The following is a 60,948-nucleotide window of genomic DNA, read 5'->3' as shown; positions in this document are numbered from 1 at the left end:
TGCACAGAGTCTGCGGGCACACAGGCAGAGCCAGGTCCCCTGCAGCTCCGAAGACTGGGCGTCCCCGGCCAGGCCAGCCAGCCAGGTGGGGGCGGGGGTGGTGTGTGTGCAGCTTGCACGAGGGGGAGGGCGGGATAGGTGAAGACATGTGCCAATCACCGAGTCAGCAAAAGGCTACCTGCTCTGGCCAGTAAGGAAGCAGGGTCAGAAACCGGGCAGGCTGCTTTCCTCTTTGGGGGAAAAAAATTCAAATGAAATCATTAGTGCACATTTTTTGTTGTGATCTTTCTCTGCAGAATCCAAGGCAACAGAGAACAGCCCCTGGCTCCCATGGGTGACGCAGAACTGGACATTCACACAAACACACACGTGTGTGGCCACCTTGTGTTTGCTTCCTGAACCAGATCAAAGATGCGTCCCTAAGTCCGCGGGAGGGTGTGGCACTGGACGAAAGGCAGGGGTGACTTGTTGTAAGGCGAGGCTACCCAGAACCACCAGCTCCGCTTTGGTTACAGCTGTCACAGAAACGCCAGGGAACGGCTTCTTGAGGAGTCCCATCCACAACAGTCAGATGTCCCCTGTCACTCTTTCCCAGGACGGATGTGCCCTGCTTCCTCCAAATAAAGTGCAGATGGTCAAAGGACGCTGGCCTATCATCTGCCAGTCTCAGCGACGGGAACTAAGGAAAACAGCAAGATGCCCCTCTGGTATACATATATCTCTCTATATTCTTTTTTTTTTAATAAAACCACAAATATAGAACTTTTAAACCGACGTCTCAGACTGCAAGCGGAGGACAAATTTGTGAGATTTGGGGTCTACGAACTCTTCTGAGAGCACGATGAATGGAATTTTCTTCACATTGATGACGAGGCTGAAGTCCAAGCATTTCAGGACGAAAACGAGCCCGTCCCGCAACCCATTCGTCACGGCCTCATCACTGACGAGCCTCCACTGCGTGGACAGCCAGCGCTCCTTGTCGTACTGCAGCGTGGGGCCCGCGCTGAGGTAACGTTCTAGAAAGGCCTGAAACGACAGGAGATGGGGCTTAGCGGGGAGACACCCTGCTCCCAGGGCAGCACTCCTGTCTGCTCTTGCACCTGTGGAGAAGGTTTCCCAATAAACCAAGACACAGTGCAGCTCATCGCACCGAACTCCCATCGGATCCTCACGGTCGAGTCACTGTCCAGGAGGGAAGACCTCCTGGACTTCCTTGCCCCACCCCCGCCACCATCACCCTCCGATTTCCAGCCAGAGGGTGCAGATGGCAGGAAGCACCCAGGCCAGGAAGGGGGTGCTGGGACCAATCTCTGCCCGGAAGCCGTGGGATCCCAGGGTACAGCCTCAGGCATGTGCCCGGCCTGCACCTGTTTGCAGTGGGCCTCCTCCTGCACCAAGAGCAGAGGGTGAGGGCCAGCTGGTGCTCCACCGCTGGCCAGCCGCGTGAGTCTGGACAGGCCAGCTGACCCCCCGCCGAAGGTCGAGAGAAGGGCACCGCACTCACAGGCCCGCTGTGACGGCGAAGCAGCTCACTAACCCCCTAACGGCACGAGGCGACCACCAATGAGTGTCAGCGGTAGTCGCTCTGTGTTGGCTCAAGTGTGCACACGGACCCCACGTTCCCTGGCCGGACTGCGCAGCGCCACTCTGCTGAGCTTCCCTGGGTTCCCTGATGCTCCCCCACTGTCCCCCGTGAAGCTCCTCCTGCTGGATGTCACCTTCAGCAAACTCCTCCTGGCCGTTTACACCCTCTCAAACCGCACCCTGAACTCTAAAAAGGATAAACATGCCTCCTCTAAATGCCTGTGTTTGCTGGCAGGACTGCCGTGCGACATTTCATGTTCTGAAAAATCACTGACTTGTCCGGGCCCCACGCTCACTGGACTCCCCTGGAAGGCAGTGCTGTTTCATAAATTTGCATTTCCACTGCACCTGGCACTAGAAGCGCGACAGCATGGGTATTATTATATCAATAGATACACTGATGTAGCTGTGAGAAAGGACGAGCCGGTGACACAGACAGCAAACGCTGAGACACATCACTCGGGTCCTCGACACAGGCCCAGGGCAGTTTCTAATTGCGCCCCCAGCACCCACCCCTCACCACTGCCGTGAGGGGCGTGTCGTCTCGGATCTGTGAGCACCTGTTCTAAGTACCGCTGCGCCTCTGGTATAACACAGACTTCTAATATAAAAATAGCTCTTACGAATCACAAGAAAAACAATTCAACAATGAGAGAAATAAAATTAAGATAATTTATAGAAGAATCAAAAGAACATTAACCTATGAAAGATATTCTATCACATCAAAAATTAAAGAACTATGAATTCAAATAATAAAAACATCTGTCCTTCTCTTAGATGGGCAATGATTAAAAAGAACGGTAACACCCAACGCTGTCAAGTGTGGGAGGGAAATAAACAGCCTCATCCCACCCAGAGGCAAAGTGTCCAATGGCTACGCCCCTTTGAAGGACAACTTGGCAGATCTATGCCACTGATCCAGCCGTTCCTGGCCTGGAAATGCATCCTTCAGAACCACTTGCACAAATGCACAAAAACATACGTAAAAGAGATAGCCACAGCAACACTGTTTAGACCAGGAGTTGGCAAGCTTTTCTCTAAACGTAAATATTTTCAGCTTTGCAAGCTGCACTCTGTCACAGCTACTGAACTCAGCCTGCTCGGACAGAAAGCAGCCGCAGAAAATATGTAAATAAAAGGGCGTGGCTGCGTTGGGATCATACTGATTAACAAAAACAGCCAACTCCTGGGTTTAGATTCATAAAAGATCTTAATCCAAAAGTGTATCAACGGACAATCAGGTAAGCAGTCACGGCATTCAGTAGAGGGAGGTGCAGCTATTGGAGGGAGTTCGATCTGTCTGATAGAGATCGGGGGTCTGACGTTGAAAGACGGCCGAGAGCGTGCTGACTAACATACATATAAATGATACCGTTTCTGCTTTCCCCCTTCCTGCTTTAAACACACGCATGCACACAAGCACACCCCCCAGTCCGGTCGGTATGCACTGTTCGCGCTAGGGGAATGGACCTTCACTCTGTACATTTCCCTATTCCTTAATGTTTGGACTTGTCTACAGAGATTATTATTTTTAATTCAGAAGAGGACACATTTTTTAAATGAAAAAGAAAGCCATTGGGACATGTGACAAAATCTTGAAAAAGGAGAACAGCCTCCCATGGCGGTACAGTCTCTCACTTGGCACACGCTGACACGCCGTACTTGCTCCCAGCCGCCGCATTCAAGCCTTTTTGCGTCTGCTGTTTGTAACTGAATATTCTTCCGTGTTCGGCAGGTGCTAGGTAGACCATAATTTGTAAGCTGCTGTTCTAGTTTTAAGTTATTTTGTTTGGAGTTATTACAGATTATTTTGCAAAAGTCACCTGCATGTATATTCATGCGTATCTGTGATTATGCTGAGTACTTTTTTTAGGAGAGTCAAAGAACGTGGAAACCTTATAGCTTTTTTACTGAATATTTCTGTATTGTTTCCCTGAGGATTGTTACTGGTTGGCAACAATGTAACCAGCAGTAGTACCTGTATGCACAGGACATTGCAGGGACACAGGTCCTTATACTAACAACAGCAGCTCCCAAATGTTACATGTGTATTCCATGCCAACCTCTTACTCAGAGTCACATTGCCATATTTAACATAATTCTCACACAACAACCCTATCAGGTAGATACTATCGTTATCCCCATTTTATAAAAGAGAAAACAAATATAGAGTAACTTATGCAAAGTCATAAACCAATTAAGCGGTAGAGGCAGGACTTGAACCCACTTCTGTCTGAAGAGAGCTCACTTGCTAAACCCTTACACTATTTTGTCTCCCTGGCCACCTCCCTCCATTAGATATGTGACTGTTTCTTGTAGTAGCCCGAAAAGTGTGCCCATACCATAATCTAAAAGACTGTTCAGTAAAACTAACTCTGCAACATCCGAAACGCCTAACCAAGTGATGGCTCTCTTCTACCACTAACGATAAAAGCCATTTATTGGGTCCTTACCACGTACAGGCACTGTTCTAAGCACCTCAGATGAAAGAACGCCTCACAACAACCCAGTGAAGTGGTTATCAGTATTATCCCCAATTTACAGATGCGGAAACTGAGGCACAGAGGCGTTAAGCTGCTGGCCCCAGGTTTCCCGGCTAGTTGGTGGAGGAGCAAGGTTAGAATGAGTCATCTTGGCTCCGGAACCCCCGAGCAACCCTAACGGCTACCTGTGCTGTCTCTACGTGAGAGTCTCTCCTGTGCTTGAATCTGGAGGCCTTCAAGGGTGCATCTACACACCAACTGGACCCAAATACTGAAATAAGTGAGAATCATGAATTCTTATTAGTTGTCATTTCAAAGAAGCCTGTGCTTTGGCCACTCCTGGCCACCCCCCCCCCAACGGGACCAGAGGCTGGGTGGCACGCCGCACCTTCGGGGTCATGCTGTTGGTGATGCAGAAGGCCAGGTGCTGCAGGATGCTCTCCATGCTGTGATAGTGCTGCTGGCGCGTGGTGCGCAGGTACTTCTGCAGGGCCCGGGCCATGGACGGGAAGATGGCCTGGGCGGCCTCCCTGGGGTCCATCACCTCCCCAGGGGCCTTCTGCTGCTCCTCGGCCTGGAGGCGCTGGATGTGGATGAAGGCTTCCTCCACCGCAACCACTAGCCTGGGGGCGGGAAACCCAGGCGTCAGGACGGGATGTGGGGACCGAATCACCACGACCTGGAAGGACTCCTGCCCACCTGTCATGCCCCCGCCTGCCACCGGCTCCCCCTAGGCCCCCATCCTTAAGCGGTCACTCCAGGAGGCTGGAGGGGAGGAAGAGAGGGAAAAAGAAACAAACACAAAAATAACACGTGGAATGAGGGCTCTGGGGGTGAGGAGAACAGAGGCCTGGGACTTGGAGACGACCTCTGTCCTCAATCTGGCTACCGATGTGCTCGGAGACTTGCCTCATCCCAACAAGGAAGGGCTAGACGAAGCGAGTGCTCAGGCCCCTCAGCCCTCTCAGCCCTGCACGGCGGCTGGTGGTGCTGAAGCCGCCTGACAGAGGACCAGAGCTGTCTCCCCGCCGACCCAGCGCCGCACCAGCACACGTGAGGGAAACCACCTCCGTCCGCTTTGGTCCGGAGGATCAGATCTTGAAAACCGGCATGGGCCTAGGGCTGCGGGACGGGGCCCCTCAAAGTGTGGGCTATGGGCCAGCCGCTCAGCCTCAGCTGGGAATTTGTAAGAAATGCCAATTCTTGGGCCCAAGTCCAGACCTCCTGGATCGGAAGTGGCCTTTGTGGGCGGGGGTCTGTTATAAGGAGACCCGTGGTGCTGCTCACACATATGGAAGTTCGAGAAACACTACAGCGAGATCCACTCCAAAGGCTCGGGCAGGTCACGTTCATAAAATGAAATTTCATTCTAGTTATTAAAGAAAGAAAAAAGGTCCACCACAGCTGGGGCTGCTGTCAGGGGACAAGATACCTTGCTCTCCGCTTCTTCACCCGCCGCTCGTGTTCCGCCTCTTCATAGTACAGCTCGTTGTGGCTCGAGTCCCTGCGGCGAGCCGCGGCGGCGATCATGGCCCGGGACTGGCCAGTGGCGTTGTTACTGGGGCCTTTGGGGGCAAGGACAGCGGAGGAAGAAGAGTTTTAATGCCGTGGGGCCATGGAACGGGGCAGAACACTAGTACCGCAGTCTGCCGGGACCGTCCACCCATCCCCCGTGAAGTACAGACATGGGTCCCAAAGGTGACTCCCCACGAGCGTGGTCGGTCCCCCTGCTTCTCATTTGATATGCTCACAAGAGGCAGGAAATCTCCCCAAAGCCCGACAGGATCCGTGCAAGCAGCAAAAGGACTCAGAAGGAGACGAAGAATGCAGGGCAACTGAAACGCTGGCCAAAAACAACACAGACTGTGGAGACGCGACTTACCACCTGCCTCAGAGAGGCTCGAAGTGGCCCTCAGGGCAGCCGAACATCGCGTTTCACCCACGAGAGCGAGCGAGCGAGAACGAGGGGGACGGGAGAACGAGGACAGAGCACAAGCCAAGTCCAGGGACACAGTGACACTGAGCACACACAGGAAAACGCGCTGCTAGAATGTCACGGCGGCCACAACTTTTAGAGAAAAGTCCCAGTGCCTGAGAACTTGCAAAATGGCCCATGTGTTAACACAGACTTAGAAGCCCCGGTCTGCCTGCCTTGACCGCGGCCCACCTTGACCTTTCAGAGAGACGAGGCAGACCTCACGCCTTCTCATGTTTCACCTACTTGGCACGGGACCTGGTGTCACTGGCGAAATCGGCCAGTCCTTCAGGATTCATGCGAGAGTGCACATCTCATTAGCCAAAAATAATAATGAAATAAAATTTGAAAATGCGGAGGATATTACATCATTGCCAAAACTGATACCATCTATAAATCACCAGACCTGCTAACAACATGGTCCTCTTGCAGGGTTTGCAAAGCTCTCGCCTTGACCCAAGCTGCCCAGCAAGAAATGACACCGCGTCCTGTTTCTTGCACTTAACCATCTGATAGCCCGAAACAGCTCTGACGTCCCAGCCTGGCCTCTGGCCTCCCGCCACCCACTCAACTCCAGCTTCTAGCCAGGGCTGAGAAACGCCCGTAAATAAGTGTCTCACCAGATGCCTGAACTACGAAGTATACAGTCTCTAGGGATCTGGGGTGGCTGAGTCTTGGGGTACATTATCTACATTTTGAAAAGCAGCCCTTTCCTAATAGCTTTCGATATAAGACGTTCCCAGCAGGAGGCAGGGAATACACACATCACTATTGTTTTCCATCATAAAATCCCCAAATGAATGAACCTCCCACAGATGTAGACCATAAATCAACATTCCTCTGAAAATGTTTGCCTGCGTGTGAGGGAGAGCGAGAGCAGAAGCGAGAGAGAGAGAGGGAGAGAGAGAGAGACACTGTCCTGAAATGAGGATGAACCACGGCAAACACAGAGAGGAGGCAGAACGAGATGGGCCGGGAATCTTCCTGCAGGGTTGAAGCTACATAGCGTCCCAGCTCCCCCTACACGCACCAGAGACACCGTTCCAAGGCACCTACCATCCACGTTGTAGACCTTCAGCCCTGCCATGTGCTTGGCTGCTCGGAATTTGGAGGCTGTTAGGAGGTTGGGGTTATAGATGGTGAAATCTTTATAGTAATTTTCCAGAACCACCAATGCTGCTCGCTGGATACTGAAAAAAGGGGGCAGGGGGTGAGATGCAAAATTAATGCAAAGCTTTTTCACTGAATAAGCAAGTCTTAAGTGAAAAAAAAAAAAAATCCTCTTTGGAAGTCCGGTAAAATGACTTCCACAGGAGGCCGCTGGGTTTCACCACCCCTGTGTCTCCAGGGTTAAAAGTGAAACTAAGTCCTCTGGTTAAGCGGCTGCGGTGCCCTCTCTCCCCGGCCATGCCATGAGCTACACCCCACCCGGCCAGTCATTGAGAAAGGAGTTAAGTTATACCTTAGATTTGTTTAGGCCACACAGAACTTTCCTCTGTCCCCCAGTTAACAAACAAAAAGGGGGACAGAGGAACCCCAAGTGGTCAAGACACTCTCAGATGGCTGCAGAGCTCCTGCGTGAGAGACCACAGTACGGATCCAGGGTCCCCAGGTGCCCGTGCAGTGTCCCCCGCCACCCGCAGCATCCCAGGGCCCCACCCGGGGCGGGAAGCACTTGGAAGAGGCTGCTGCAGACATGAGTTAACCCTGATTCCTCCTCCCCACTACCCCAGGCCAGCTGGTTCGCCCCAATGTCCTGCGATCTGTAACTGACCACCTGCTTGGCCCCGGGAGAACAGGGCAGGAGTGGAGAAGAGGTGATGCCAACGGGGACTACGAGGGTGGTGAGGGAGGGCACCCATACTCAGCAGTGGCAGCAAAAGAACACGCTGCTCCCAGCCTCAGGTGCAGGCAGGTTTTACCCACCTCCCCGCCTTCCACCCCGGCAGCCACTCAAGGGAAGAGACTTGAAGTTCACACATCTGTGACCCGCCCAACAGCGCCTGTGTCCCAAACAGAAGGGCTGGGACTCCATTCTGCATGCACACCCCCCCCCCCCAGCTTCCTCCCCCGTGACGGGTGGCCTCTGTGGGACAGTGTCCGCACTGACACCCACCGCCACCACGCTGACCTCCACTTGTTTGTGTCTTGCCCTTTATGTTTCCTTCCCAGGTCCCTTCTAAGTGGATGGGCTCAAAGGACTGTTTATGACAGCTCCGGTGCCAGGCGGCGCCCCACAGCTCTCTGAGTGGCTCAGGGATCCTCCCTTGACACAAGACAGTGCTGTCCCTAACCTTTCTGCTGGACACTGCCAACCCCACCTTCAAGTCCTCCTCTTGGGACTCTGCCCCCAGAGTTTAACACGGAGTCTAAAAACGATCTCCAAGTCAGTCAGCTAACATCCTCCTCAACAGCAGAGTCTGGCAAAGCTTTCTTCCCTGCACCCCACCAGTGACCGGCGACCTGCACTCAGCCGGTGTCTAGTATGCACCTAGATACACACACTCCGGCGAGACCAGCCTCGTACCACGGCTGTATTAGATTGCTAAGGCTAAGAGCAAGTCCACGTTTTGAAAGCCTTAGTCATTCAGTTACTTGGCTGCTCACTCATCACTTTCACATTTTAAGTGCCTCCCTCTGCCGAGTCCGGGGAATGCCAAAATAAGATGGAAGGAGCTTGTCCTTAACCGAGTCCTTGGAATGAAGTCCTGTGACAACCAGTGGGAACACACAAAGGGGACACAGAGGAAGCACAGAGGGAGCTGACTGCAGGACTCGGGTAGGTGCTGGGCAGCTCCCCGAGGTGGGGACGTGGTCCTTGAGGTTTGTGTGCCACAGAAGTCCTCTGGTGCCGACGCCCCGTGGATCTCGGGCTCAGCACGGCCCCACCTCCTCCTGGCCTGTCTCTGGTGTCTCCGAAGGGGGCCAGTGCTTCCTCCCCTCGCATTCCACCCACAGGCTAACCACTGCCGCTCCTCGATGGTGCACGTACAAACCCTCCCTCCCTGCACCTACGCAGCCTCCTGCCCCCGTGCACGGGTTCTCCAGAGTTCCTGGGCTGGGGGAGACCAGGAGCCCTCCACACAGAAATAAGTCTGCTCGAGACAGACACACTGGGGTGCAAATATCCCACCCCACACTTCTGTCCTGACGTGGAAACATCTCTAGGAGCCTGGATATCAGCAGGCAAGTATTCCCCTGATCAAAATGTAAAAATTAACTCAGAGGTTATCCTCAGGCCAGGATATCCTCAGGGTTTGTTTTGAAGATAAAACAAACCCTCTGTGGCTGCGGGTTTGGCTTTTCCGTTCAGCCAGGCCACGAGGAGGGGCCCAGGGGACCCCACGAACTCAGCCCAGGCCTGCGAGGCAGGCGAGGAGAGGCGAGGCGAGGCTGGATGGCAGCCTGGTGGCCGTTTCCCAGCTCTCCACCCCGAAACCACGGACACTGCACTCTGCTGCCCCAGGAGGCGTCTGTCCTGCAGGAGGCCCACGGCTGGGGCGCACACCGTCAGCCTGTCACCGTCCAGCACGCACAGCCCGCCTCACGCCAAAGCCCCAGGGGTCCCAGGAGCACTCAAGGGCAGGGCAGGTAACCTGGGACAGGAGCCTCTGACGTCACCTGCGTGGACCTCACAGTCCTCCACAAGCCCAAGAGCTTTCACTCAGAAAAACCCAACTGGGGGAAAGTTCAGACGGTGCTCTCTTCCTCCAGTACCGTGTCACCTCAGCAGAGGTTCCAGAAGGCCCAGAATGGCCCAGTTGCCCCGGAAGCAGCTGTGGACCTGGCCAGCCCCCAGGCTGACCAGCAAGCGTGGGAGCTGAGGGACTTCCACGGGGCAAGTCTGGAAAAGCCCCCAAGAACGGCAGCCCGCCTTCGCCCAAGAAAACGTCTGGGCCACCCTCGTCGTATCAGATATTGGGGTGTGAGAAGCTCCACAGAACTGAAGCCAACACAGAACTGAAATGCTTGACTCAAATGAAATGGTTGGGAGGTCTGGCCTGAACCCCACAATGCCTCTCTTCACCTTGTTAAAGAGCGTGAACTACGTAACAGAGGATGCAAGTCTTGCTGGTGACTCAGAGAGATCCCTACGAGCATCAGTGTCGAGCCAGGCCACGTGTGGGGCTCGGGGAGGAGGTCAGACCCCATGGGAGGTGGGGGGGTGCTGCCCCACACCCCACACAGCAGGGCGGTCTGAGTCACAAGGCTGCCGCACCTCCTTCCCGCACCCTCCCTTACTGGGGGCTATCGATGTCACCGCTCTGCTGCCCGCCGGCCGCCTCTGGCACTCAGCTCGGTTCTCACACACCCTCAGCCTGGGTGTAAGTAGGGAGCATGGGCTTCCAGGGCCCCCCCGGGAAGGGCTCTGCTCCAGCTAAGTGATACCTGCTGTAGCACAGGTATCTGATGCTATTTTAATCCAAAGCCAAAGATCTCTTTCCTTTCTGTTCTGGCTTCTGATTCATGCTCTGGATCGGTTGAGTTTGTTACATAACTGGCTTTAGGTTAAAAGTAACATTTGAATGTGTTATTTGGCTTCCCAGTAAAAGAAAGAACAATTCAGCGCCTACAGAGGGGTCATCCTGCAGGACACGTCGGCATCAGCCCAAGTCACAGCCCCACAGTGCCAGGGGGCCAGACCCCTCTCCTCAGCCAGTGTCAAGGTCAGCATCTTCCTGCTTCTATTCTTTGGCCAGAGCAGGACCGACTTCTTTTAGGAAGTGTTCTCCAACTCACCAGCGCTCAGTGACCCGTCCCCAAACTCACAGCACCAACAGCCGCCCCCTGTCGTCAGTGACGCCCTGAAGTGAGCTAGTCTCCTCCTCATCCAGTCTGTGAGTCCCCGCAGACAAGGGACGCCTCCGTTGACTTCCCCACAGGAACGTAATCCCTACGGGCTCAACGTGCTCTTTTAGGAACAGGATCCATCCTGAGTGTCTGTTTCATAAAACCATGGAGTTTCAGTGGCAAAAGGAATCTCAGAGATGAACAAAAGTAAACCCTTCAACTGGTCCCAGTCTCAGCCAGCTCACCTCTGGGGAAGGACGGGGCAGGCAAACCCCAGGTGGTGAGAAACCTGCCATCTCTCTTATCATTGTCACAGTCAGAGAGAAGGCAGACGTCTTGTCCTGTGTTATAGACAGGCAGAGTCTGATGCCCCTGCTGGGGATAGGGCCCCACCGAAATCCACGGGCGTGGAGCACTCTCCCAAGATAGAGACCTCTGAGCTCAGTGAATTCCAGGTTGCAGGCACCCTCCTGCGCTGCCATCCCGGGAACTACCCGGGGCACACACCACACAGATGGGTGGGACAATACACAAAACCCAAATGCAGGAATCCCAGACACGCATGTGAAAAGACAACATAGGAATAGTGGACCATTCCACTCTGCTCAGTCCAGGCTGGTCCGAACTTGAACTCATGGAAGAGTCCGCGCAGCAATGGGTCAGCACCAGTGTCTGCAGGAATTCGACAGCCACTCCCAAGTGGGAAACACAACCGGTGCCCAGGTGGCCTTCCTGCTGATTTTCTTTTCAGGACAAAGAGGGTGGCATGTGAAATGCTGTGGCCTGTGGTGGCAAATCAGCCACAATAGCACTTCCAGTGCCACCGACAACTGTTACATGTAGCCATGGCAACGGGGAGCGGGGCTCACCCCTGTGCTCTATTTCTTGAACACGCTTGGAGAGAAACAATTCCAAAGACGGTTCAAATGTTAGTTCATAAAAATCTCTAAACACGTTTTGACAGCTAGATCCTGAAAATAAAAACAAGAGCAAATGAACGGCCTCTCCCCACGCTCCGTGCGTGACTGCTGTGGAGAAGGTATGCACCGTGCAAATGGCCCTGGCTTTGGCCCCGGACAATGTGACTCCTGGCTCTTCCATTCATTCTTTGACCTTGAACAAAGTACAACTCATTTCTCCAAACCCCAGGCTCTTCATCTGCAAGATGGGAAAAGCAGCACAGAAAGCCCTGCTAGAACAACATAAGCGGGCTCCGAACCACTCCGTTGTGCAAAAACGCATCACACCGCGGTTACTGAGAAGACGGGGTCAGTCCGGTGTAGGCAGGTGGCTAGCCAGAAACCCTGGTGACAAAATGCAACATGCGGATACACAGGTTCTGGCTGAAGTCTGGTGTCATTTGTCTCGTGGGCTTAAACAGCCACGGAGACAATTCCAACTCCTGTGACTTTCCCAGGCTTCAAAGGCAGTGGGCGTGGAGGCCAAGAAAAATATTGGAGACTCACCCTCCACTTTCCTGCTTCCTCAGGAGAAGCTGCCTGTCTGGTTTAGGTCTGTTCTGAAGATTAAATGAGATAATGCATTTTAAAGTGCCTGGCCCAAAGCAAATGGCTCACAAATGGTGGCACCAAGAACTTACATGCTGGGGGCGGGGGGAGGGCCATCCGTCCCTTGGGTGTGGCTGTCCCACCCTCCCCATCAAGGACCCACCACAAGGGACCTGTCACAGGAGGTGAGCCAGGGTGGGCCCTCTGCACAGTTTTCTGTAGGAACGCAGACCATCAGGTTATGCCGCTCCCTGTTCCTGATGCAGCGTTCCCTGCCAATGCTCCGCCACCTGAAATCAAGCCTAGCGAAAGGGAGGCATCCGTGGCACACAAAGTAGGAAAAACACTGGCCTCCGAGTGAGGAGGCCTGGATTCCAGGTCTGATGCTGCGGCTTTGCAACTTCCCCTTTCTTGGCCTGTGATGGAGAGATAATACCAACTATTCCATGTGCTTGTTGAGAAGAGCAAAAGAAATGAAGCCTGCAAAAGCATGAGTAAACTACAAAGGATTATACGAACCTAAAATGTCACACTACTGAGTGTGAGCACTTTGCAGCAGGCTTGGGGTTGCTTGGCAGCTAAAATATGCATGCAGCCTCTGGGCCTAAAAGCACGACCCACTCTACACCAGATACAGAGAATCTTCGTGTTCAGCCAAGCAGAGACACAGAATGGAAGGAATCACAGTCCATCCAGTCCACACCCCCATCCACACACCGATTCTCTTTACAACTCCCCAGGCAGCATCCAGCCTCTGCTGGAAAAGGAAAGTCACTCTCTGACTTGGTCCTGAAATGACCTTTCAGTTCCACCCACTGACCCACCCACCGCTTCCTTCTGGACCAGGCCCCTCTTTCTGGTGAGAGCCCATCGACTACTTGAAAAACAGAAGTGTGTGTATCCTCCCTTTTAACTCTCGCTTTGCAGACGAGGCACTGAGACCTGGAAAAGCAAGCGCGCACACTGTAGACACACACGTATGTACACACACACACACATGGGCACATACACACAGCTGTCTATTTCCTATTCATCCCCTTGACCCTGGATTTGATTGTGGCTCCTGCCATCAGACAAATACAGAAACCATTAAAATCAGAAATTTTAAGGCTTCAGAGCGCATCCCGTCCAAGGCCCTTACGTTTTAAAGGCTGTAGCTTCTCCCAGTTCAGGGAGAAAGGCTGTCCCGAAAGGTTTTAGCCACTTCCTCTCAAATATCAGTTTGCTCCCTTCAGCTCTGTCAACAGAAAAGCTCTCTTCATGTGTGAAAAACGTGAAAGTGTCTCTTCCACACTTACATCCTGCATAAGTGCCAGTCCCCACCGCTCTGGTTACCGAGGTGTGGGCTGGCGGGAAAGCATCAAAGACGGTCCCAGGCACAGAGCCAACCCTGCACAGGCCTCCTTGCAGGTCCAGTCCTCGCCACCCTCAAGCCAAGGAAGGATGCTGACGTTCAGAAAAACCCTACCAGCCAGCCGCCCGCCCTCCACTCACAGGCAAGTGTGAATTAGGAGCGCCCGCCAAGTGCCAAGTGCCAAGTCCTGGGATGTGGCTGAGAGCAAGACCTCAGGGGGCTGAAGCTCCCATTGGTGGTGACCGCGATCAAGTGACCCAGGGGCTGCGATGGAACACATGATGGGGGAGGGGTGGGGGTGAAAACCCACAGAGAAGGCGAAGCTTAGTGTCTGAGATGATGAACAACGGTCACACCACGTGGACAATGGGGCGTAAAGCGTACACCGGGCAGAGGAAGTATGCAGGCAGGACAGGCAGGTGTGAACGGTCCTCTAAATCTCCACAGTGAGAGCGAGGGGCTCCGTGCTGAGTCCTAGAACAGCTTCGAGAAATCGGTGGTGGCCAGTTGAATGGGGTCTCCCCAAATCCACGTCTGCCCAGAACCTCAGAATGTGACCTTGTAGGGTCTTTGCAGATGTAACAACAGTAAGATGTGGTCATACTGTTGTCACTCAGAGAAGGCCATGTGACAAAGGAGCAGAGACTAAAGTGATGCAGCCACAAGCCAAGGAGCGCCAAGGGCGGACCGGAAGCCAGAAGCTAAAGGAAGGGTTCTTCCCTGGAACCTTCTGAGGGACCATGGCCCCGTCAATGCCTACATTTCAGACTCTTAGCCTCCAAACGGAGAGATGAAGCCACCCAGTTTTCAGTCCTTTGCCACAGTAGCCTTAGACAATGAAGGCACCTGTGTTCATTTGGGGCCAGAAGGATGGAGGCAGGTAAAGAGCAAGGAGGGCTAAGGTGAGGGAGGGTGAGGAGGGGGCAGGAGCAACGACTAGGAGTGTGGGGTAGGTAGGAGAGGTGAGCCCACCATGAAGACCCAAAGGATACCACCAATAAGGGCTGCTGAGGCCCCAAGGCCACCCCGCCTCCTGCTCTGTAAAGTGTGCCTGCCCTGGTGGCTGCATTTGAGGCCTGACCCCAGAGCGTTGGAGAAAACTCTAAAATGCAGAGCCCAAATGAGAGCTGATTCAGCCTTCCGTGCAAACTCCCAACCCAAGGGAGCCAGCAGACGCCCGTGACTTTACCTGACTGACTTCTCCCCAGAAGAGTCAACAAGGCTCCAAGCTGGGCGTGTGGGCGTGGCTGCCCCCCCTGGCCCTGCAGATAAGCTGGCTGGTCTGACAGCGAGCCAGGACGGTTTGCAGCAATATTTGCCTGAGTCCCAGCGATGCAAACATAATTAGCCCTGAACGTCGCCTCCGCCTCCGTTGAGAACCAGGCACAGGACTGTCTACATCTCCCAGGTCTCCCGCCTTTTAATTAAAATGTTTGTCTTCAGCTGCGCGTGGGGAGGTGGCCAACACAAATCCCACACAGATAACAGGTAATGATCACCTTGGAACTTGAAAGCGGGGAGGAAAAAAAACTGGAAATCTGCTTGTATTTCTTGACAGATCTAGGTTAGACTGAAGAAAGATCTGGAAGGAAGGCTGGATTTTTCTGGGACTTCATCACGACACAGCAGGAGGGACGCACACTGCTGCCTGAGACCCTGAGACCCTGAGGCGTGAGGCAGGTCGGACCCTGGGAGGGGCCGGACCGGTGGTCCTGCCCTACCGGCTTCTCTGCTATGTGGGAACTTCAAGGACCAAGTTCTGTGAATCGACATTCGCGAGCTGGAAAGTGTCCCTGGCCCAGGCTTTGCATATTGGATCTGCAGACAAGCCCTGCAGGTGCCCCCACCGAAGGGCAGCCAACGGAGACGCGAAGCCGGGACATCCACAGCCACAGCTCGCAGGAGGCAGAACCCACGGAGTTTGGTCGTCACAGAGCGGCCCCCACGGTGCCGTCGGGGGAAGCACCCAGAGCGTGTCTCCATGCCCGTCCTGTCCCGTGTCGGCTGCTGCTAACAAAGTGGGACCCTGGGAATGCCCTCTCTAATCGCACAAGTAAGCCGCACCATGGTGTGCCCAGAGAAGACCTGGGAGGAGTCGACGAGGGCTAGACGTGGCCAACAGCCACAGGCAAAGACCTGGCTCTGCTGGTCTCAGGAACTAAACAACAGGGACCTGTCACACATGCCGTCCCCCTTGGCTGTGGGCGGTTCTGCGTGGGGTGACAACACTGAGACAGCCTCTTCCTCAGATGACCGCCATGGCTGGCTGGCTGGCTGGCTGGCCAGCTGTCTAGCCTACAGCAGAGAGGTGCTGGCAGACCTTTTGAAATGGAGGGGACCTGCAAGACATGCTTCCTCTCAAGTGACAGGTCTGGCGACTGTAGCCCTACTTCTAGGCCGGGGCACAGATGGCACCATACCGCTACCTCCTTGCACAGCCCGACCTCAGTGGCACCTGCCCCCTGGGACGGAAATTCAGCCTCCTCAACACTTTACATAACTGGGCTGAATGAATCGCACCAGATAAAGGTCCACGACTACTGCCTGCTTAGTTAGGGTCCTCTAAGGAGGATATTTCGATGGGGACCAAGCACCTCCAGTCCCTCCCAGGATGCTCAACTGGCCTTCTCTTATCCGGCCTCACCTCCCTCAGCACCAGGACTGCTGGGCCTGGGAAGAACTGTAGGAGCACACAGTTAGAAATCTGGAGGCCGAGGGCGATCAGCCTGGCCAAGTGGACCTCTGCTTGCAGACACCGAGCAGAGCCAGGCAGCGGCTTTGCAGGGCAGGGAAAGCAGACCTCTGTCCCTCTGCCCGGTCATGCGTCAGTGTCTCACACGCACTGTGTCAAATCACAACCATCCATTGATGGGTGAGTGTGTGGAACGCTGGGCCCTGCCCTGCCCTGGCAGGAGTCCTTCAGGAAAAGGAACAGCACACCATTTGGGGAGCGGATCCACCGCCCAGCCCCGCCTGTGGCCCTGCAGGAAAGCCACCTACCCCAGCTGCGCACCCACGGGCTCCTTCCCCTCCATGGCCACGCTCTGTGGGGGTGACTCCTCTGGGCCGCAGGGCAAGCCTTGGGGGTGGATGCCGTGCAAGGGAGGCATCCCGGCTGTGACCGATGCTGGCAGGTACCTGCACAAGCACAGGGCTGCAGTGCCCGGCGCCTTCCGTCAATCCACTCTGAACAGGCACCACAGGGGCCGGGCAGGCGGCAGCTCTGGGCCTGCCTTCGCATCCTTCCCCAGAGCTACTCCTCGGCTCTCACTCACTGTGGGCCTTTGCTCTGTCAGGCAGTGGGGGTGAAGCCTGGCAAGTATCTTCACTAAATAGCAATTAAACAAAACGCACATTTGTAAAAAAATGAAATTGTCTATGAAGTCATGATTATAAACAACATGGCTGTTTAAAAACACCCCCAACTCCACCGCCTATGGGGCTGGGTCCTCGGGGCCCTGGATGCTGGTTTTGAACACGCGTGGGTGGGGGTCCCCGACCCAGTGATCCCCAACCTGGAGGTCATCTGACCCAGAATCACAGACGCAAGATTTCAAGGGCAGCTGGAAATATCCTGGAATTACTGAAATAACCTTAATCTCCCCAGGAGACCCTCCCTTTCTCACTTCCCACTGGAAAACCAAAGTGCATCCGAGAGAGCGAGAGAGCGAGGCCCCCACGCAGGTTGGGAGGATGCAGGCGTGAGCTGGAGAAGGGACAATTCTGTGCCACACGGCGCTCGAGCTTTGCTCATCAATCCCGTGGTGTCCTGTGGCTTTGGGGTCAAAAGTCCTCAGCGTACCTAATCTGTTCCTGTCCTAGCTCGGGCTGCCATAACAAAACACCATAGCACGAGAAGCTTAAACCTCAAAAACTTATTTTCTCACAGTCCTGGAGCCTAGAAGTCCAAGACAGAGGTTTGGCCAATCCAGTTTCTGGTGCAGGATCTTCTGGCTGCCTTCACACATGGCCGTTCCCTGGTCCAAAGAGAACGAATGTGCAAGTTCTCTGGTGTTTCTTCTCATCAGGACACTGATTTTATCAGAACCACGAATGCATCTAACCTTAATTACTGCTTTAGAGGCCCCATCTTCAAATACAGCCACACTGGGGCTTTGGGCTTCCACCTACGAATTTTGGGTGACACAATTCAGTCCCTTACATTCCAGCCCCCCTGTCCCCCAAATTCATGTGCTTCTCACATGCAGAATATATTGATTCCATCCCAGCAGCCCCAAAGGTCTTAACTCATTCCAGCATCAGCTGAGTCTGAAGTCCAAAGTCTTATCCAAATCTTGTACGGGTGAGACGCCAGGCACAATTCATACAGAGGTGAAATTCCTCTCCGACTGTGAGTGTGTGAAACCAGACAAGGCTTGTGTTTCCAAAACACCCAGATGGGTCAGGCGCAGGACAGCCACTCCCATTCCAAAAGGGAGAGACTGGAAGGGAGAAAGGGATGATGGGTCCCAAGCAAGTTCAAAACCTATCAGTGTCATTCCATCAGATATTAACTCTTGAGAATATTCCCGTTTGGTTCAAGGCTCTGCGCCTCATTCTTCCCTTTTCTTGAAGGACAGTGTGTGTTAGCAGCCTTCCTTCCCTGTTCCCTTTAGTCCCAGCTGCCCCTGTTCCCACTGGGGCAACCTCATCTGCATTCTGGCTTCCCCGGAATGGCTGCTTCAACCCCCCTGCTCACGCCCACACTAATCTCTTTATCAAATGTTATCAAACGGGTGGGCAGCCACGCCTTGGTGTTCTCTTCCGGTCAGGCTTCATCTTTTTTTTTTTTTCCCATCTGGATAGGCTCAAACAATTACCATCTGATTTCACTTTTACGTGGGATCTAAAGAGCAATATAAATGAACAAACAAACCAGAAACACATTCATAGATACAGAGGACAGACTGATGGTTGCCAGAGGGGAGGGGGTCGGGGGACTGGGTGAAAAAGATGAATTGAGAAGCACAGATCAGTACTTATGAAACAGTCACGGGAGGCAAAGTACAGCATAGGGAACACGGTAAGTAATATAACAACAGTGCACGGTGCAGGTGGGTTCTGTAGGTATCAGGGGGACACTTTGTAAAGTATGTGACTGTCTAACCACCATGCTGTACACCTGAAACTAACACACAATAATAGTGAATGTAAACTGTAATCGAAAAAAAAATTTAATTAAAAAAAGTTAATCAAAAAAAATTTGGATAGGCTCAGAATCTTCTGATTATTCCAGTTTGGATTCCTTTTTGTTTAATAGTTCCTTCTTCAACTCCTGTCTCTCCTCTTGCACTTCACTAGAAGGGATAAGAAGGACCCAAGCTGCATCTTCAATGCTTTGCTTGGAAGTCTCCTCAGCTAAATATCCAACTTCATCAGGCACAAGTCCTACCTGCCACAAACCACTAGGACAGGAGCACAAGTCAGCCAAGGTCTTTGCCACTTTATCACACGGGCATCCTGTCCTGTTGCCCATTATCCAAAAACAGGTTCCTCTGACCCGATCTCCACCTGTGAACTTTTTGGGGAGGGGCACACTCAGTCCCCAGCAGGTCCTTTTCAGCACGGCCATGCTACGGTCACGCACAAGCAAAACTCCCACTGTTCGAAAAGCAAGTTGAGAACTGTCTCTCCCACAGCACAGGTGGTTCTGTGGTAGGTAACCAGAGCCTGGATAAAAAGGTCCATGGCCAAGGCCAATTTGTAAGCTACCATGGAGCTTTAGCAAAATGAAAACCCAACAGAACCGGCCACTGTGAACAGATAGGTTTCCCAGAGGGCCAAGACGAGAGTTCTGTCTGCTTTTGTGGCTTCAGTCCCTCCTTACTGATGACGATCAGCCATCACTTTTCACTGAAGTTCACACACCTCCTTACAAAGAGCTCTTCCCCCTCCACTTACAAGATGTTACTTCTGGACTTTCTGAGGCATAGAAGTCAGTCACTAAGTCTGTTAGTGCTCTGTGCAAAGTAAGAACAAGCAGACAGGCTCTGAGGATGGCAGCCTGGCGTGGCCGTGGGAGTCTCCCACATCACGAACCCCAAGAAGCCAACCTGCCCAGGGCTCTGCACCGTGCACAGTCCTTTCTCTTTAAATCTGGGCTGGGGCTCGGACTTGCTTGGACAGGCGAATTCAGGGCGAGTAGTGCTGGGCCAGCTCCAGGGCTAAGCCTTAAAAGGTCTTGGGAGCGTCTGCTTCTGAGTCCCCGGGAACCCTGAGAAGGAGTCCAGCTACCCTCGTAAGAAACTATTCCCCAAAGCAGGCTCGGGAGGGCGAGAACTGAGGATTACACAGGAAGGGAGAGAAGCCCAGCCCCAGCTGCCTCCCACACGCCTGTGATCACACAGGGACCCCTGGCCAGGCCAGCAAAAGACCCTCCCAGCCGAGCCCACCCACAGAACTGTGAAAAATCATAACAAAATAATAAAATGTTGCTCTGCGCTGTGAAATTCTGGGGTAGTTTATACAGTATTGATAGACAGATAAAACAGGTCTTCTTTGGGACAAGGGACGTACCGAAAGTCAAAAAGGTTTGACCAAAGACTCACACCCACTCACTGCTGGGTTGTAAGTTTGCTAACCAACTGAAGAGAAGAACCAACGGGCTAAGAAATGGCTGCGGACTGCAAGCCCGACAACCCTCCTCATTCCCTCCACGCCAGCCCCACAGCTATGAGCTACATAGGATGCGATAATGTATTAAAAATTGCACCCAGCTTGCAACATGGTAAGCACTCAAAAATGCTTATGAGTTCTTTTCTGTGCTCTTTTTTTAAAAATCCTCACCCGAGGATATATTTATTGATTTTAGAGGGAGGAAGGAAGAGAGGAGGAGACAAACAAATGCACATCAATGAGAGAGAAACATGGATCAGTTCCTTCCCACACGCACCCTACCCAGGGATCGAACCTGCAACCTTTCGTGTATGGGATGACGCTCCAGCCACCTGCGCCATCCGGCCAGGGCCCTTCACGCATTCTTACAGCAGTGACATGAGCACAACAGAGCTACCCAGAGGCCCTATGGTGAAGCGGTTAAGATTATCCTGGAAGCAAACAGCCTGGGCTCAGACCCTCATCCCGACCATCCCAAGCTGTGTGGTCACAGACAGCCTACTTCACTCTTCGGTGCCCCAGATTCCTCCTCTGAGAATGGGGTGACGGTGCTGACCCTGCAGGCCCGTTAGGGCTGAATGAGTTACATGGTAAGAGCCTAGAAGGTGCCGGCACTCGGGAAGGACTGTGTAAATTGTTAAGGGTTTGGTTGTTTGTACCTCGGAGTCAGGCAGCTATACTGGCCTCTGTGCTCCAATATCCACAGTGTTTACCTTTAAAGATTTCAGAACAGAAACTATCACCCTGGCCTGGCTGGTGGCTTACTTGGCTAGAGGGTCGTCCCATACACCAAAAGGCTGTGGGTTCGATTCCTGGTCGGGGTAAGTACAGGAGGCAAACAGTATGTTTTTCTCTCCCATGTTGCCATTTCTCTTTATCTCTCTCTCTAAAATCAATAAATGTATCCTCGGGTGGGGATTAAAAAAAAAACCTGAGAAATTATCAATTAGGATAATTAAATGTTATTTTTAGTCTCTTTTCTCTTCTGGATTTCCCCCCAAACACAGTTAGATCAAAACTCACTAATCTTTGGTAAAATCCTGGAAAAGTGAGCAACTCCCTGAGAGAACGGGGCCCAGGGAAGTGACAAGCGGCATGTGTGCAGCATCACAAACCAACTGTGCTGAGACCCCGGGACGCTGTGCAGAGCACAGGGCAGGGTGTGGCCCAGGGGAAGGTGGCCCCTGCACTTTGCACAGGCCCCCTAACCGTCGGCCGGGGACCCTCCACGGTAAAGGGCGACACTGCTGCACCACCTGCGCCACCCCAGGGGCAGGAGGAACCCCCAAAAAGCCCTCTGTCTTCCCTCAGGCTCAGGGCAAAGGTTAGGAAGTCTCTTAATCTACTTATGTTATCTCACTTTGTACGACAATAACCTTTTACATTTCTGGACATTTTCAAATAAGCCGTGACTCCACTCCTGCCAACAGGCAGGGCCCTTGCAAGGCCCTTTAATGAGAGCTAACAAGAAGCAGATTTTCTTTAAGGAACTAAAGAATAGGCATTCTTTAGACAACTCTCAAAAATAGCTCAGCTGATTCAAGAAAATCACCTTTGAAAACAAAACCAAAAAGAGCCTCGGCCCAACAGGTCTTTGCTGTGGGGAGGACTTTACATAAAGGGTGCGTGGAGGGGCCTGGGATTCCCATTGGGCCTGAAAAACCCGGCTGTTCTCATCCCAGGGCTCGCTCTTTGTCTATCCTGACCCCCCTTCCCTCCTGTCTGTTTCTACACTTCACAAAAGCGCTCAGAGGTTATATTTCTGGCCCAGCGACCCTTCCAGCCACTGCTGGGTTTGGACCAGATTTAGCCCAAGCGCCTGCAGGTGATGAGCCTGCACAGCGCCCGCAGGGAGAGAGGCCGGTGTGCTCCAGCTCCTGACAATGACAATGGCCGCGGCAGGGCAGCAGGCTCTGTCTGAGGGCTCTATTTGTGAACAAAGGCGCCTCTCCTTCTCCAGCCCTCTTTCTGCCCCATAACCCGGCTATCCGTGTGAGCAAGGCAGGGGGAGGGGAAACAGGGCCCTGGAGAGGAGCTGAAAGGAAGATACTGGGGCCACCTGGACATGTTCTCCCCCAGGGCTGCCGGACACGGGAGCCTTCACGCCTCCCTGGGGTTAACAGCTTCAACGTCAGCAAGTCAAGACCCAAAAGCTGCTGGTCACGGTGCGAACAACCATGAGAGAGGTCTGCAGCCCACCTGCGGGTCACTGCACAGCCAGCCCAGCCTCTCTCACCCCGGCCCGCCCAGGTCCGCCCCGGCCAGCAGAGCTATGGGCAGCACAGTGGGTGAGGTGCCAGCACTGCTACCGACTTCTTGAGCATCCCACAGGCCCAGTGCCCTGGGCTCTTCTGCTTGTCCCTGCCCCCTGTCTCCCCACCCCATCCAGTCTTGGGGGAGTGATGGGGAGCCTTGGAGGGGAGGTCACCCCACCACCCCAACCACCTAAGGTGAGAAGCCTGCCGTCCCCTCGTCACCTCCGCAGGTGGGGTTCACACCAGCTAGGGCTGAGGCCAAAACATAAAACCACAGTGGGCCTCCCTACTGGTGTCTCGGCCACTTAGATTTACAAAGTCCCACAGGTCGCTCATTTCTACTGGGACCAGAGCAGGACTTTCTCCACCCCTCACTCGTCCTCAAAGCCTGTCCTGTTCCAAGACAGACTGCCTCCCGCCAGACTTTACTGCAGCCACAGCCTGGAGTCCCCCGTCCTGCATTCCCACCTCCCGTCCAGTTGCCTGAATGGGCAACTGTCCCCTGCACGGCGGCGCACTGGTCTCTCTCGGGGCACAGAGCTCAAAGGCAGACACCCCCATCTCTGGGCCCCAGTCCTGGGCTCTGCACAGCACAGATATTTAATACAAGCCTTCTGCTCACGCTCCAGCATAAAATTCGGAAAAGCAAGCTGTCTGAGCTTGCTAAAGGCACCTGAAAGGACTTGAAATGTCTCAGTTGGCTGCCCAGAGCGTGTGAATCAGATGCTGATTCCCTGCGAGGGTGGGTCAGGCTGGCCGCAGCCCCGAACGCACAACCACCTGATCCAAGATGCAGCAGGCTGCGCCCGGGGAGTGAGAGAGGGTCTGGCAGCGTGACCCCATCCAGACCGGTGCTGGGCCACGTTCCTGGGCCCCAGCCAGAAATATGACAAAGCCCACTGTTTTGATTCCTACTCGGGTGCCCTCTGGCAGCAGCGACACCACAGTAGTGACGGCTGCGATGAACTGGTGACCAGGTACCAAGCAGGTTACACACGTCGGCATATATGGCCTGGTGAGGTGGGGGAGCCCAGTGGGAGGGCAAGGTCAGACAAGGCAGGCGATGCAGTCGGCGGGGAACCACGTGACTGCTAGGAGGGCACCAAGCTCCAGACCAGGCACCAGGGGCACAAGATGCGGCCCCTGTCCCCCAGAGTGGTGGTTTGTGGAAGAAAGGACACGAGGCCAGTGGACACAAGAGGGAGATGCCAGCATGAGGACACTAACTCAGACCCCCCTGAGGAGATTTGTGCAAATTACTGAAATTCCGCAACACCCACTTCCTCATCTGTAAAGAGGGGTTAAAAATACCAAAGTCGAAGGGCTCTCTGAAGACTAAACACGTCACTTTGTATCCAGTGCTCACCTTGGGATGAATCAAAATAAAATTAAATAAATGAATGATGATTATTGCTCTTTTAATTAACCACAAAATAATTAGGTTTTATGCACAGATGTGAAGCATGACATCTCAATGTATTTCTAACTTTTTCTCATGCATACATCTTCAAAACAGCCAACCCTTACAAGTTGGAAGTCTCTCTCGCTTGCACTAGGTTCTTTACTGGAGGGTCCCTAGGGAGGCCACGCAATGTACCATCCAAACCAGGACCCGCTGAGAGAGGAGAAAACAGTAATTCCATTGGTACAACAGGGCAAACCAGATGTACCATTTTGAGCAAATGGAACTGCTGATCGCTTAATCCATCATTCACAGGCCAAGTTCAGGGGCAAGGCCAGCAGCCATCACTACATATCCTTTCCCCATCATTTTTGGGAGATGCCAACAACTTTGAGAGCAGATCCAACTAAACTCTGACCTAGGTAAGAGCCAGCAACTGCACCCCACCCCCACCCGGAAGTCAGGACAGTCAGTGTGCGTGAATGCCCCACCCCTCGCCACACACACACACACACACACACACACACACACACACACACAGAGCTCTTCTGGAAACTCCTCAAGAGTCACACCCTGGTCCCGGCCCTCGCCCCTGTCGAAGACCCCCTGAGCGTCCCGGCGCCCCTTACCTCAGGTGCCCCAGGCTGTAGAAGCGGGACTCGCCGTCGGTGGCGCGGACCACCTGCAGCGTGAACATGGGCTGCAGCTGTCTCAGCTCCAGCAGGACGATGGCCAGGTAGTGGATGAAGAGGAGAGCGTCCACGAGCGAGACCGCGTACTGCACGATGCCCTGGTAATTTCGGTCCCGAGAGTCTAAAATGCGGACCCCGTAAAAAAGCCAATAGGAAACCACGAAGAGAAAGATGAGGACCAGCAGGAGGGCGCGGAACACTAACACCCGCGGCACGTCCGCTCTCTGCCTGCGGAAGAAGAGCGCCCAGGTCCCGATGAGCAGGATGAGGAGCTTGAAGGCCACGGAGATGAAGAGTCCCTCGCAGATGGTGCCGCAGGGCTCCAGCTCATCCCTCCACAGGATGGGGGGTAACAGGAGGAAGGCGATGGGGGTGAGGAAAACGAGAAGTCCAAGCACCGCGGTGACGGCGAAGCCCAGGTAGCGCTTGCAGTCCAGCCCCACGCTGTCCTCCATGTCCTTGCTGATTCTGGCGATGTCCTCCTGGGAGATGCTGTGCTCCGAGGTGCCTGTGACGGCCGTGGTGGTCTCTCCCCAGTTGTCATCCTGGCGGGGAGAACATAGGAGGGTGAAGAGCCACACGTGGCAGCAGGCCCTTGGTGAAAAGCCACAAAGCGAGAACCTGGGGACAGGGTGGGTGTGGAGGGCTCACCCCGGTGGGTGGGTACCCCCCCCCCCACAGCACGGGCTTCCTAGAAAATAGAAGCTCACCTCGTTCAATGCAGGCACTTTAAACTTTAACTACTTTCATTGAACATTTTCAAAACGCATGATCTATTTACCTTCACAAACAGGGAGAGCGTACTCTCAAACTTTGTGTGTGTCTGGGAGACTCCCACCCGGGCTACCGTTCCCTGTGTGGGAGCCCCTTGACAGGCCTGGGGGGCGGTCAGGGGCTATCTGGCCTGCAATAAACAGCCTGCTGTTTGTGGGACTAAGACATACGAGTTCGCCTGTGGCGCAAGGAGAGAAAACCCTCCGCATTCTCTCCTCAGGTCGTGCCTGGGTTACAGAGGCTTACAGAGTCCACCTTCTGGAAGTGCCCCCAGGAGCTCTGAACAGCGAAAGGCAGAGCGAGGGAACTGACCTGGAACGAGTCAAAGCTTGCCTGCCGCGAGGACACACTTTTTTAAAAGGTCCTGAACAATTTTAAGACCCATTTATAAACACCAGTGCCAGGCACTTCCTGGACAACGCTTCTCGCCGAACAAGCTGAGCAAATCCACGTGTCTGCAGCCAGGGCAGCGGAAGCTTTCTCCCCCGTTCTCATGGCAAACTCAACGTCAAAGGCACGGCGATACCAGGATTATTACAACGTGTCTGTCTTTTTCTTTCTTGCTTTCTCTCTCTTTTTAAACTCTGTGGTAGTTTCTAGTTAGAGTAATGAGTCTCTTCGCTGAACAAGATCCAGCTGTCAGGATTTTAAATAATTTTTGAACTTCGCTGGCAACTCTGACTGCATTCAAAGCAGCGGCGGAGCGAGGAGGCGATGAAAAGCCACTTGGGGTCCAAAGAGGCTGGGCCTCAGAGCTTCGTGTATTAAGACATGATTTAACTTGGAAAAAAGTCAGAGTGGGTGAAAGTAATGTGTCAGACACCAACGTAGAAAAATCGAGTTTGATAGTTGAATCAGCAAGATAGAGATCTCCTAACCAAACCACAACCTCCAATCTCATAAGGATAAAAAAGACGAAATGGACAGGCTATGCCAAGCAGCGGCGGCGGTGGCAAAGGTTGCGACCTGTGGAGAAACAGTTCTTCCGCTCGGAGAGCTGCAGGTGCCACGCACGTGGGAGAAAGGACTGTGTACGGCAACAGAAGCAACCAAGCCGCTCAAACGCTGCTGGTGGGAAGTACAAAATGATACACTCGCTCTCGAAAACTCGTCTGGCAGTTTCATATAGATTTAAATATGTGCTTAACTATATGGCCCAGCAATTCCACTTCCAGGTTTATATCACAATAAATGAAAACATATGTCCACAAAGGACTTGTACGAGAATGTTCTTCACAGTTTTACTCATAATAGCCCCAAACGGCGCAACCCAAAGTCTGTCCATGGGGAGGATGCGTAACAAATCGCGGTGTATTTACACAATGGGACACCACTCAGCAGAACACCAAAGAACGAACTGCGGAAGCACCACAGCGCGGACAAATCTCAAAATCATTATGCTGAGGGGGGGAAAAAAAAAAGTCCAAAACAAAAGAACGTGACTCCAGTTGTATCAAATTCCAAGACAGGCAAATGATCTACAGAGCTGGAAATCACACCAGGACCTGCCTTGGAGAGGTGGGGGCAGCGGCCAGGGACTGACTGGGAAGAACCTGGGGGGACTTCCTGGAGGAAGAGAAATATGTGTATGGATAGGAGTGTGAGTCACACGGGGTCATTCAGCCTTTAACATTTTTCAGACTATACACGTTAGTTCATTTCTCTGCATGCAAGTTTACTTCAATTTTTTGAAAAGAAAAAAATCACAAGCAGAGAAAAAAACAGCCACCATTCAAAGACGGACAACTTGCTCTGATCCAAGGTGAGGTCACAGAATCACTCTCGGCGCAGACAGTTCTGGGCTCCACGCTTCGTACGGGGCCTAATATTCCGTTGACTACCAACACCGAAAGCATTAGCAGCCCCTTGCGGTCACCTTGCTGACCACCGCACTGCTCTGATTTAGCCACTCGCCTCTTGTCCTGCCAAAGGGACGCTAACTAAATCCCCCTGTGCACTTCCAGAATGTGTGCCCGTCTGTGCCGGAAAAAGGCTGGTGTCCAAAGGGCCCTCTCCAGCTTGAGCTTCTTAGAACAGAAAAAGGATCTAAGATCCTCTAATCCCCGCCCCTCCGTTTTCAGTGTAGAAACGGAGGCCCCCCCAAGGTGGTGACTGCCCAAGGTCGCAACACTACTGAGAAGTACGGCCTCCCAATGCCCAATTCAATGCTCTTCCCATCACGTCGTCATCCTCTGTGAACGCCCAGAGCTTCCCGACACAGCTACCAGGTGCAGGGAAGCTGCAAAGAGGAAATGCCTTCGTATGGGCCACCAGCGCCTCTGGATCCACACCTGGGAGGAAACTGACCCCCTGCAGCACCCACGGGATGTCCACTCTCAGGACCGGCCCCATCCATCCAAGCACCCCTCCAACCCTCTGACCCCGAACTACAGACTGTTACTGTCACTGGACAAACCCCACACTCATGCCCCAGCTGCAGCTCGGGGTTCCGAGAGCACCCTGCATACTCTGGGGGATTCTAAGCTCAGTCCATCCACCCGCTTCTCAGTGCACAGCTGGGTATACCTACAGGCACACACAGATTTATCCACAGTCCTGAATCTCCACAGCTGTGTGTGCGTGCCTCGGTTTACTTGAGGCCAAGGCTGGACAGGCATGTGTTCCGAGAGCTGTGGAGGACACGCAAACATGCGTGTTTGAGCTACACACAGACGTTGTTTCACTCCAGTGGGCTGCCAGGCAGCAGGGGCCCAGAGAGAAGAACCCACGAAACATTTTATTTAGAAAATTCATAAATTACCAATACAGCTGACCCTTGGACGATGTGGGGGTTGGGGGCACTGACACCCCCGCCAGCCCCGCGCACAGTGGAAGACCAGCGTGTAACTTTGACTCTCCCGAAACTTAACTACTAACAGCCTACTGCTGACCGGAAGCCTTACAAACAGCACAAACAGTGGATCGACACACATTTTGTGTGTGTCACATACCGTTTTCTCATAATAAAGTAAGCTAGAGAAAATGCTGAGGAAGATCATAAGGAAGAGGAAAATGCATTTACGGGACTGCACTTACTTAATGAAAAAAACCCGCAACAGCTCAAGCCCGTGTTGTTCACAGGTCAACTGCACTTTAAAAGTTGGGTGATTTCACATAAAATCCCGATTTCCAGCTTTTCTTAAATATGGAAAGGTGCACACACAGAATCCCTGTGCCACTGGGCAGGAAGACATGTCTGTCTCTGGAGAGGAAATGCAGTCTCCAGGGCGGCACAGACTCCCCTGCCCCCCACTCCCTGCCCGGCCTGATGCTGCAGTGGGCGCCAGAGGTGGCCGTTCATCCCCACGCCTGCCTGGTATGCTCTTGCCTTTTTGTATGTCTAGGACCTACTTCATGCATCCATGTCTGCCTACCGGGCATCTGAGGACGCAGCCACTGATTTACTTCGTGGCCAGTTGTGACGCTCTGTCTGGGCTGTCCTAGCCACCCTGCTCTTCTTCCCCACACGACTTGGGCTTCTGGAAGGAGTGGCCTTCCCTCTTTTACCCTGTTCCACGGCAGGAAGTCTGGAGACTGCAGCCCCTAACTTTTCCCTCCTCTGCCCTGAGGTCTGCCTGGCTGGTTTCTTTTCAACACCATTCAAAGCAAGCCCGCCAACCACACTTCAGAAGAATCCCCAAGCTAGCCAATGGCAGGACAGGCTGTCCTTAGGCCAACAAGAAACCACGGGTCGTAGATAAACTAATCAACATGCTGGAAAAATAAAGATAAAAACCCCAGAGAACCTATTGCAACACGGCTTAGAAAAACATTTACCGACAGGAGCCTTGACCAAGGGCAGTGAGCTTCCAGGCTGCCTTTGATCCTCACCTGCACTTCCTCCGTCCGAGCCGCATCGTTGGCCAGCAGCGGCTCTCCGGGGGGAGCTTGAATGGTGACAGATTTCTCTGACCCTCTGCCGTCTTTATTCCGGGGTGATTTGTGTCTCTCTCTGTTTCTTTCCCTGAAGAAGAAAGATAATCAGCTAGCACATTTTTCCCCAACTTAATTAATTCTCATCAAAATAGACTGTACATTCCATTTTGAATTTAGGAAAATCACACACACAACACACAGTTGCCCTCGCAAAGAGTAAGTTGATCTTTGCTCCCTCCTTAGTATTTCCCTTCCACAATCATGTTTTTTCAGAGTCTAAAACAGCGGATTTTAGAATTTGTGTAGCTAAAGCACACTGGTACTGTAAAATGATTGCCTTGGTTTGCTTTTTATTTAACTAAACTTATCTTTTAGGACCTTTTTATTAGGACAATGCTGCACAATGTTCAAGCTTGGGTCTGTCCAAAAAAATCTGGGACACACGTCACCTCACACCTTTGGGTCAGAAAGGAAATTCTAAACCAGCACAGAGAACCGTTTCTTCTCACCCCTTCAAATTCAGACTAAGAGGCATTCCTACAAGTTCTAGGTGAACTCAACGACACCCCCAGAAACAAACAACAGCTAGGTCGAATGACACCACGGTGTGCACATGTGTGTCTATGGGTGTGTGTGCATTTGTGTGTACATGTGTGTACATGCATGTGTGTGTGTGTGTGTTCAGGCCTCCAAAGGAAAGCAGGCTGCTAAGTCGTTTTAATTCTAGGTGGTTCCCCTGAGTGGCTGTAAGAGCCCCCTGCTCTGGGTCCTTCCCGAAATAGCAAAAGGAATCAATTGCTCTGCAAAGCTCAGAAGTCACCACCTGGGCACCAACAGCCCATGGGAGCTGGCCCTCCGGCCCCTCGGTGGCCAAGAGCACGTTCCCTCAACCTCCAGTCCCACAGGCAGCCTTGACCTCAGCCCACCTTCCTTCGCCCACTGCCCTCCTCCCCGCAAGTCCCCGGCAGGGCGGAAGCACTGCACACACTGACCCTGGGGACACACACTCAGGCCTCAGCTCTGCCCCTACGAGGTGTGTGGCCCCGCACACGCTATTCAGCCTCTGGACACCTCCGCTTCGTGTGTGAGACACGGATGATAATAATACCACGTAGACAGAGCAGGTAAAGCCAGCACAGGAGTGTGGAATAGGGCTCAACAGGCAGTAGCTATTATTACAGTGTTTCTTCTCAGCCAAGGCAAAGAATGGGGACTTGACTTTGGGAAGGCTCCCTCCCTCCATCATCCACCTCCTGTAACCTACCACTTAGCTAACAGAACCCCGCAGACTGCCTGCGTTCCAAATCCTGCCTTATCGGTGCCTCCCTAGGATGAGCTTTGGTTAAGTCCTTCAGAGAGCTGGGAGGCCTCTGCCTCATCGGGTGACGCATCTCTAATCTCTAAATGGTTTACCATTACAATCTATCGTAAATCAGAGTCTAGGAATAGATGTATTCTGAACAGCTCGGGTGTTTTGTTTTAACCAGGCAACCAGGGAAACAGCCGGGAGATCTGAGAGGTGAAGGCCAATCACTCCCCCCTACTCCCCCCCAATTCTTAGAGCACTTTACTAAGTGCTTTATTGTATTCATTTCATTCCAACCCAACAGTAACCTTACGAGACCAGTAATCCTGTCCCCACTTTACAGACAAGGAAACGGGGGCTCGAAGAGGCTAAGTGACTTCCCAAAGTCACAGTAAGTGTCAGAGCAGGATCTGAGCCCAGGCCCACTCCGGCCACCTCGGCTGACACCGTGCTACGCCACACTGATCTGAGCAGCCACAGGAAGGTTCTGCAGCATGAATATTCCGATGGCTCCTCCCCACACCCTGTGCTGGAGGAGCCACTACAGCTATGAAATGTGCCTCCGAGGCTGCTGCTAGGAGTCACGGCCGGGCTGTGACCTTGGAGAGCACAGAGTGCCCAACACCCTGGGCTGCCAAAACTAATCACTTCCAAAGGACTCACTGTGAGAAACAATAAGAAACATGGGAAGTTTTGCACGAGACTTCCCATGTCAAGAGTGAACTCTTCAAAGTCTAGAACCGAGGTTCCCCAGGTCTCCCCACCCCTGGGCCAGACCTAGCAGCCTCCCCTTCGATTTTACTGTTTCCCCTTTCCTCACCTGCTCTCACCTCTGTCACTCTCTGCCATCAGTCAAGTCACATGCTCCCCTAACCCATCTATCTGTCCACTGGCCCCAGGGGTCAAATCCTGTGACAGCACAAATTCCACTGGAAATCAAAATGCTTTCTGAGTGCCAATTCCTGGAGCCTGAACCCTGCGAGGCAGAGGGTAGGTGGGGAACACCCAGGGCTGGAAACAGCCTGTCCGACCGCCCACCCACCCAGCCTGGTTTGTAAGGGGCCCAACAGCACCTGAAAGGGACTGCCTGTCTGTCGACTGCTCTGGTGACATCTGAGGTAAACCAGATAAGAGCCCATTATCTGATAACCCAGGGAGGCTTCTCATCCCCAGAGCCAGAAACCCTAAACCAGCGCCTCCCAAACTGGAGTGTGCAGAGAAGTCCCCGGGGGTGTGGATCTGGGAACAGACTCGCTGGCGCCACCCGCCGAGAATTGTCTGGGGAGGGAGACAGCAGGAATCTGCATTTTTCACCAGTACCCCAGGTGACCCGGGAATCGTTCCCCTAGGCTCTCCCACCCAAACGCTCCTGGGGGAGGGGAGCTGTTGGACTAACTGCTTGGAAGTTGGCCTGTGTGTGAAATGCCCTGTATACAGCAGGGGCTCAATCAAGAGCGATATGGGTATAACCCTCAGCTGTACAAGGTCGCAGTGTCTGGTGGCTTCTTCATTAAACTAGCCTTAGGGGGGTGAGGCTGGGAAAACGGCTCAGAGCAGTGTGCATTGGGACACAGGACACCCAGCGGTGAGAGCTTCCCCGCCATAGCCAAGTGAGAGGCGACTGTGAAGGTCCCATCCACTCCTTATTGTCCCGGGAGCCAGAACTGTCCTGCAGCTTTTACAGAAGCGCTGGTCCTGTGTGGCTGCCCCGGGAGGTCTGAGCCGACACTAGATAGACTCGTCCAACAAAGACACTTTCTCCATCGGCACCTTCCAGTTCACAGAGCTACAGCCACAGTACGGCTGCCTTGGTGCAACAGGTCCCCAACGTCTATGCCAACCGCTCCCATCGCCGTGACTCCAAGGCAGGGCCGAGTGTCCTCTAGGAGAGGGCTCCCCCGTGGTGAAGACCATCAGAGGATACAGACCGGAGACCACGGGAGTGAGGCGACCAAGTCACTGAAAGAAGCGCAGGCACACTTGGGCGCTTTCCGGCTCCAGGTGGTCTGGATCACCTGCGTGCCTTTGCTGAACAGGTGTGTCGGCCACAGGACTCTTGGTATCTTCCTCCCTCAGTCTGTTTCCACACAACCTCTGACCGTTTGAGAAAGACAAGCATATCTGTGCACATGTGTGTGTATCAGGGGCCGGTAGAATGTGCACGGCATGGCATGTGTCTGTACCTACGTGTGTATAAACGCATCTACCCGGGCGGTGCTAGAGCTGAGCCTTTGGCAGCTGCTGCAAACCTCTCGCCCGCCAGCTTCCCCGCCAGCTTCCCCAGCCAGCTTCCCCATCGAGTCCCACTTACAGCCGCATTTCCTGGGAAGCGGATTTGGCTCTGTGGCTGTTGTTTGCTCTTTCTATTTGGGGAAAGCTGGCCCCACCGGGTGCCCCTCCCTTTCCTCCTCACTACCACCCACTACCTGCCCTTTCTCCCTGCTTCCTCTCGCACTCAGTCTGGGCAGCCTGGGAACAAAGGCCCCAGCCCCGCGGCTCAGGCAGCCCTATTTTGGACAATGCATTGTGGCATATTAGTCACATGAGTTACTCTTCATTTCCTTTCCATTTGTTTTCCTGCCACTTACTCCTGCCCAGCCCAGGGAAAAAGCACAGGCTTCCAAAACCCAACAAATGGGCCTGATACCTGCTGCAGGTGCCCACTAGCCTGGGAACCTCAAGCAAACAGTGATGCCCCTGGGCCGAAGTCTCACCAGCTGGTCAATGGGGGCACCGCCTCCCAACCACTCCAGGACAGCTGTGAGGACGCAGGAGAGGACTGAGGGACCCCGCAGGCACTGTCCTGGTGGTCCTCACCACAGCTGGCCGCTGCTGTACTCATCTCAGGGAACCGGTGCTCCAGACCCACGGGTCAGGTGTTGGGAGCTAGGAAAGAGAGCTAGGCAATTATAGGCATTGCTAAGCAGAAAACCTCTTGAAGGTCACCAGAATAGATAGGGGAGAGAAACAACATTGTCGGCCAAAGTAAAGGTAAACAATATGTGATTTGCAGAGGGCCCTGAGTTACAGCCAATTAGTTAGAGGGCCATAAAACTTTAGGCGCCAGACTCATCTCAGGCTTGGACCCTTTAAACTGAGGGTACAAATTAAGTGGGACAGGTGGTTCTTATCGACAGGAGACAGGGTTTCAAAAGAAAGTTTTAACATCTGGTTAATGTTCCTCCAGAGCCAAGAGCTATGCAGAGATAACAGCAACTCCCGCTTTTGTAACTTGCTTGCTTGCTTCTCACTGTATAAAAGAGCTAGCCTGTGAGCGTTCGGCGCGGCTCTCATCTGCAGCTCTTCTGAGCAAGTGTCTCCGGGACACATCGAGAGTCCGCCCCTGCGCAGGTTAAAAGAGTTGGCCATTAAAGTAACATCTCTGTAAACGTCCTGAAAGTCTCCGAACGTCTGTTTCTGGCGTCAGTGGGTGCAACATTTGGAGGCCCCAGCGGGATTCTCCCTAGGTGGAGGTCTGGTTCGGAAACTGAGGGGAGGACGCGGGCTCGAGCCTGGTAAGTATCTGGGAGGATCCTCTGTCTGTATCTGGGCTCCGGAGCGAAGTATTGCCTGAGGTGGTAGGCGGGACGCCGCTGTACCCCACCCAGGCCACCCCGGCCGGGACGCCGCCCGTGGGCCTGGTTTCTGTTCTGTTCAGGTTGTGACCACGCCGCGCGTGGGCCTGGTTTCTGTTCTGTTCAGGTTGTGACCGGTCACGTCAGGGCTCGCAGCGAAGCGCAGCGGTGTGTCTGAGTATGAGTGCGGCCGCTTTGTTTGAGCGTGTGAGGACAGAGTGTGTGGCTCCACGGGCAACAGCCTACGGAGCGTGCGTGGGTCCTAACCTGCGGTTCCTTAGTCTGTCATACGGCATAACGGCTGGGAGTTTAACCCGGACTCTACGCGGGCAGCCTTAGCTAAGACAGACCTAAGTCCTCGCGAGAGGAGAGGCCAGGCGGACGAAGTGAAAGTAAATTGTCATTTCTGTTTGTTTTGTTTTGTTTGTTTGTCTCAGTTATGTGAAACTAACCCTTATGAAAATGGGCCAGCGGGAGTCCACCCCAAACTCCCTGCTTGATTGCATCTTGAATAACTTTTCTGATTTCCAGCGCCGTGCACGCGGCTACGGGAGCGTGCAGCTCGATCCGGAGTTCCTGCAGACTCTTTGCCAGCTAGAGTGGCCGACTTTTGGTGTCGGATGGCCTGCAGAGGGGACTTTTGACCTCCCGGTACTGTTTGCAGTTCAGGCCACAGTTTATAGAGCCCCACACCCTGATCAGATAGTTTACATCAATGTGTGGGTAGATATAGCCCCAGACAAGCCAGGCTATATTCAGAAATGTCTAAGAAGGAGTGCCTCCCGGGAAGGACGGTTCTGTTAGCCGCGGGAAGAGGAAACAAAAGAAATCCCCGGAGCCCTCCACGCCACGAGAGTGGAGGGTGCCTGAACTCTACCCCCCACTACCAGGTCCTGGGGAGGACGTGTTAGACCCCTTGAATGCGCTCCCTCCCTACCCTAGGAGGGAAGTGCCGCATTCTACCCAGCCGGAGGAGGGAGGGACACTCTCGAGCCCTCCTCACACCAGAGGGGAAACTAGAGGAGGGGAGGAGGCTCCAGTATCCCCAGCACCTCCGGCGCTTCTGCCACTCCGTGAGGCACCGCCCGGACCGGATGCCCCTGACGGAGCACCCCCTCGGTTGATATATGTTCCTTTCTCCACTAGTGATCTGTATAATTGGAAACATCAGAATCCCCCATTTTCTGAGAAACCGCAGGAATTAATTTCCCTACTAGAAACTATATTTAGGACTCACCAGCCAACCTGGGATGGTTGTCAGACTATTTATCTCAGAGCAAAGGGAAAGAATCTATAAGGAGGTTGCAAAGATTGTGTTGGGAGAAGGGGAGGGAAATATAACTTGAACTGAAAAAGAGAACCAAGCCTTTGAGGCGCTTAAGGCAGCTTTGGTATCTGCACCTGCACTGGCCTTGCCAAATTTAGAAAAGCCATTCCAGCTGTGCGTGGCAGAAAACGGAGGCATTGCAAAGGGAGTGCTGAGCCAGGCTTTAGGACCCTGGAGAAGGCCTGTGGCCTATTTGTCCAAGAGATTGGACCCAGTAGCCTCAGGGTGGCCAGCCTGCTTGCGAGCTCTGGCTGCCACAGCCATGCTAGTGAAAGAGGCCAGCAAGCTCACCCTTGGACAGAATTTGCAGATAATTGGGGAGCATCATATAGAGAGAATTCTGAAATCCTCTCCTGATCGCTGGTTGTCTAATGCACGGCTAACTCAGTACCAGGTGCAGTTGCTGAATCCCCCAGCAGTCCAGTTCCTGAAAAGCGCAGCCCTGAGTCCAGCCACCCTGCTGCTAGCCCCTGATCCAACCATCATGCATAGCTGCCATGAAATATTAGAGCGGGTCACAGGTGTGCGCCCAGAGTTGCGGGATGAGGCATACGAAAAACCAGAGCTCATTCTGTTCTCGGATAGCAGTAGTTTCCTTAGGGAAGGGCAGCCCTACGCGGGGGCTGCAGTAACCACAGAAACTGAAGTCATTTGGCAGCAAGCCCTGCCAGAAGGAACTTCAGCCCAGAGGGCGGAGTTGATAGGGCGTTTGCAAGGTCTAATCTTCAGAAAGCTGCAGGATGTCCCTGCATATCTAGGGACTTTGAGTAGAAGATGCCTGTACTGGTAGGGACTTTTGGCTGCCACGGACTGAGTTTAACTACTGAGTTTAAGTACAGTCCTTCCCAGGGTGGGAAAGGAGCAGGGATTAAAGGTAAACTGTAGTTAAATCTAGATGGGCAAAAATATATAGAAAGGTTGTGAAAGTTTTAAACCTGGAGGAAAGGAAACCTCAACTACTTGTTTTCTGGTTTTATAGGAATGTGGTTTCATTTTGCTTCCGTTTCTGATCAGAAACCCCCTGTATCTGAAGACCTAGTTAGGGTCACCTGAAGACCTAGCAAAGGTCGCCTGTAACCGGTTAGAGAGAATGCCTTTGCCACTCGGGACCCAGGAAGGGTCATTTAGGCCTGATGTATGTTTCAGCCTGAGGCAAAGGAGCATGTCTCTGCCAAGAGACCGGACCTGAATGGCATGTCTCTGCGGAGGCCCCAGTAGACGCACTGGTGCAAGAGGATGCCTCTACCTGTGTACTGTTCTTATAGAACTCTGTCTGTGTTTTATATTTTGTTCTGTATCTTCTCTGAAAAGAAAATTGAGGATTCCAGGGATGGTAAAACTTCACACTCTGTAGGAAAGTGAACAAGGGAAAGTGCAAGATATGTAAATGAAGAAGGTGTATGAAAGGATATCAGAAGGAAAAGGATTTTCCTTTGCACTTGGTATTTTTCTCCCTATCTGATCCCTCCAGAATTTGGCATTCTGAAGGAGTGAGTAATGACATAAGGTTTCTCTGCATAAATCCATTAAGACCAGTCATTAATAGTAGTTTATTAACCGATACTTTGACTGGAATGTCACGCCTGAAGGAGGCATGTCTGGGTTCTGGTTGTCACCAGGAAGCCCTGAGGAACTGGGATTGACTTGCAAAGCTAGCAAAAGCCCACAAGAAGAAGCCTGGTACCTTGGTTAATTGTGCGGTTCATGGCAGTCTTTCCAGGGAAGGAACAAATGTTGCTTTCCTGAAAGATGGCTAAAAAGGAACCTGTGGGCACAACGGAAGCCTCAAGGATTTAAGTAAAACGACTGGTACAGGCGAAGCCAGGTGGCAGATGTGTGGCTCTGCTTCTGTGCCCTGAGGGGCAGACTAAAGTCAGTCTAAAGGTTCCCTGAGTGAGTTCCAGCGGAGAGAACTTAAAGATCATAGGCAATCCAGGCTGCTCTTGGTATGTTTATGCAAACAAACAGGCAGAATTAAAAGTTGGACTCAAAGTAGTCTCTTTAATAATGATGAGGGTGATCTTAAGGAGAAAAATCATGGTCTGAGGAAAATCACAATGCTCAGTATTAGATATTAGAATCATGCAGCTAACTGTCTTAAAAGTCTGTTTTCATTTGAAAGTTAAACTAGGTAGTTTAGTTAGTGAAGGGTTCGGGCGGTCTGTAGGCTTCACTTCAGAGTTTATCTTCCCTTTTCTGTCCTAATAGCCAAAACAGAAAGGGCCCAGAGATCTGAAAGGAGGGAAATCCTGATATATTCCCCTCAGCCCGAGCGAAGTGTAGTGAGCCACAGGGTTTTGGATAGGTGTAGCATGTCTCATACACCTTCCTCCAGATGAGCCATTCTTTACCTAGGTGCCTGCCTTTGTTATTCAGTAATTATGATTTAATTGTGCCTTCCAACTCTCTTGCCAAGTCTGTTTTCACCTCCAGAATACGACGAGGATGTCAACTGTCCAGTAAGGCCAGCCTTTAGACACCGAGCCTGCAACTTCGCAGTGACAGCCAACTGACTTGGATTCTGTAAGGTCCTTCCCCTTACAGGAAAGGACTCCTTCCGTGCTGCACCCCCTTTCAGGGCACCCCTGACCCAAGGTTAGGTAGGACAACGTCCATGTCCAGCCGGAAGCAGTTACAAGAAGATGAGACCTTCGTCCATTGTCCTTTATATAATTATAAAGGGGTGATATATCTGAAAGGAAGGATTGAAGCAGGGTGCAGCCAAGAGGAGGGCCCCAAGAAGGGATTTGTAATAGGATCCAGAACTCAAGGTGTACCATTGTTTGCCACCAATTTCTTATCCAGAGTTTTGTGTAACTGGGTACATAATTCCCCAAGTGTATCTATGCAGGAAACCCAGATTTTGTTCTCCCCTCCAGGACTAGGGAGAAGAGAGTTCCGCTTATACCCATAGTAGCCACTGTGAGGATCTTAGGGTCCACCACACTCAGTGCTGCAGCCCTCATTCAGGGAGAATTAGAGTTGAGACAGCTTTTGCAGATTTTCTCTAAGGACATATCTCTGCTGCAAGATCAAGTAGCTTATTCAGAAAGACAGGTAGATTCATTGGCAGAGGTAGCTCTCCAAAATCGGAGAGGATTAGATTTATTGTTCTTAAGGAAAGAAGAATTATGCGCAGCATTAGAAGAAACTTGTTGCTTTTATGCTAATCATTTAGGGATAATTAGAGATAGTATTAAGGTCTTAACCAAGAGACTGAAAGAACAGGAAAAGCTAGGAAAACCAACGTAGTACGCAGGAATCTATAAGATGTCCCCATAGCCGACTACCCTGATTTCCTCTATTAGTAGGCTTTTATTAATTATACTCCTGTTTAACTTGTAGCCCCATCGTCATTAGTATGATTCAAGGATTTGACTCATAAGTGCCAACAAGGAAATGGGGGAATGTTGGGAGCTAGGAAAGAGAGCTAGGCAATTATAGGCATTGCTAAGCAGAAAACCTCTTGAAGGTCACCAGAATAGATAGGGGAGAGAAACAACATTGTCGGCCAAAGTAAAGGTAAACAATATGTGATTTGCAGAGGGCCCTGAGTTACAGCCAATTAGTTAGAGGGCCATAAAACTTTAGGCGCCAGACTCATCTCAGGCTTGGACCCTTTAAACTGAGGGTACAAATTAAGTGGGACAGGTGGTTCTTATCGACAGGAGACAGGGTTTCAAAAGAAAGTTTTAACATCTGGTTAATGTTCCTCCAGAGCCAAGAGCTATGCAGAGATAACAGCAACTCCCGCTTTTGTAACTTGCTTGCTTGCTTCTCACTGTATAAAAGAGCTAGCCTGTGAGCGTTCGGCGCGGCTCTCATCTGCAGCTCTTCTGAGCAAGTGTCTCCGGGACACATCGAGAGTCCGCCCCTGCGCAGGTTAAAAGAGTTGGCCATTAAAGTAACATCTCTGTAAACGTCCTGAAAGTCTCCGAACGTCTGTTTCTGGCGTCAGTGGGTGCAACATCAGGCGAGGTCGGCCGAGGCCGCACCTTTTCCCCAGCAATTCAACTGGACACCCTCTGGAGATGACAGACGTCACAAAACCAGGGTACTAACCTCTTTGCTAGAATAGAGTCACCTGTCATCTGCTTGAAACCCAGCCCCTCCCGCAAAGTCGATCACAGTGGCATCAGGCATATCAAGTTTGGTGCGCTTCGCAATTCCTCCCTGAGTGACAGTTCTACTAAAATTACCTCCAACAGCCAGGTCCCTCCCCTTTCGTACACTCCTATTCAAATTCCCCACGAGGCCCTGAGCACAGGGGCCTTCCCAGGGACAGCCCGGGGGGTGAGAGGCTCCTGGCTGGATCGAGGGCCTGCTCAGGACGGGGGGGGGGGGGGGGGGGGGGGGGGGGGCTGTCACTTCTTCAAGTTCTTTCTGTCCTGACCAAGAGCGACAACCTCTGCCCCACAGCAACGATCCCACACGGCCGCAGACAGAGACTCCCCACGCGTGGGAGCTGCCTGTTCCTGAAGAGCGTGGAGCACACTGTAAATGGCGTCCCTTCACCCAGAGGTGTCCCGCGTCGGCCTCCAGTAACGCTCCTCGATCAATTCATTAGAAGTCACAGCCTGTATTATCATTTGCTAAGTACTTTCCCCATGGGTCGGGGAAGGCATTAAGAGTTCTGCATGCTGTTAAAATTGAAAGTTATAGTCTCTTTCAGTTTCTACAAGGGCATTGTGGCTCTGTATCAGTTTCTGGGGGCCCCTAGAGGCCCGAGGAAACAGCCGAGCATAGCAGGGGCCCCGAGGCATGACAGTTGGGACACGCATGGAGATAAAGGACACCGGAGATGGTCCCCACCCAGAACTCTGCCAGGTGTCCCCCTCATTCATCGCCGAACACCAAGACAGCCCCAAATTCCGACGTCCATCATGCTCCGTGGAAAAGGGAAGCTGGGCACAGGGACAAGGAATGGCTTTTCCCAGGCAGGCCCGAAGATTCGCTGCTTTGCAAGCGCTGTTCCTGCTATTTCATAACGAGTCTGGTGTGTGCACCCCGCGGCGGAAATCTGGGGCTGCACCGCTGTGATCACTGGGGCTCACCTGGGATCCCACACAAGCCCACGTACGCCCTTTCCCCGAATTTTTATGATTCTGACAGCAATGCATGAAAACTCAGAAAATTGTGAAAGTTTAAAAATAAAGCACCCATAACCGTCCTAACCCCAGAGACAGATGCAGATCCCTCATGACTCAGGGACCGACACGGGCAACCTGTTCACACCCACCTTATCGTAAGAACATAGAGCTGTTACAACCTGCGAAGAGGTGAGCCTTGTTTTTTACACCATGGCCTCACGAACACATTTATATGCCATTAAATGTCTTTCAAAACCCTTCTTTTACCCTTTTTTGTCCCATTCACATTTTTAACTGCAGAATGCATACCTGTGGAAGACTGAATGGGCACAGGCGGACAGCAGAGAAACGAGTGTCCCCGCCAGTCACCTCCCCGTGGAGGACCCTCCTGGCAGCCGGGAGAACCCCTGCCAGGCCCCTTCCTGCGTGTGGACCTGCATTCAGCTGCTCCTATGAGGACCTGCTCAGTCAGGGACACGCCTGTCACCTTGCCCAGGCCATGCAGGGCTGGACCACCTGTGGGCCTCTGGGAAGTGGCCAGATGGGGCCTTTGACTCTGGGGCTGAAATGCCATGGCCATTCATGGCATTGATGCAGCCATGGGCCAGCGACCCCCTACCATGTGCTCTGTTAGATGCTTTACATGCACCATTTAATAACCTCTCAACAACCCTGCAAGGAGGCGACTGCTGTACCCATTCCACAGATGAGTCTGAAGAAGCGGTGGCACTGGAGTTTGAGTACCCGCAGCTTCAAGCAGCACGGTGCCTCCTCTTCAGTCACTCATACTCTCCAAGCACTCAGTAGGTCTGCACAGCAGGCTCCGTGAGCATCGGTGCGCCCCTGCGCATTCTGCTCGGGGGAGGGGTTAGCCCCAGGAACCCAGGACAGTGTTTTCAAGGCCCGAGTTCGTTCAATGGGAAGACTAGTCAGAGAGAAGGAAGCGCCAGGCCCATCCCACCTCGCCATGTAAGCCTCGTGGCTAACACCACAAAATGGACCGAGGCAGCAGCTTTGGCCGAAAAGCAACAAATTAACACGGCTTTTAAAAAATTTCCATTTCCATTCTTCACGAAGCTTTGGGAGAAGTGCCATGTTTGAGAAGTACTTGGAAGTGAAAAAACATTTCCACTGTAGAGAGGAACTTTAATCTGAAGTCAGTTGTGAGAAATTTAGGGTCATCAACTGTAATGGAAGCAATAAAACGCAGTGTGGTGGTATGGTTTCTCCCAGCGCTTGCTGGATGCTCTTCTCAAGCACACGGACTGAAGGCCCGGCCCCACGGCCCTGCAACTCACACGGCCCGAAAGTGAATCTAAACGCCCCAGTGACCTGCAAGTGTCCCCAGCAAGGAAGGTGGGACCGTCCACAGCTTACATACCCTTGTCGGTGAGATTTTTTCGAGTGACTTGAATAGTAAGAATATCCAGAGTACGTGGATTCGGTATCCATAGCAGCGGACAGCTTGCTCTTGATGAAGGAGCAGGTACTGTTTCTACGTGGAGGTAGAGAAGTCCACCGACTGGATTCCTGGAACCTCAAAGCATCTGGGAATCAAGGAGCCACTCTTCAGCAGGAACAAATCCTGGGGGCAGGGGGGAAAAACAGGTATCAACCTTCAGAGCCAACCTGGAAGCTAAATGACAGCGGCCGCCTCCTCTGGGGTCTCCATTACTGGACAAGTGAGCAAGGGCAAAGCTTCTGGACGCTAAATGCTCCACTCATGCAGCAACAAGCTCCCCAGGTCCCTGGGAGGGAGACAGGGAGGTGACCGGCGAGCAAACCTCCCTCCCGCCCCCCAACCACAGCCGCAAGAAAACCGGAGGTGAGTGACACCTGGCCCTGGGCCATTTCCCAGACACAGCCTGGCTCCCAGAGACTCAGCTGGGGGAGGTGGCTTCCCACAGCCCCACACACCAGGCCCTGCCCCCACTGCTGGTTTGCTGATCACAAAAATGATACGCAAGGAAGTCACTTTTAAGGGATTTGGTCATAGTTTCCAAAGGCCAATTTTAAAGGAAAAAAAAAAAGTTCTCAGTCTCTTCAAACCAGGAACCCAAATTCCTGAGAATTTATGTTAGGGAACTAATTTCTTTTTGAAAGAAAAACAATTATTACTGCATTGTCTTTAACAGTAAAAAGCTAGAAACAATCTAAATGCCCCCAAAACAGGGGAGTAGGTTTATCCACCCAAAGAAATATCACATAGCTGTTTAAATGATAGCTGCACAGAAACATCACATAGCTGTTTAAATGACGGGAGATGTTTACGACGGCCGGTAGGTTTCAAAGGCCGGCCACAGCGCCCTGAGCACACGGATCTACCCTGCAGTTACGATGCTATAAAATCACGTATGTAAAGATAAGGATGAAGAGGGACATCAGAAAAAGGGAGCAGGTGATTTATGAGTTGCAGGCTCCTAGGTCTTTTCCCACATCTCCATTGGATATTGCTTGGCAATAAAAATAAATCAGAAACATTTCCAAGTAAATTCCTGGACCCCACATGTTAACTTCGAGAAAACTGGAGTGGCGCCCCTCCCTTGCAGCCATCGCCCTAGAGCTGGTCTCCGCCCACCAGGGCTCCTCCTTTCTGGGTGCCTGGGAGCTCAAACTGCAAACAGAGCCAAGAAGGGAAGTGTGAAGAAAACAACAAAGGACCTGCAAACACCATGTCCCTGTCCCTGCAGGGGCTGGGGCCGGGAGTGGGGTCACGCCACCCCCACCCCCACCCCAGCAACCACCTGCAGGTGTGGAGGGAATCCCCTGAGAACCGCCACAGCCCCCACCCTCAGAGGGCACTTTCCCCCTCTGGGGTCGGTGGCCCAGAGCTAGCCTCCCAGGTCCTGGATGTAGGGTGGATGTCGAGACTCATCCTTTGAATCCTCCTCTGCCGACCAGGGCCCCAGGCAAGCAGAGGGAGAGCTGGGTGGCAGCCAGGGCCCTCCCCTGTCTAGTACGGCCTGGGAGTTGCCACGGCCTCCAGCGCCAGTCTCCAGCTTTGTCACACCAGGGTGAATGAGCGAGCCACCATCTTCCCGGGGTTGATCTGAAGATATAGTACCCAGAGCTGGGTCCCAAAACCAGGTTTTACTGGCTTATTAGCTGTGTGACTTCAGTCGCAGTACTCAACCTCTCTGAACCGGCACCTGTGAAATGTATCTAACAGGAGAAAGAAAGAAGCTACACAAGTGTGAGCGCTCCCAGAAGTGGCTCCAAGTATGTTCTAGGTAAATGAAGTCGTGGTTGTCAGTCCACTGGTCTGGTTCTGAAACCTGATGTCCCCTTGTCTCTCTCAGGAAGAGGGAAGCTCTGGGAAAGGAGTGGGGCAGAGCAGGGCCTGCACTGCCTTCCCACCTGGGGGCTCACCTGCGTGCAGCTCACCTGTAGTCAGACGGCACTGGGCTAGCACCTCAGCCCACTGCTCGCTAAGCCTCGGGGCTCCTCATCCCTTAAACAGAAATAAGGCAGCCTATTTCTGGGGCGACCGTGAATGTGAAAACGAATGTCAGGCATTTTGAAAACAACTTAGTTTTGCTCTTAGGCCTACCCCCACTTTTCCTGGAAGACTTCACCAGCACACTCGTCTTTCCTTCTCCCTCCTCTGCCCCCCACCATTTCCACCAGCAACTTCAATGAGCTCCCGGCACCTGAGATTCGTTCCTTTCTGCCCAGGGCTTTGCGGCTGCGTCCCTGGCAGACTACACTGGGAGGTGAGCCAAGCTCCGCAGGCCTGCCCTGAGCCAGCCCCTTTCCCTGAAGGCCCTGCGCCCCGCTCTCTGCTGACCTGCAGGTTCTAACGCAGGCTGCTCCGCCCAGAACCCTGACTGCCTCTTCTACATTCAGAATTCACCACCCACGACTCCCAACACCTTCTCTGCCCCCCAACCCATCATTCCTAATCGCCCTCTCCAGCCCGACTTCTAGCCAACTCTGGCTAACTGTTGCTGGGGGTCCCAGAGGCGGGTGGCCCACCTCCCGCGGACCTGGCTGATCCTATCCCAGCCCCCTGGCGGTGCCACCCTGGGGCAGATGTCCCCACTCCGGGCCTCTGCTTCTCCCCCTATGAGTGAGGCCATTTCACAGGATCACTTCCTAGGCTGCTCCCCACATGCAGACTCCCCACGTCAAGCCTCTGGCACCTGGTAACGCAAGTGCCATCCTCTTCCTCCTCTGCCAGCAGACGTCATTCTCTGTCCTCATTAAAAATTCTGGCCATCCATTAAGGCAACTCCAGGCATGTCCCTCAAAGGAAATCACGGGCTCCTTTTGGGAAAGGCTCTACCTAACCCTACCAGCTGCCCTAGTCCCGTTTCCCTCCCACAGCTCCGGCCTATACTTAGCGAAGGCGGGGTCTGTGTACGCTGCCACTCCCCTCTCCATCGTCACCCCAACCCCCCATCCTCTCCACTGAAACAGCTCTTGGCTGGCCAGTGATGGGCATGAGCCTAATCCAAAGGTCACACCTGTCCTCCATCCCCTAGATCTCGTCCCACCTATTCATTCATCCACGGCCCTATGTGAGAAGCATCTAGGGACCCTTTTGGCAAGGCTGGGGACACAGCAATGACAACGCACACGGCACAGGTCACCATCCAGTGTACTGCACCGATGCCATTCCCCCAACACGCCCTCCCATCTCCCCATGAAAGTGTCCCCCAAAGACGCAAACTCGCCCAGCACTCCATCCATGGATTTACCCTGATGCCAGGTGCGGAGACAAGAGCTACTGTTTGCCCCCAGGACACTGAACACACAGGCACCCAACAAGCACCAAAAGGCCGAGTCCCCAGTGCGCGGGTCCCACTCAGAGGCCTCTGCTGCCCCGGGCTCATCGCCAACCACCGTCACACCTGTCCTCCTCTGGCCTGGCCTACTCTTTCCCATTTCCCCCGCCAGGTGATGCAATCATCCAGTGGGTCCTATAGCTCCACCCTGGTGCCACTTCAATGCTCGCTATCCCCCTCCTCCCAGGAGGCCCACTGCCACGAAGTGCCCTCTGTCCACAAGGCTGCTCCCCCGCCCCTCACTCCCCCGGTTCTCAGCCACCCACTTTCTCCAGGGCTAACCTATTACCAAGCCTACAGGTTTCCTCATTGAATCCAGTCTGTGCAGACCCCAGGCCCCTTCCCCTACATCACACTGTGAACTCTTGTCCGAGGTCCGAGTGGGGATTAAGAAGCAACAGCAGGCAGCCAAGCGACAAAAACCCAGAGCGAACTCATTTTAAAAGCCAATGTAAAAGCTTCGGGCTTCGATGCACAGTAGTTACAGTAGCCCCCCCCCCATCCACGGGGGGCACATTCCAAGACCCCCAGTGGACGCCTGAAACCGCAGATAGTATCACACCCTATACATACTATGATTTTTGAGATACCTATATACTTACAAGAAAGTTTAATTTATAAATTATGCACAGTAAGAGACTAACAACAATAACGAGTAATTAAACAGAACAATTATGACAATGCACTGTAACAAGAGTGTGTGAATGTGGTCTCTCTCTCAAAATACCTGCCCGTGCTGTGCTCGGCCTTCTCCTTCCTGGGACCTGTGAGGGCCCGGTGTCCGTGCGATGAGGGGGAATGAGGCACGGGAGACGCTGTGCAGGGAAACGACGGCACTGGACATGAGCAGTGCAGTGCCGCCCCCCAATCTGATAGCCCACACGGCCACTACCCGCCTAGCAGTGGGCAGCATCTATAACGTGGACGCACTGGACAATAGGGTAATTCACTTCTCAGGCGGGATCCAGCGAGATTTCATCATGCTGCTCAGAATGGCGTGCAACTGAAAACCTGTGAATGGCTTATGTCTGGAATTTTCCATTTAGCATTTTCTGAGAGTGGTTGACCACTGACCACAGGTAACTGAGACAGCGGGAAGCAAAACCCTGAGTAAGAAGGGACGATGCAGTTAAAAGAAAAGCCTATCCTGAAGCTTATCGCTCCAATGATACATTTACAAGACAGTTTCCTTGTATGCACAAGAAATTAGCGGAACTCAGACAGGGGCAGAGGGCCACCTTATCAGGAAGATAATAAAGTTCTCAAAAGGAACCAGATCTCCGGGGTGATAAACTCCCCGACAGGCTGCTGGACTGGCCTCAACGGGGTGGAGGCAGATACAGGTGTTCTGAAGGGGCCTGGAGTCTGGAACCCCTGACCCGATCCACACCACGCCGGCACCCAGCGTGATCTTTCAACTCACAGCACGATGTTGCTTCCCTGCCCAAACCCCAAGCACAGCGGCCGGGACTGCCGTCCGGTTCTCTATTGGCGTGATTAGCTCCCGTCCGTCCGGCTCCAGAGCAGATGGTAAGCGCCGCAGGGGCAGCGACCCTTCTCATTACCACATCTCCAGGTCCTGGGCCCCGCTGGGCACTCCGTGTGGGCTGCACGGAGTTTCACGGCCATGCACAGGCCCCACGTGAGCTGGGGAAGACGCCTTGGAGTCGGTCCGGTTTAAATGCACAGTTTCATAGAAGAGGAAAAGGTGCAGGCGTTAGATGCAGCAGTGAGGACGGAAGCACCAGGAGTGGTGCTGCCCTGCCGCCCCCACACCTCACTCTTCAGAGGCGCCCTGACCAGCCGCACCCCTTCCCCGCTGTGGGAGGTTCTCCCGCAGGCGCTGCAGGCACTGCGACAGGCAGCCACAGCACGGAGTGCGGCTCCTCACCACGGCCAGGAGGGCGGCGCTGAGATGGTGCCCAGGGCACGTCTGAGTGGCAGGATCTTAAATTCTGGCATTGTCAGGCGAAAATGGCAGGGAGATCCGCCATCCCCTCCCTTTACTTAAAGCAAAGTGAAGATCGGTGGCCTTGAAGAGAATCTCCTCCCAAAGCCATGTTCATGCACACAGAATATACCTACTACTTACATGGGGAACACCGCGCTCCGAAAACCACAGGAGGGAAATAATGTGTCATGGTGATGACAGTGGTAAACAGAAGCGAGCCTTTATGAAAAGGAAATTATAAAAACAGCAACAGCTCTGCCCGGAACTTATTAAGTAATTACGGGAAGTCTAGTTTGGAGGGCAGCAAGCTCCCTCGCCAGGGGTGCAGAGACTCGCACTGAACTTGAACAGCCACCGCCCCCATTCCCCGCCTTCCACAATGGGTGCTGTTGAAGGGAAAGAGGTTCCGGCGCATCTGGGCTTCTATATTCTGTGCACATTACTTCAAATATTTATTTTTTATCATGTTGTAAATAAAATGCTAAAGGGTTGACTCTATTCATTATTATTGATATTATGTTTAAAGGCCAACATCCTCAAGATACCTGTGTTTAATTGTATGGCATTCGAGGGGAACATGAGAGTTTAAATCATTTGGCTTGGAGTCAACTTCACATCTACAGAAGAGAAGCAATGGGGTCAGACTGCCCCTGTTCAAATCCTGGCTCCGGTACTTATCAGCTGTGCGACTTAAATCAAGCTACTCAACCTTTCTGTGCCTGTTTCCCTAACTATAACAACACAGTCACATATAGTACTTACCGTATGGCCTCAGTGAGGGGGCTGTCCAGTGAGATAATTCATAATCACTTAGAATAGTGCCTCGCATATGGTGAGCACTCACGACTGTCAGGGTATTGTTATTATTCGGCAAAGTGAAATTCAGTTAGAATACCTTTGTATGGCATATGACTTAGGTATCATTTTCATTGAACTTACATACTCTTGGGGGGTCTATCATAGTCTATCTTTCATGAAGACCATTAACCGTAGCTAAGTAATTTAGTGATTTCCACCTGTGCCTTGCAGGCCCCCCTTTCCGGTCCCCAGGTTGGGAGTGAGAATCACAGAGATCAGAGGAGACTGTGTGTGTTTTCCTGGGTTTCCTGGGAGGACCGCGGGGCTAGAAGGGAGGGTGTGGAGGGTGACAGCAAGGTCTGCAAAACATGTCGCTGAACTTGTGGTCTCTGAACCATACATAAGTCACCATCCAGGCCACCGATGTGGGGGTCAGCAGTTGTGGCATTTATGACAACTTCCACGATTCTTTCATTACAACAGAGCTCTTGTAAATGAACGATTCTGGGCCGCTCTTAACAAGCAAACACCAACCTCATTTTACCTGTCCTGCCAATGATTTCAGCTCACCTTCCCAGAATAACTGCTCTTGGCCCGAGTCATTAATTACCTCTAAAACACCCCGCAGCTCAGTGTAGATTTCTAAGGACTTGCAAATAGTTACCATGTCTGGGGTTCTATGCTGTGCATTTGTTTTCAAGTAACCTCTTTGCCCCCTGCTAGACATCTAAGCTTCGGCAACACAGATTTCAAGGGGATCACCTCCTCGGGGAAATCCCACAGTGCTGGGTCCTGTGACTACTGTCCAGTAAGCGGGATTCAGAAGGACAGTGGGGACAAGGCAGCAGGACACACACGCACCTTCTCGTCACGCTTCAGGCCAGACCAAAGCCCCTAGGAGAAATATGGTCCGGCCCCAAGACCCCCTGATCCAGTCTCGCCCACCTTCTGGAAAAGAGCGTAGCGCCATGCCCAAATCACTCGCCCACACCCAGCTAGTCCCATAACCACGGCTAGTTCACGCAACAGATAGAGGATGTGTGAGGGGCTGTTGTAAGTCATTTGCATTTAATATCTCACTTAATTATCAGACCAAACCGTATAAGGGAGGTAAAATGTTAACTTCGTGTTACAGTTAAGGGTACCAAGCTGCCCACCTGGGAAGTGCTGGAGCTAGGGGCTTGAGCTCTGAGAGTCTAACTCTAGAACCCGTGCTCAGAGATGCGGTATTCAATAGCACTGTAGCAATTACCAGAACTGTTTCATTTACGCAAAGAAGGGGGGGGGGGCAACCATCATAAAACCTTCCTCACTCAGAGCCTGTTTATTCTTCAAAAGAGCAGGGTTGCCGTGGAACTGTTGCTTGGGAAGGAAACCCCTTCACGGTTTCCTCCAGTCGCTCCCATTCGTAACAGTAAAAAGATTCTGCGGGGCAGGCGGTCCTTACAAATAGGCCATTCTCAGATTTCTCGTCACATTTTACTTGCAGACTGAACTGCAACCAAGTCACACAGCCAACACTGTGACGGTAAGAATTTCACACTCGGTGTTTTACTAATTATGCTTAGACACCACCAGCGTTTGGAGAAATGCTAAATGCTCACAGATAGGTGAAAAGTGTTATTTCTTTGAACTGTAAAATAAAACAGATTTCTCCCACAAATCAAAGCCCCAACAAGATCACATTGATTTAATCCAACTCTAAAAACTCTAATGAGTGGTTACATAAAATGACTAATTACATCTCCCTGGATGCAGACAGACAGTTTCTGCGATCTCACTTAAAGAGCCCAGGAGCTGTATCATCAAACAAACCACCCCCAGGAAGGAGAATGCTAATTAGCACTGTTGATGGGCGACACAAGTTATAATATTCCCAACAACCACGTAAAATTTCTAAACACACCACCGAAAATGCCAGATTCTTTACAGCTTGCTAGCTTTTGGAATAAGTGTCTAAAAATACATTCATTTCCAACCACAGCCCGGAAAAATACAAAGATTAACAAAATGCAAGTGCCAGCCACACTATCACCATAATAAAGCGCTCTAGCAACTCTTAACAAGCAGCTGAAAGTGCTCACAACACCTTCGCTGCGCGGGCTGGATACCTGCTTTAAAGATGTGAAAGCTTGAGCAAGAGAATTCTGGGCTCCAAGTCTCACTCCAAGCTCATCTCCGGCCGCCAGGCCGCGGCTCCGCCCCACTCCTGACTCCACCACCGACGCGTTTAAATTTTTATAAAGCTTCACACTCCTCTGGGCGCGTTGCTTGGGGCAGTTCAAAGACTGCAGTTGGAAAAGAGGTCCTGCCCCTGGCGAAGCTGCCCGGGTGCGGGGAGATTTCCTCCAACCGGGACCCCTCGGGCAGAGATTTGCTCGCCGCTTTCTGCTCCACCCCGGCGTTTTTGAAAGTAAACTCCTACCTGCCTGTTGCGCTCTGCGATGCGCCACCGGACTCTCCCCCACCCTCCCGCCCGCCCCCGGCTCCGGGGCCGGCTCAATTTTGGAAGCGAGGTGTGAACACAAGCCAGCTCTGTGCCGCTTTCTGGCCCTGGGCCGGGCGGCCCCCACGCGCTGGCGGTTACCGGGTCGAGCCCCGCGGCGGAGCGCCCAGCCCCCCGGCCCGCACGGCCGAAGCAGCCGCCCGGTGCCTCCAGGAACGCTCAGCCACTCCCTACCGGCCGCCGGAACGCGCACCTCCAGGGCGCACCCCAAAGTGCAGCCAGGGAGAAGGGGTGTCCGAGGCGCAAGAAAGGAATGCCGGGACCCGAGAAAGTGGGGTGCAGCGGGGAGCGCGGAACAGGGGCAGGAGGGGCGCACCTCGCGGGGGTGGGAGAGGAGTGGGATCCCGGGAAGCACACACGGGGTGCGGTCCGTAGGAGGGGAGGCAGGAAGAGAGCGGTGAACCGGAGCCTGAGTCCTGCGGCGGGGGTGTGGGATCCGCGCTGGGGGCGTCTCCCCGCCCGAGGTCTGCGCCCCGCGCTCGCCGCCGCGGCCGGCCTCTCGCCGGACTCACCTCGGCGCCGGCCGTGCGGGCTCCGCGGCTGCGGTCTCGGCTCGCAGCGGCCCCGGCTCTGCGGCCTGCGCTGGGCTCCTGTAGAGGCAGAGCCCCGCCGCCGCCGCCGCCGCTGCACTGCCGCTTTCCGCTTCCTGTCCCGGCGCCGCCCCGCAGCCCGAGCCCAGCCCTGCGAGCCCGGCGCGGCCGCTAGCCAAGAGCAGCGAGCGCGGCCGGCCCGGCCACCGGCCCGGCCCACCTGCCGCGGGGGGCGGGGCCCAGCGGCGTCTCCCCCCACCTCGGGGCACTCCACGCTGCGGGACGCACTCACGCGCGCACGCTCACACTCGCACACACGCACACAGACCCCAGAGACTGATCCCCACCCTACATCCACACATCTTAAACACATGGCCAGGAATTGACCCCACCCGCACCCCAACATACTTGCACCCTCAAGCTCACACACATGCACATACTCGCAGCTGTGCACAAAACCCAAGCCCGTTTGCCCTCATGGATCATGGGATCCTGAACACACATATTCACACAGTCCAGGGACTAACCCCTCCCTGCCCCGCCCCCACAATTTCAAAGAACTTACCAGCAAAATCCATCTGCACCCACATCCACACCCCCAGCAGTGTACACACTCACTTAAACTCACATGCAGCCAGGAAATGGCCCCACAAACAACCACGCACACTCAGGCCCCCTGTGGCCCCCACAGCCAACCCCTCCCTCCTGCGCTAACAGAGCAGCCACTGCCCCCCAACCCACCTCCTAGAAACTGCTGGAAGAGCACACCTCTGAAGGCTGGCTGCCAGGTTCCCACCCCGGCTCCCCCAGGTCTGCCTCTGTCTCTGAGCCTCTGCTTCCCAGTGTGAGAACAGAGAGGGTCTCACGCCGACTGTACAAGGGTTATGGAGAGTGGCTGGTGCCCCATAGGCAGCTATTTGTACGAATATTTGCACTCTTCTTCCTCAGTCGTTGAGTGTGGGTAGGGCTGGGGGTCCCTGTGGAGAGTCTGCAATCTGGCTGGACCCCCAAGCTGCTTACAGGACACAGCTGTGAGTGGAAGCAGCATCCAATAAACGCTGGACAGGAGGGAGGGAGAAACACACGCCCACCCTGAACTAGCCTTGGTTAGGACACTTTGGGCCCCCAAAGCCCTCACTCTCCCCTCACCATCTCTCCCCACCTTGGTCCTGGTATATGCAGTTCTTCAGAGTTCATCGTTTGTTCAATGTGCTGTCTTCACAGCGCGCCCCCCGCCCCCCACCAGCCCGCCACCAGGCTTCACGGCAGAGATTTATAAAAACGTGTCTCTTTCATCTTTAAATGTAGACCCTTCAAAGTTCCAGGAAGCCAGGGATTTCCAATTCTAGTTACGATGCGTCTGAACAGCCCCCCGTGATCTGCAGATCTCGCTGAATTTTCGCAGAAAGTGATTCTTACTTCAGTAGCTCTAGCTGCCTTCCCATGCGGTGCTTGTGTGGGAAAGAAGGGTAGTGTAAAATAAACTCAATTTTAAGATATACATTCACCTTTAAATGCCATCTACTGTTCGTTTTTATCTGACAATCTCAAGTATTCAAGTCGGAAAGGTAAGAGTTGGCAAATTTCCCAGGGCTGAACGGTGGTCTGTCCCACCTGGAGGCCTGCCTAGACCCCTTATCTGTCAGAACGCGGGCCAGCCCCATTCAGCTCTTTCCCAAAGTCAGGTTCTCCAGCTTGTAACCTTAACCAGTAATAAAGGTAACATTTATTTGTCTCACTTACCCATTTTTTCCAAACTCACCAAGGAAGGGGGGTACCCCCCAGGGGGTGTTCTCAAGGCTACAGCATGACCACACTTGCCACAGGTTCATGCACACCCCAGAACACTACCCACTGAAATCCTCCCTGTCTTCCCGGGTCCAACTCAAAGGCCATCTCTCACCCAAGGCCCTTTCCAGTTCTCCCAACCAGAAAACACCTCTCCACCCCCACCCCCGTGGTACTGTTTCTACATCGAAGTTGCTTTAGAACATACTTAGCAAATGGATGAACGACTAAAATATCACTGGTTCTTAGGATGTTACTAATCTAACCAAGGAGCAACCTAACTGGAGAGCCATGGAATATGGATGACAGAAGAGGACACATAAAATGACAAGTGCGCTAAAGGCACGCTTTTAAAGTCATCTCCCCAGCCTCAAGGAAAACAGGAGTTAAGTGAGAAAGGCCCCTGATAACAAATAGATTGTATAAAATAAGGATATGTCATACCCTCACTTAGATACCGCTTATACTCAATTTACACGCATTTCCAATAAGCTTCGTCATCTGATTCCTACGCCCACTCTAGGTGAAAAATGCACTGAGCAAGCAGGAGGCGAGTTCGCAGACCCCGGCACTGCAGAGGGGTCACCGTGAAGGTCATTTTGCCCAGAACTCACCCTGTCCCTTCACCAGGGACTCCTCCTGGCACACTGGGACGTCACAGAATAACGGTGTCCATAGTGGCCTTGAGTTATACAGGTTAGGTGGCTGGTCTGTGTACAGTACTCCATTTAAAAAGACAGGGGAATTGTGAAAAAATATTAGAAAATTTTTCGTCCCAAACATTTGAAGTGTTAAAAAAGTTCTGATTCTTTAAAGGGCCATTTCCTGTAAAATGTACATATGTGTAATCTCTTCTTATAGGTTAATAATTCCAGTGATGGGGTATTAAAACGTGGGTTTTTAGTGCCCAAGGGGAGAGTCGCATGGCCCTGGATGGCCAGGGCCGACCTGTCCTCACCTGGAGGACAGAGGCGTGGGCAGGCGTTCGTGAAGGACAGTGGGTACAACAGAGACTGGCTCATCCCAGGGGCTTCGTGAACATGAGTTGGAGAAACAGGTGAACAGCATTTCGGTTTGGAGTGCGTGCAGGGGTGTGGCGAGGACACAGTCAAGGGCAGTGAGCAGCACAGTTGGGCTCCCGACGAGGGCTTATGCTGAGGCACAGAGGATTCAAACTCGAGTGGCCGATTAGTAGAGAACTTGGAATTCAACACTAGTGTTTGAACTTTTTAAAACAGGCAGCAATTTGGTAAAGTATTCATCCATCCATTCATTTATTCAAAAACATATACTTCATACCTCATACAAGTCAGGCAGTGTATTAACTTCCAGGGATACACAGCTGGATAATGTAACATTGACCAGTCATTCAAACATTTATTCAACAAATGTTTACTGAGCACTTACTACATACCAGCCTCTATTCTAGGCTCTGGGGATGCATTGAAACAGACCTTGCTCTGCGTGCCTAGAATTGACATTCTAATGGGGAGAGAGGGACAAGCAGATAACACCTGTGGTGTGTCAGGGGGAACACGCTAAGAGAAAATGAGCCGGACTGGAGACAGGGTGGGGGCGGGGTGTGCCCCCCCCCCCAGCAGCTCAGCCTGCTGGGTGAGACTGTTAGTTAAACAAAGCCTGCAATCTGACACTGGCCAGGTGTGACAGACCAGAAGCAGGCTGGGAGCGCTGTGGAGCAAAGGGAGAAGGGCCAGCTCAAGCTGCAGACTCGGCGTTGCTTCCCCTGGCCGTGACCTTGTGAGCAGAACGTGAAGGATGAGTATTTGGCAGATAGAGAGGGAGGGAACATCCTGGGCAACAGTACAGAAGTGTGACGGAGGATGTGCAGGGAGCCGTACCTGATTGCAGTGCGTGGTGCTGAGCTGGCGGAGACTGGGGCTGGGGGGAGGCCCAGGGAGGGACGGCAGGTCTGGAGGCCTGAGGCGCTTCACGCCATTGGTGTCTCCGGAGAAGGACAGGAAGGCGGGGGTGGGGGGTGGGGGTGAAGCAGCATGGCTTCTCAGGGCACTGCTGCCAGTTTGGCCCAGGGACAGCGCAAGGGTGGAAGCAGGACTGGGGTAGGTGGGGTGGGTGGGGCAGGTGGGCAGCGCCTGGCAGAGAGGGGCAGATGCCAGAGCTCAGAGGGCCTTATCTGGTGAGCTGAGGCGTCTGGCTTTTTCTGGTGGGCAATAGGGAGCCACTGAAGAACTTTTATCCAGATAAGATGAGCCCCTGTGGTGTGCGGAGTGGCTTCGTGAGCAAAGGGTGAGGCGTGGAGACCAAGCAGGAGGCTGGTGAGGCAGACGGAGCCTCAGCTGATGAATGGGCTTGCGTTACCTGAGACTGAGCAGCCATGGGCAGATCTCCATTACAAGTGGGGAACCAGGAGGACGAGGAAGTTCGAGGACAAAAGGTGAGTTTGGTTATAGCATGTCGAGCATATGTACCTTTGGGATGTGCAGGGGCAAACCATAACGGGTCACACTCATCGAGCATTTATGACATGCCAGGCACCGTGGTGAGTATCCTACAGGTCTTCCTCATTCCTCTCCACAACCCGGGCTGCACGTATCAGACCACCCACATTTTACCGAGGAGGAAGTCCCGGCACAGACAGGCGATCGATCACACAGCTGCTACCCGGCGGCCCCGGCTTCGAGCCCAGATTGGCCGGCCCCAGACCGCCACCCCGAGTCTACAAGCCAGGCTGCTTTAGGCTGCTGACACTATTGTTTCGGGAGACACGGGTCGTTGACCACGCAGGAGACAGGAGAGCGAGAGTTGGGTGGAGAAGGCAGACTGTGCGAAGCAGAGAGACAGGACAGGGACGGGAGGCGGCGACACTGGCATCACTACTCTTATTTCAACATGGGCTTGAGCCTGTTTATAGACCAGGGAGAAGAAATTTTAAATTTCAAAATTTAAGACCCAAGGGACAGATGGAAGGACAAGCATGGTAGAGACGGTGAGCAGACGGGGTGGGTGCGGGAGGCCAAGGGCATCTCAGTGTTCTCCACGAAGGAGAAGGGCAGACGCTCCAACAGAAAGCCTGGAGATGAAGCCAGACCAGAGAGAGGAGGTGGGTGTGATGGCCTCTCGGGGTGGCTGTCGCTGGGATGGAGACCACAGGAAAATGCTCACTGACTGGAGTGTGGTCCCATGCACGAAAGGGCTGGGGTTCGACCCCCAGTCAGGGCACATACCTGGGTTGTGGGTTCGATCCCCGAACCCATGTGCAGGAGGGAACCGATCTATGTTCCTCTCTTGCATCTCTCTCTCTCAATTTCTATCTCCCTTCCTTTCTCTCTAAAATCAGTAAACATATTCTCCAGTAAAGATTTTAAAAAGTGAATATTCCCAATTTTTTCCCAAACAACTTGAATGGGTTTACAGCCCCTAGGGGCCTTTGTGGGACCCCAGACCATTCTTCCCAAAGTCTCTTCCATGTCTGAGAATTATCTTCAATGAGTTGAGGTTTGGGTGAGGGTCAGATGTCAAGTGAAAACTGGAAAAAGCAGTTGAAATGGTGGAATTTTCTATTAAATGCTTTGATAGGCTTGGGAGTATACTCCGTGGACCAAAGCAAATGTACTCTGTGCGAGGCCACCAGGCCCATGGGGACCTTAAGAAGCAGTCATGGCCGGTGACCAGGTGCACCAACTCCACAGCGGGGCCAGGCCCTGGGGTCCCACGTGGCTCTGCAGGTCTGGGCGGGCGGCCCACTCCCAGGCTATCATTGACTTGGGGGCTGGAAGGGGGCCAGGGAGAGCTCAGATGGCAGAAGCAGGGTCCTCCCAAGCCTCCAGTCAACCCTGCACTTCGGCAGCCCGGTTATCAGAGAAAAGGATCCGAGCTGCGGCAGGGAGCCCGATGAAGACGCCAGTCAGTGTGCACGGCCCGGGGCCTCTGGGTGTTCCCAAGCAGATTCTCCTCACCTGGCCGGTGCCAAGGTCACACTCACGGCTGATCGTGGGCAGCACTGGGCCAGTTAATCATATCTTATGGGGCCCGGAAGTTTCTTTAATGTTGTTTTTAATCAGCGGAGCCATCATCAGTAATTCATTATCTATTTATGAGAAACACTTGAATAACACCCCACATCCCTCGTTAAGCTAATTACTTGGACTAACAGCAGGTGGCATAGTGTCCTGCGGGTGAACCAGCCTCTGGCACTGGGGGCCTGGCTCCGACTCGTCCCTGTGTGGAGCAGACACAGGCACAGAAGGGGCCTATCTCCACCCCGCACCCCACTCCCACCCCCACCCACAGCGGGCTCCGTGGGCTCTCAGAAGGTGGTGAGAAAGGGGCAGGTCTGGGTGTAGTAGGACCACACCATCCACCCATCCAACCTGGTGATCAGGGTTGTATTAGTCATGCCCTTTTATGTTCGGTCCTTCTGACGCCTTGACCTCTGGGGCCTAGAGACGGTAAGCCTCGCCTGTGAGTGTGCTCCTCCCACGCAGAGCAACCCAGCCAGAGCCCCACTCGCCTCCTTGATCAGACTCAGACATACCGGGCCACCCCTCGGCTGCCCTAGTCACCCCACAGCCAGGTACCTGACAAGTAGAGACAGCCCCACACCCCGGAACCTGCCCAAATCATTCTCGCTCTCCGGTCCTAAGCCAGCCTACCCCGCCTTGCCTGTTCCTTTTCACAAGGAACAGCAGTAGCAGGTCCAGGTTTTCCTCCCACTCTCTCTGCCTCCTGACCGACCCCAGCGCTCCCCTGTGGCCACCCCCTACCCCATGACACGTCACAGCCCCTCCTCTTGGGAGCGAGCTTTCTTTTCCGTGGCGAGCGCCTCCTACCTGTTGGTCTTACTATACCTGAACAAGACGAAAACCTGCATTTTAGAACAGAATGCCCATTGAACCTTTGCTGATTCGTGAACCGCAACAGACCAGGCAGAGAAAAGGAATGAACACTTGCTGCGCTCTTGATTATGTGTCCAGCATCACAAAAGCCATTTAAAAAAATGTATGATCTTATTTCATAGTATTTTCTTGGTAACGCTATGAAGTAGGTGTTTTATAAAAACCCCAAATAGGTCGAGTGACTTCCCCAAGGTCAGCAGACAGAGGCCGAACTGGGCCTTCTGGCTCCCAGACGGGCCCTCCCCAGCCGCTGGGGCCTCGCTGTCCCCCAGGGGGAGCTCACTCTTGTCGCTGCTTCTTTATTCCCTCTTTCCTTCTCTGATGAAGGATCCTTGCCCACCCCATCCTCCACTACTTTTCTTTCTACTTTTCCCTTAAAAACAATTCCTTTACAATGTTATTTGTGTTTCACTCCCCACCCCAGGTGAAAATCTGAAAGACAAATAAATCATAAATTCCCAGCTATAATAAAATTCCTTCTTTTAATTACAAAAGACTTGAAGTTCTGAATTATAGTTATTTTACATTTTAAGTTCAAGCATAAAACTTTGTTTAAATGCTTATTTTAGTTACAATGTAGTTGGCATACAACATTATATCAGTTTCAGGTGTACGACACAGTGACTCGACATGTCTGTAACTGAGGATGCTTTTTTTCAAGCACCAGGACCAAGACAGAACACAGGACTAGATATACCCCCCCCCACCACCACCCTGGTGAGAAATAACTATAAACTTAAACAAAGTTTATGAAACAACAGGATTCAAGAAATTTCTCGATAGAAGATGCAGGAGACACATTAGGTAATTCTTCCAATTGCCCAACTTGCTGCTAAAAGAGAGTGTTCAGGCTGTGGTGGAGGGGGGAGGAACCCAAGCAAGACCCAGTGGTCTCCGTGCCCTGGAGAGGCAGAGCCGGGACCCAAGGGGGCAGCGTAACAGAGACGAGAGGGCTGCAGGTAAAGACACCTCCAGGAAAGGCTCCTCTCGAGTAGCCATTTGAGTACTGTTCAGTGTAAGTGTGTGAGGAAAGAATCCCCTGAATGGGTAAGAGGGGACATACCTGGAAGTCACACAGAAAAGTGAACAGTGCGTGTTATAACCAGCCAGGCTGGAATGCCTCCTAGTCCACCGGGCATTGAGTAGTATAACCAGAAAGTTCTTGTGTCTAGATGAGCCCTGGCCAGGTGGTTTGGTTGGCTGGAGCATCGTCCCAAACACCAGAAGGTTGCAAGTTCAATCCCTGGTCAGGGCGCATACCTAGGCTGCAGTTTTTATCCCCCAACAGGGCGTGTGTGGGAGGCAAGGGATCAACATTTGTCTCTCACATCGATGTTTCTCCTTTCCTCTCTCTCTAGAAATCAATAAACGTATCCTTGGGTGAGAAATTTTTTTAAGAAGGCCTAGATTAAATGCTGTTGTGTTGGGCCAAACAAACCTTAAAAGCCAAGACCTGCAGTGTCAAACCATTTCCAAGTATTTTCTGTTTATAACAAAGCTTGAGAGCATTTGTGGAGTGCACAAATATTCAGCATCCGACAAAGTAAATGCAAAATGACTGGGATCCTCTGAAAAATTGCCAAACCTGTAAAGGAGCAGAAGGACATGACCCGTAGTGAGGAGGAAAGCCTATCAATTGAAACTCCCCAGAACTAAAGCAGATGATAGAATTAGTGAAAAAGATATTAAAATAATAATTTTAACAGTGTTTCATATGTCCAAAATGCTCAAGGGAAAATTAAACATGATAAGCAGAGAAATGGAACATATAAAATAGATGTAAATTGAGGTTCCAGAGATGAAAATTACACTGTCTAAAATTTAAAAATATGTACATGCATATACATATCAGATAAGATTGAAAAAAGATCAGACACTGTAGAAGAAAAGGTTAGTGAACTTGAAGACATAACAATAGAAACTAGAAAAAAGAATTAAGGTAAACAGAGCATCGTAAGCAATGGGCAACTTTAATCGGCGTAATGTACACACACAAGGAATTCCCCAGGAGAGGAATAGAAAAAAGTGAAGAAATGATGGCCTCCAATTTTCCATATATGATAAAACCTATAAACCTTCAGATCCCAAACCCATCAAAATCAAATTGTGCAAAACGGTAACAAAGAGAAAATTCTTCAAAGGAGCCTGAGGAAAAAAGACACATTCCATACAGTAGAACAAAGATGAGATTAAGCAACATTATCATCAGAAACCATTCTAAGTCTTATGTTTTTATGATTTTAACTTTCACGCAAACTAGATTTGCCTTGTAATTTCTTACTGGAATCCACTGAGTGTTCCTCTGATGTTATATGTTCACTGGCATTTACTAAAGTGTGTGTGATTCCAAAAACAAACCAAAAAAGAAAGAAAGAAAGAAAAGGAGAGGAAAGAAACAATACAAGGATGAAGACAATGGAGTAACACCTTTAAAATACCAAAATAAAAAAAACACCAACTAAGAATTCTATACAACAATACACTTTTATGTCCAGTGAAAATATCTTTCAAAGATGAAGGCAAAAAGAAAGAAATTTTTAGAGTTAGAAAATCTTAAAGAATTCATCACCACCAAGTTCAAGAATCTTTTCTGCAATGTCTGTGTTGTTAATCCCACCCAGTGTACTTTTTAAATTCAGATATTGTAATTTTCACCCTTAAAGTTTTATTTGGGTCTCTTTTATATTACCCATCTTTCTACTTGAGTTTTTTTATCCTCACCCGAGGACCTGTGTATTGATTTGAGAGAGAGAAGGGAGGAAGAAAGAGAGGGACGGAACATGGATGTGAGACAGAAATATCAATTGGTTGCTTCTCCCACACGTCCCAACCAGGGACTGAACCCACAACCTAGGCCTGTGCGCTGACCAGGAATTGAACCCGTGGCCTTACGGATTACAGGGCGACACTGCAACCCACTGAGCCACACTGGCTTGGGCTCTACTTAAAGTTTTGAAAATATGGAATGCAGTTACATAACTATTTTAATGTCCTGTCAGCTAAATTTAACACCTATATCAATTCTATGTCACTTTCAAATGATTGATTGACTCCCCCCCTCATTAGGGGTCATAGACTCCTGCTTCTTCAGGTGCCTGATAATTTTT

At 52.5% G+C, this 60,948-nt stretch overlaps 1 protein-coding gene across 2 annotated transcripts; it reads right to left on the bottom strand.

Moving 5' to 3' along the window:
• Window positions 1–712: 712 nt before the first annotated feature.
• On the bottom strand, window positions 713–51,309 carry VANGL1 (VANGL planar cell polarity protein 1). Of its 2 annotated transcripts, none has more exons than XM_053915107.1 (8): window positions 51,162–51,309; window positions 41,989–42,192; window positions 29,265–29,397; window positions 24,597–25,204; window positions 7,099–7,232; window positions 5,500–5,632; window positions 4,456–4,690; window positions 713–1,026 (listed from the first exon to the last, which is right to left on the bottom strand). In XM_053915107.1, exons 2-8 carry the CDS (start codon window positions 42,057–42,059, stop codon window positions 766–768), a joined length of 1,575 nt encoding a protein of 524 aa, XP_053771082.1. In that variant the 5' UTR covers window positions 42,060–42,192; window positions 51,162–51,309; the 3' UTR covers window positions 713–765. The 2 variants fall into 2 exon arrangements, with proteins under 2 accessions (XP_053771082.1, XP_024426209.1); XM_024570441.4 differs by lacking the exon at window positions 51,162–51,309 and adding an exon at window positions 50,966–51,137.
• Between the last annotated feature and the right edge of the window lie 9,639 nt (window positions 51,310–60,948).

This window comes from Desmodus rotundus, chromosome 12 (assembly GCF_022682495.2).
Source record: "Desmodus rotundus isolate HL8 chromosome 12, HLdesRot8A.1, whole genome shotgun sequence".
In the NCBI taxonomy this organism is placed as follows: domain Eukaryota; kingdom Metazoa; phylum Chordata; class Mammalia; order Chiroptera; family Phyllostomidae; genus Desmodus; species Desmodus rotundus.
The sequence above is the reverse complement of the archived record's forward strand: the minus strand, read 5'-3'. Positions and strand labels throughout refer to the sequence as shown.

Coding starts and splice junctions, on each gene's coding strand:
- VANGL1 (XM_053915107.1), bottom strand. CDS start 42,059: ATGGATACCGAATCCACGTACTCTGGATATTCTTACTATTCAAGTCAC. Junction 7,233..24,596: donor TACAGCCTGGGGCACCTGAG/GTAAGGGGCGCC, acceptor CCCTTTTTTCAG/TATCCAGCGAGCAGCATTGG. Junction 1,027..4,455: donor CCAACAGCATGACCCCGAAG/GTGCGGCGTGCC, acceptor CTGTCGTTTCAG/GCCTTTCTAGAACGTTACCT.